This window comes from Spinacia oleracea, chromosome 5 (assembly GCF_020520425.1).
Source record: "Spinacia oleracea cultivar Varoflay chromosome 5, BTI_SOV_V1, whole genome shotgun sequence".
Lineage (NCBI taxonomy): Eukaryota > Viridiplantae > Streptophyta > Magnoliopsida > Caryophyllales > Amaranthaceae > Spinacia > Spinacia oleracea.
Window position 1 is genome coordinate 97,943,883 of NC_079491.1, and position 72,089 is coordinate 98,015,971.

The window sequence follows — 72,089 nt, forward strand, 5'->3', positions numbered from 1 at the left end:
TTGAAATACTTACACAAAATCTAAACATAAACTCATATGTTGTAGCTTCTATGTTGGCACCTTTTGAAACATCACTTGAACGCTTCATGCATTGTTCCTTCTCCGGAACTTTGATGATCTTCATACTATATGAGGAACACCCTTAATAACTTGCTTAGGATCAGCCGTTGAGGATCAGCCTTCTTTAGGAACAGCCGTCTTTAGGAACAGCCGTCTTGGGAACAGCCGTCTTGGGAATAGCTGTCTTGGGAACAACCGTCTTGGGAACAGCCGTCTTGGGAACAACCCTCTTGGGAACAGCCGTCTTGGGAACAGCTGTCTTGGGAACAGCTTTCTTGGGAACAGCCGTCTCGGAAACAGCCGTCTTGGGAACAGCCTTCATTTGCAGACTTGATCGATTCGTTAGGAATTCCCTGCATTGCTTAGTGTTTGTTCCACATGCTTAGTTTGTCCTACTCAGGCACTCCCTAACTTAGCATTACAAAAACACACTTAACCAACGATTAGGAAGTTTGCTTTGTCATCATCAAAACTCAGAATCAACAATATTCCCCCTTTTTTGGTGATGACAACATAAGAAAACTTTTACCAAAAAAATCAAACTTATTTGCAATCCTAAAACAGTTTTCAAAACAAAAAAAATAGAAATGAAAAATTACGGAAAAATAAAAGTGAAACAATTTGAAAACTTAAAATAAAAATAAAAATAAAAACTTACAGCAGCGAGAAGTGAGGCAATGAGGGACATGGAGACAGGTAAGATCAAGTTAAAAAGGTTTGCATTCTTTTCCCCCTGTTGGCATTAACAAAAAGAAAAAATACAAGGCAAAAATATGATATTTAGCGCCCCACGATCAACGTTTGGCAAACTAAGTTAGCCTCAAAGTCAAGTCTCAACATGCATAATTAATTGTAAGCATAATATATAACAAAAGAAATCAACCAAGTTTTAGAGATGCAAGCTTTAGGTTCCACATGTTCTAAAAATAAAAAAATGATGATGTCACCCAAACTGAGGGTTACATAAAAAATAAAAGAGAAAAAAATTGTTCCAAACAAATAAAAAACCAAGGTAACAAGCAAATTAGCGGATCAGGTTTAAGGGTGAAGGGTTTAGTTTTCAAGCTTCTGAAGAATTGTGGAGGAGCTCGTAGTCACTTGAGCGTTGAGCTGATGCAGACCGGATCCCAACTCCTTAATCGCTGAAACTAAGGCACCCATCTGTGTCTGTAACGCACTGATCCTGGCATTCGAACCTTCCTGTACAACCATCATTCTAGCCATCCCCTCCTTAAGCTGACTGACCTGCTCCTTGAGTTCCGGAATGGAGGGATCCTTCTGTGATCCCAAAGAACTAGAGGAGCTAACAAATGAACTAAAACCACCAAAACCAGAAAAACCAAGAGGAACAACTGTGGGTGGAGGAACAAGTGCTACATTAGGCGTAGGAACAACATCCATGGGTTTGGATGCCTATTCCTTTTCCTTTATAATATCCTTCTCACCTTGTTCCCCCTCATCATCCTCATCATCACCAGAAATTTCAACATAAGCAGGAGGACGAATTAAAGTTGGTCCTTTGGTAGCAATTCTTGGACTCTTTCTCACACTCGGAGGCGGTTTTGAAGCACCCTTGACCACCTTTTTCTCTTTTACCTGCCTCACCACCTTTCTCACTTTTTTAATTACTCCTGACTCTTCTTCTTCCTCATCACTATCCGACATCCTCCAGTTTAATTTACCGTCCGCAACCTCCAATTTTAAGTAAAATAACAAATCATGCTGTAAAATTTGTTCTGACTTTACTTTTACTTCAACATATTCACTGAGGTCAACAGAAAAGCTTTTAAACACCTCAGTCATTAAAGATCCATAACCCAGCTTACAGTTAGTTTCAATACAGTGGGTCATGTGTTTAATCATTAGGGCAGGGAAGTTGATTGGAATTTTGTGAGCTAGACAATACATTAGGGAGGCATCATATAAACTGGCTAAGGTTCTTCTGTGTAGTCTAGGAACAATGCCTCTCCTAACAATATTAAACAGGAGTTTCTGGGTTGGGGAAAGGAACAAGTCTTGATGAGTAATAGAACTTATCGTATAATCACCTCCAATCAATTCAACAAATACATCATTAGTAATCACCCCAATTTGAATTGTATCCGATTTTCCTTTCACATACTGGTCATATCCTTCATTAGGAACAAGGAATAGTTTTGCAAGGTATTCAGCATTAAAAGATATGGTTGTTCCATTCACAACACTTTTGCAAACTCCATCCTCAAACGCAAAATTATTTCTAAATTCACACATCGCCATAGGAAAAATAGGATTTTTTGCAACAACACAAAATAAATTCATCCAATCTTGGTGCTCTAATAAATCAATCAAATCAATAAACTGTGAGTCACACCATACCTTGTTAACCGCAAATCCTTCAACCAAATTGGCTTCCTTAACTGAAATCACTTTCCCCCTCAAATTCCGGCAACCGGACACCACCTCCGGCGACTGACCACCGGTTTCTTCCCCCTATGTCGAGGCGCTGCCTTTGTCCTCTTCCTCTTTCCCGAGAATCGAACCCAGAACCTTTGTCCTCGCAGCATCGCCGCCCCCTCGGCGTCGTTTCAATGGACCCGCGATTTGTCGACCTTGATCAGGTGCGGCGCCCCCTCGACGTCGTTTCAATGGACCGGTGCCGTCGGCCGAACTTTTGCGAGTCGGAACCCTCATCGCCCAGCGAAACCGAGTTTGCAACCCTCGCCTCGTCGGTGCTTGCGAAGGGGTTAGCAGATCTGGCGGTTTTTTCGGCTTTCCCCCTCACCGTCAACCCTTTTCCGGTCGACCCGGTTTCGCTGGGCAATGAGGGTTCCGACTCGTCCCTAACCCAAACCAGCCCGCGGGCTGCGGTTGTCGACAGCCGTGGTCGTTTCGGTCGAGGTCCAGCCACCGCGGGCCGATTAGGGTTAGGGACGAGCAAGAGGGCAGCGCGCGCGGGCTGGTCGCAGCGTCCGAGCGAGAGAGGGACGAGCAGGAAGGGCAGCGCACACGGCTGGGCGCAGCGCGCGAGCGAGACGAGGGCAGGGACGTGCGGTGCACACGAAGCAACAACAATACAGCAGCACAACACCATCAGCTATACGCGCTGGCTGCGCGGGCTGCGAGAGAGAGGGAGACGATAGGCAAGGGGTGTGGGTGGTGTTGCCTGCACGAGAGCACAAGCGAGCACGAAGAGAGGGGCGAGGGACGAGGGTTGTGCGAGAGGCACGAGGCACCAACGAGCAATGGTGCTCGGTTGAGTGCGGGGCAAGGGGGACGGCACAAGAGGGCCGAAAGAAAGAGAGAAAGAGAAGAGGAGTGTTGGGCAAGCAAAGCAAAAATAGGGATTATGAATTTTAGGGGCTCATTTAATGATGGGGGAGTCCTATTTATAGGCTCCCTAATCCCTTGATGGGCTAGGCTTAGGAGATTTGAGTTGGGCTTAGGAAATAAATGATTTGGGCTAGCTTAGGATTTAAATTAAACTCTTTTGATTTGGCTCGTTTAGTAAAACGAATTGGACTTTTTATTTAAAACCCGAAGCTTTAAAAATCATTTGAAACTCATTTAATTTCCCGACTCAAGAATTAAATTTGTTTCGTAATTAATTAAAATAATAAATATTCTAATTAATTAAAAGACATTAAATAAAATGCATTTAAATATTATTTAAATGTTAATAAATCGTAAAATGCTTTATAAATATAATAAAATATACTTATAAATATTATAAAAATACGAGGTATTACAGTCTACCCTCCTTAAAAGAAGTTTCGTCCCGAAACTTGGGTTCGGAAATCAAAATTCAACTCAAAACTTGAGACTTTCTGAGACTTTCAATACGTTCATTTACAAAAATTTTAAGTTGTTGTACTCTTTACATGATTAAACAGGACAATAATAAGTGCAAAGTCAATAGAAAGCACTAAATTGAGCATAAAATAGGGGAAAACAAGGTAAAAAGCGCGAAATTCTACCGCACTCTACCCCCCTTAAAAGACACGAGTTACGACCCCGTAACTCAACTAACCTCGGGAAAAAGCTCGGGATATTTCTTTCTCATTTCGTCCTCTGCTTCCCAAGTGGCTTCCTCAGATTCTTTATTAGACCACAACACCTTGACAATTTTCACATCTTTAGTACGCGTACTACGCACTTTGCTATCAAGGATTTTGACAGGTCTTTCCTCCAAGGTTAGACTTTGGTCTAATTCTATGGTCTCCGGTTGCAACACATGCGATTTATCTGAGATATATTTCCTTAACTGAGATATGTGGAACACATTATGCACTCTATGCAAGTCCATAGGCAAGGCTAGTCTATAGGCTACCTTTTCGATTCTTTCTAAGATCTCATATGGGCCTATGTACTTAGGGCTTAACTTCCCTTTCTTTCCAAATCTCATGACACCTTTCATTGGTGACACTTTGAGTAACACTTTATCACCTATGTTGAACTCTTCATCCCTACGTTTCAAGTCTGCATAACTCTTTTGGCGATACTGCGCCGCTTGAATCTTTGATTGGATGGTTTGGATTTGGTTCATGGTGTCCTCTATCATTTGAGGTCCCAACACTACGGTTTCACTAATATCGTTCCAGCAAAGTGGACTTCTACACTTTCGTCCATACAAAGTCTCAAATGGTGCCATTCCAATGCTAGCATGATAGCTATTGTTATATGAAAATTCAATCAAATCCAGGCTATCTTCCCAATTTCCTTGGAAATCAATAACGCATGCCCGAAGCATGTCCTCCAGGGTTTGGATAGTCCTTTCAGTTTTTCCATCCGTGGCTGGGTGGAAGGCTTTACTCATTTTCAATGTCGTACCAAAGCTCTTCTGCACACTTTTCCAGAAATTCGAAAGAAACCTTGAATCCCTATCTGATACGATATCCTTATGAACTCCATGTAACCTCACAACATTCTTAATGTAGGCTTTAGCAAGTTGTTCAATTTTCCAGGTTTCCTTCATTGGTATAAACACTGCTGACTTAGTCAACCTATCTACCACAACCCAAATTGTATCATTCCCAGTCTTTGACTTAGGTAAACAAGTGACAAAGTCCATAGAAATACAGTCCCATTTCCAGCTTGGAATCTCTAAAGGTTGGACCTTCCCTTGAGGTCTCCTATGCTCAATCTTAACTTTCTGACAAGTCAGACATCTAGCCACAAATTCAGCCGCTTCGTTCTTCATCCTTGGCCACCAATAGACCTTTTTCAAGTCCTTATACAACTTGTCACCCCCTAGGTGCAAAGAATATGGCGTGTTATGCACTTCTTTCATCAATTTCTCCTTCAATTCTCCACACTTTTGAGGCACGCACCACCTGCCTTTGTACCTCAAACTTCCATCATCATGGATTCGGAAATCTAACTCCTTACCCTGAGAAATCTTTTCCTTGATTCGCTCCAACTTTACATCACCTGCCTGATTCTCCCTAATCTCATCAAATATCGACGGCTGGATGGTTAAGGCATTCATTATTCCCACAAGGCTTTCACCACTTACTATTTCAAGGTTCAAACGCTGCATGTCCTTACACAGCTCGTCAGCAACGACTAACGCATTAACACTATGACTTGATTTCCTACTCAAGGCATCCGCAACTACATTGGCTTTTCCCTCATGGTACTGGATATCCAAATCATAGTCCTTAATTAACTCCAACCACCTTCGTTGGCGCATATTCAAATCCTTCTGTGTGAAGATGTACTTCAAATTTTTGTGGTCCGTAAATATCCTACACTTCACACCGTACAGATAGTGTCTCCATATCTTCAATGCAAACATTATAGAAGCCAGCTCTAAATCATGGGTAGGGTAATTGGATTCATATGGCTTCAATGTCCTTGATGCATACGCAATAACCTTCCCGTTCTGCATCAATACACACCCTAGACCATTCTTAGAGGCATCACTATACACATCATATGCACCACTCTCATAAGGTGCCCTTGCTGCAACAAGGGCACCTTATAAGCTGCACATAAGGTGCCCTTGTTGCAAACAAGGGCACCTTATAAGCTTCACATAAGTTGCTCTTGTTGCAATCAAGGGCAACTTTTGTGTTTAATTTTTTAAAAAAAAAAATTAAAAAATCTGCAATATAATTCCTAATATTCTGCAATATAATTTCTGATTTTGCAATATAATTTCTGTTTCATCAAACACCAGCTTTACATTCTCAAAAATGATATAAATTTCAAATTTCCAATAATATTACCGAATTAATTCAAATGTAATTAATTAAATCGATAAATAACAAAATAATGTAAGAGTCACGAATAACTACAAATCTGCTCTATTTATTACACTGAGGGTAGTTCACAATCGTTGAAGTAAATAGCCCACTTGTCTCGAACCTCATCCAACTCCTTTTTGGTAAAGGGCTCCTCCCTTGGAGTTTTGAAAACCTTTAAAAGAACACCGTACATGCAAACCAATAAATTAAATTAAGTTTCATATGCGAAAACAAAAATTAGATTGGTTGCGAAAACAATTATATTGGACAAAAATGACATTTTTTAACCCAACTACCAACAAACGAACCTATTTTCATATTCTAAACGTTTTTCATGATACATATGAGTAGTTATATGATTATAAGATTCATTTCAAGTTCGTTATGCACGTCTATGGTTCATTTGGGTCGATATAGGTCATTTATGGTTAAAAAATGGCATTTTCGATCCTAATTACCAACAAACAAACCTATATCCATATTCTAAATGTTTTTCATGATTCTTATGATTAATTATATTATTATAAGACTCATTTCAACTTCGTTATGCACGCTTAAGGGTCATTTGGGTCGATATAGGTAATTTATGGCCAAAAATGGCATTTCCGATCCCAACTACCAACAAACGACCCTATTTCCATAATCTAAACGTTTTTCATGATTCATATGATTAGTTATATGATTATAAGACTGATTTCAAGTTCGTTATGCACGTCTATGGTTCATTTGGGTCGATATAGGTCATTTATGGTCAAAAATGGCATTTTCGATCCCAATTACCAACAAACAAACCTATATCCATATTCTAAATGTTTTTCATGATTCTTATGATTAATTATATTATTACAAGACTCATTTCAACTTCGTTATGCATGTTTAAGGGTCATTTGGGTCGATATAGGTAATTTTTGGCCAAAAATGACATTTTCGATCCCAACTACCAACAAACGAACCTATTTCGATATTCTAAACGTTTTTCATTATTCATATGATTAGTTATATGATTATAAGACTCATTTCATGATATTTATGAACGTCTATGGGTCATTTGGGTCGATATAGGTCATTTTTGGCTAAAAATGGCATTTTCGATCTTAACAACTAACAAATGAAGCTAAGGACACTTTCTAAATCTTTTTCATGATTCATATGATTAGTTATATGTTTATAAGACTCATTTCAAGTTCTTTATGCACACATAAGGCTCATTTGGTACGATATAGGTCATTTATGGCCAAAAATGGCATTTTCGATCCCAAATACCAACAAACGAACGTATTTCCATATTCTAAACGTTTTTCATGATTCATATGATTAGTTATATGATTATAAGACTCATTTCAAGTTCGTTATGCACGTCTATGGTTCATTTAGGTCGATATAGGTCATTTATGGTCGAAAATGGCATTTTCGATCCCAATTACTAACAAACAAAACAATATCCATATTCTAAACGTTTTTCATGATTCTTATGATTAATTATATTATTACAAGACTCATTTCAACTTCGTTATGCATGCCTAAGGGTCATTTGGGTCGATATAGGTAATTTTTGGACAAAAATGGCATTTTCGATCCCAACTACCAACAAACGAACCTATTTCGATATTCTAAACATTTTTCATTATTCATATGATTAGTTATATGATTATAAGACTCATTTCATGATATTTATGAACGTCTATGGGTCATTTGGGTCGATATAGGTTATTTTTGGCTAAAAATGGCATTTTCGATCCCAACAACTAACAAATGAACCTAAGGACACTTTCTAAATATTTTTCATGATTCATATGATTAGTTATATGTTTATAAGACTCATTTCAAGTTCTTTATGCACACATAAGGCTCATTTGGGACGATATAGGTCATTTATGGCCAAAAATGGCATTTTCGATCCCAAATACCAACAAACGAACCTATTTCCATATTCTAAACGTTTTTCATGATTCATATGATTAGTTATATGATTATAAGACTCATTTCAAGTTCGTTACGCACGTCTATGGTTCATTTAGGTTGATATAGGTCATTTATGGTCAAAAATGGCATTTTCGATCCCAATTACTAACAAACAAACCAATATCCATATTCTAAATGTTTTTCATGATTCTTATGATTAATTATATTATTATAAGACTCATTTCAACTTCGTTATGCATGTTTAAGGGTCATTTGGGTCGATATATGTAATTTTTGGCCAAAAATGACATTTTCGATCCCAACTACCAACAAACGAACCTATTTCGATATTCTAAACGTTTTTCATTATTCATATAATTAGTTATATGATTATAAGACTCATTTCATGATATTTATGAACGTCTATGGGTCATTTGGGTCGATATAGGTCATTTTTGGCTAAAAATGGCATTTTCGATCCCAACAACTAACAAATGAACCTAAGGAAACTTTCTAAATCTTTTTCATGATTCATATGATTAGTTATATGTTTATAAGACTCATTTCAAGTTCTTTATGCACACATAAGGCTCATTTGGGACGATATAGGTCATTTATGGCCAAAAATGGCATTTTCGATCCCAAATACCAACAAACGAACCTATTTCCATATTCTAAACGTTTTTCATGATTCATATGATTAGTTATATGATTATAAGACTCATTTCAAGTTCGTTATGCACGTCTATAGTTCATTTAGGTCGATATAGGTCATTTATGGTCAAAAATGGCATTTTCGATCCCAATTACTAACAAACAAACCAATATCCATATTCTAAATGTTTTTCATGATTCTTATGATTAATTATATTATTATAAGACTCATTTCAACTTCGTTATGCATGCCTAAGGGTCATTTGGGTCGATATAGATAATTTTTGGCCAAAAATGGCATTTTCGATCCCAACTGCCAACAAACGAACCTATTTCGATATTCTAAACATTTTTCATTATTCATATGATTAGTTATATGATTATAAGACTCATTTCATGATATTTATGAACGTCTATGGGTCATTTGGGTCGATATAGGTCATTTTTGGCTAAAAATGGCATTTTCGATCCTAACAACTATCAAATGAACCTAAGGACACTTTCTAAACGTTTTTCATGATTTATATGATTAGTTATATATTTATTAAACTCATTTCAAGTTCTTTATACAAATCTAAGGCTCATTTGGCTCGATATAGGTCATATTTGGCCAAAAATGGAATTGTCAATTCCAAATATCAACATGGCTGGTTCAAAATAACACAAGCATAGAAATAGTCCTAAATGATGAACGGTTGAAGTGTAATAACTGTAATGATCAGCAGCCGAACATATCAGTTTTTGATATGTTCAGCAGCTTATCTATTGCTGCTGATCTGCTGTTGAACAGATCAGTTAACTGATGTGTTCAGCTGCAGATCAGCAGCAGCAGATCAGCTGCTGAACACATCAGTTTCTGATCTGTTCAACTGCTGATCTGCTGCTGCTGATCTGCAGCTGAAGAGATCAGAAACTGATTTGTTGAGCAGTTGATCTGCTGCTGTTGATCTGCTGTTTAACATATCAGAAACAGAATCTGTTCAGCTGCAGATCAGCAGCAGCAGATCAGCTGCTGAACACATCAGTTTCTGATCTGTTCAACTGCTGATCTGCTGCTGCTGATCTGCAGCTGAACAGATCAGAAACTGATCTGTTCAGCAGCTGATCTGCTGCCAGGCTGCCATAAGTCCCTCGACACTATAACCAGGGATTCACGCTTCTGAATCACTAAACCAGTATTAACATAACATTTTCATTCTGTTTTCTTCCTGCAACTAACATAACACCAACTGAAATGAAACCAATCTAAACTACCCTTATCAAGTCCTAAAAACCAAGCACAGAAACACCAAAGGATAACACAAGATGCACTCAAGTCTTTGTTATTTTACAATTCAAACCCGTTTAAGCCTAAGCCTTGCATTTCCAATATATAGAATAAATGGGGATTTTACTACATTTTGGGGGATCCTAGAAGAACCATACTTTGTCCAAGAATCATGTGCATCCTCTAACATCTGGAGAACCACGCAGGTAATATTCAATTAAAATTCCCTAGTATGAAGTAACTATTTCTGAATGTTTAAGCTAGAAATTCTGCCAATAAATAAAACTGATAGATTTAATCATAAATGAATAGTCACGCATAATTACAAGTAATGAATTTTTAATATCTACTGCAATTAAAATGTAAGCAATATAATGGTTTAGATTTATACCATACTTTTATAACCTTGCCTGACTAGTCCAATATCACAAATGTAAAGTAAAATTTGAACTGAAAGAACCATTGTTATTTCTACTGAAAATGCTAATCAAATCATAAATCAAATACACGCAACGAAGGTGAGCCACTGACTATTAAGAGTCAAGCAACTTCAAGACTTTGTCTTGAAAGAATTATCAAGTTAGATATTGAGCAGAATATAATGGTAGATTAACTTTTTAAAACAAAACAAGGATTCATTGTACCAAATTCAGAGGCGTTTAATCCAAGGTTCGGGGAGAGAATTCAAGACAAGGAATCAGATAAAAACATGTCTAAATATCAAAGGAATGTTTATTAATAACAAAAAACCATTCAATACCAAGAAACACTTACTTCCGTTGTAATGGTGAACTCCGACCTTAGCTAACATAGCATAGTACTCAATCTCAGACTTCCTCAGAGGTGGGCAATTGTTTGAGATGATGATCAACTTTGCTGAAAGAAATAACAAGTGCGTATCTTACCATTACATTTCACACAAGTCAAGAATAAAACAGCAAGTTCAATTTTTTTTAAAAAGACCTTAACACCAAATTCAGAAGGCATGAAACAGGAAACCCAATAAATGTGAGACTAAACTAAGACTAATTCGATGGCAACATTGAGCAAATGGGCAATAAAAAGTAGAATAAACCACATATTCAACAACACCAATTATACATGACTGCAAACAATCAGGCCGTCACAACCTAGAAATACAGCATCAACAAAACATGGGGATATTATTTCCACAAACCGATCTACCATTTAGAATTTCTATTCAAATATCAAGAAAACAACCAAAGATCGAATAAAATAGCAAAAAAAGAAACGCGAAATAGTAAATATTCCAATTCAATTAAACCAGCATAATTTATTAAAATCGCAATTAAAACCAAGAAACAAAACCCTAATTTGGAAAATCCAGAGAAAGGAGAATCATACCATCATCATCAGTGAGAGAGCAGTTGTGCTTGCGGTGAGAGTTTTGGGAATCGGTCGCCATGGTCGGGAAGAAAATCTGGGGTTCCGAGCATAGGAGGCGCAGCGTGGGGCCTCGTCGCCGGTGAAGATGAAGCAGAGCCTCAAAGAAGATCGACCGGACGTTGGAGGCGGTGGTGATGGTGCGCGGTGATGGTGGACGGAGGGTTGAGTGTGGACGAGAGAAGAAGGAGACGTGTCACGTGACTGTTGCAAATGAAGGGAAAGATGTGAATTGCGTGAATGCTTAGGTCTTAAGTTGCCCTTGTTTCAAATTGAAGGGAAAGTTATTATTCATTTAATTTTTATTTTTTTTAACCATTATAAGTTGCTCTTGTTGTATAAGGGCAACTTATGTTGAGCAACTTATAAACTTTTTTCCTCTAGTGCTTTCCAACCAAAACTCACACTTTGAGAACTTGGCATACAACTGGTTATCTCTCAAGGTACTCAACACCGATCTCAAGTGTTCCGCGTGATCCTCTTCACTCTTCGAATACACTATGATGTCATCTATGAAAACCACTACAAACTTGTCCAAATAGGCATGGAATACACGGTTCATTAAGTCCATAAATATTGCAGGGGCATTGGTTAACCCAAAAGGCATAACAGTGAACTCATAATGTCCGTATCTAGTCCTGAATGCGGTCTTTAGTATGTCATGGTCAGCGATTCTCAATTGATGATAACCCGGATGCAAATTGATCTTTGAAAATATTCTTGCTCCTTTTAGTTGGTCAAATAGGTCTTCTATCCTAGGTAATGGATACTTGTTCTTGATTGTGACCTTATTAAGCTCCCTGTAGTCTATACAGAGCCTCATACTTCCATCCTTTTTCTTCAGAAACAACACTGGTGCTCCCCAAGGCGATGCACTTGGCCTAATATAACCTTTCTCCAATAGATCCCCTAGTTGGCCTTTTAACTCATTCATTTCCGCTGGAGCCATTCGATAAGGTGCTTTTGAAATAGGGGCGGTTCCAGGCACTAAATCTATGGTAAAGTCAATAGGTCTATTGGGAGGCATCCCCGGGATCTCTTCTGGAAATACATCAAGGAATTCATTGACTACTGTAATATCCTCAGGGTGATCCTTGATCACATGCTCTAGGTTCCTCACATTGCATAAGAAGGCTGGGTTCCCTTTACTGACTAGCTTCACGAGTTCCATTGCCGTTATGATTCCTATGTTCTTAGGCTTACCAAAACGACGATATGACACTACTTTGCCTAGGCTACACCTCAAGTAAACCTTCTGCTTCTCACAATCTATTTTGGCTTTGAACTTGGCCAACCAATCCATCCCTAGAATTACATCTAGCTCTCCTAACTCAAATTCGATTAGGTTAGATAAGAACACGGTCTTGGCTATGGTCAAAGGCACATCTCTATGAATTTTGGTACACTTCACTATAATACCAGTAGGTATGACTATAGGTACCTCAATTGGTTCAGGCTCTTTCAACCCTAGTTTTCCCAAAGCATCTACTGATATAAAAGAATAAGTCGCATCAGAATCAAATAGAACTTTAACTAAAATGGAATTAATAGAAAAAGTACCCGCTATGACGTCAGAGGAAGTCTCCGCTTCTTGCCTAGATATCACATTAAACTTTCCTTGGGCAACTCCTTTGTTATAGCCACCTCCATTGGTGTTCCCATTGTTGTTTCGGTTCCCATTCTGCTGTTGGTTTCCTCCAGGCTTTCCATGGTTCTGGTGGTTGCCATTGCTGTTGCTATTGTTACCACCTTGGTGGTTCCTTTGGTTTCCACCTCCATTTCCCCCATTCCGGTTCTGATTGTTCCGGTTATTGCCTTGGTGGTTACCTTGGTTAGGCTTTCCATTCTTAGAATAGTATTCATACTCCCTATGGCCTAACTTTTGACAGAATCTACAAGTCACCAAATTTCCATCACAATCCTTCCCATGGTGATTCATGTTACAGCGCCTACATTCGTAGGTCCATACTCCATTCCTTCCAGACTGATTTCCACCACCTTGGTTGTTGCGATTACCACCATTGTTAGCCCTAAACTGGAAATTCCCATTTCCTTTGTGCTTCTTAAAATTCCCCTGATTCTAATGGTTATTCCCTTGATTCGAGCTTCCACCATCCTTTCTCTTTTCAGCACTACCATTCTTCCTTTGCTGTAAACCATACAGGTGAGCAGCTTTTCCGTACAGGGTGTGTAATGAGGTAAAGGTCTCTCCAGACAACAACAGCTGTAAGTCCATGGTCAAACCATTCTCAAATCTTTGAGCCCTGAGCTCTTCCGTTGCCACCACTTCAGGTGCAAACCTAGACACCTCTATAAACTTAGAATAGTATTCCGTCACAGACAGACCTCCCATTTTGAGTTCAATGAACTCTTGCGCCTTTTGCTTTTTCAGATAAGGTGGGTAAAACTTGTTCCTTAGTGTAGTTTTGAATGCTTCCCATCCAAAGTTAGGTGTGGCTCTAAGGGTATTTTCACATCGTTGCCACCATAAATCAGCTTCACCTCTTAGGTAGTACACAACACTATTCACCCTAAGGTTTTCGGGGCAATTCACAGCTACAATGAGTTTATCAAACTCTCTCAACCAGTTCTCAAGCACACTCGGTTCAATCTCTCCGCTATAGAGTGGAGGCTTGATTTGAGCTATTTTCTTAAACATTTCCCCAGCCGGATCATGCACTGGGTTGGCTCTGGTTTGAGCTAGGTCTCGAACTACCTCAACTAGTTGTCTAACCACTTCAGAAATCTCTTGGTTAGCTATATCCCTTCTCCTGAATAAATAAAAAGGCTAACTTTAATATTGGTTGGACATGAAATTACTAAGGCACTAGTTTAACAACGAACCTACTCACAACAAGAACACATTTAGGCGCAACCTAGGCGAAGAGTTGGCGCCATTCTTGGGCCTTCTCACCCCACTATTCGATGCAAGTAAATTTAGATGGTTGCTACTAAACCACCTTGCACATAAAATTTCATTGAAGAAATAACAAGTAATCCCTTTGCGATACCCACAAGACTTAGAATTGAGAATTGAACTTAAAGGATAACGAAAAAGGAAATTCTATTCTTTTATTAAAAATCCAATGAATAAGTCTTACATCCACTAATGCCATAGCATTTATTCTCCAACTATGATAAAACTAAAACCATAAATAGTAGCTTTGCTACTTTATTAATCAACGGAAAATAAAACTAAGGATTACATTTCTCTAGAGACTAACGTCATCACGACGATCATTTCTTTCCTTGTATTGCGCTGGAGTAAAGTCTTGATCATTAGGATCATCCAAGTCTTCTTTCGGATCCGAGTCTTCATCCATAGCCCCATCATTTTGCTGTGGCTCACTATCAACCACATTATTCTCTTCAAACTCATCTTGAGATCCACTGGATATCTCAATGGTGGGTTCAGGAACTATAGGGTTAGGATTTTCAATCTCTACCACATCATCATCACTATCCTCCTCAACCTCACTAGCTTGCTCATCATGGATCATGCCATCATCACCATCACTTTCTATTCCTCCATAGCCCATACCTAGACCCGCAGAATACTTCCTATCCTCATAACTATTTTCCGCAACCTCTAAGATAGTAGCAAGAACCTCAGAGTCATACTTCCACCTACCATCACTAGTCCCATATTTGTACCAATTAGGGGTACCATCACCAAAATGCATGTCACTGAACTTGTTCTTGAGGTCTATGTAAGGGTTCTTATGGGGTAAACAATGTATAACCATACTAGCCATCATATCTTTGTGCCTAAGGTGGGGCATATTCTTGGTCGAAGCCAAATAGTCACAAGCAAACACGATCTTCTGAACATACGTGCGAGGAGTCTCATTAATTATCCATCTTCTTTAAGTATCCTAGACTGGTGAACTTAGAAGGTAGCATCCTTAATTCCTGAAAATTCACAACTCAAAAGTCTTACTAACGCGTTTCCATAGAAATTCCAACCCCAAAAGGATACAATAAATAGTTCGTGGAGCCATACAATTTCAATGCACAAATATATGCTCAACATGAAATATGATGCAATTAATCACATAAAGCAAGATAAAACATGGTAAGAACATATTCATGGCACTTAATAAATCACATTGTCACATAATATGCATTCTTAGACTAATATGCCCTTCTTAGTCTACCCAATTCTCACTTGAAAATAATATTAATTTTCGAAATTAATTAAGAAATAACTCCTAACTTAGTTGAAATTATTTAAATTAAAATCGAAAATTAATAAGAATTATTGATTAATTAAATAAATAAATAAATAAATTTCGGATGATTTAAAATAAAATAAAAAGAAATCCGAATTTTTTTAAAAAAAAAAAAAATAAATTCGAAAATATTCGAATAAATAAGTAAATAAATAAATAAGTAAAATATTAAAATAATTCGGATATTTAAAAGAAAAAAATTCCGAAATTATTAAAATAAATTTGAATTATTTTCGAAATTTTCGAATAAAAAAAATTTCGGAAAAATTAATTAATTTTACGTAATAATCCAACTTTTCAACTCATTTCAAACGACCCAAAATAATTGATATTTGACCTTTAAAATATTGAGTACTCAAAATAATACGTTTTGACTTTAGGAAATTAATTTTCGAAAATCCTAAAGTTCCGCAATCATAGTTTAAGGATTTACCACTTTGCACTATTAGTTAATGCAAAGCAGCTCTCAAACTAGAGCTCTGATACCACTTTGTAACACCCTAATAATTTCTTGCTTTTATAAAACCATTTTCCAACTTAAATAAAGGAATTACTAAAGTATTACCGCCACCGTGACAACGGTTAAGTCTATTACCAGAATTACGCAGCGGAATTAAATGTCAACTAACTTTTAAAAAAACATAATTAATGAAATATTGAGGCCTCCTGCAATTTGGAACCATAATGGCCCAAAACCCAAAGTATAAATAATTCAAACATTTCAAACATAGTAAAGTTAAATAGTTGAAAATACGAAAACATGCAACTCTCTCGATCATCCCAAGCCACGTGATTCCGATCAACCAACCTGCTATTTTATTCTACTCCCCATCAATGCAAGTGCAAATGATAGATCATCATAGGGTCATTAAGGCAAAGGACATGACCAAAACACACACAAAGCACGTAGTCAGCAAAAGCTGAGTACTTACAAGAATAGAGTGAAATGAAACTAAAACATGCATCACTCACTAAGTACTAATCAACATGCAAAAGCCATATAATAATTAACAACCAATCATGAATACAAGACTCGACACTTGACTCGACTCTTGACTCACAATTTAATTAGAATAAGCTTCGAACGGGCCAAAAGAATAATCCACAAAGGGAAAAGGTGGTGGGAGCCAACCATACACCAAATATATAATAATAAAATCGGGCCATACCGAGTGTCGGGCCATACCGACGGAATTCCTGCACATAATATAAATGAAACAACGTCTTGTATTATTAGTAGGAGTACGAGCTTTCCGGAAAGACTCCCCCATTGTTCATACTCAAGGTATATACGTTCCAAGAGTTTTGAAGCTTGTTCTGGTTGCACTTTACGTTTATTAATATTTTATAAAAGGCGAACTCAAGACTCACCAACATGCACACATACAATTAATAAACAACAACCAAAACAATCTTATTTTAAATGCTTTAGGACTTGTGATCAACAAGGCAAGACACTTGTGATATTACTACCATGTTCCTCCTCACCAAGGTGAGACTCCACATCATGCACATTATCATGAGGGTTGTGCCCTTGCACGACAAATCCTAATTCATTTCATACATAATATTCCCAACTGAACCCTACATGTGCGGTGGCTTACGTCAGCTAACCCTTCACATGTGGTAAAATAAGTAGTACAACGAGGTACGAATAATTGGCTCAAACTATGCTAGACATCCCGTACAATAGCATACAAATAAATAATCCATCCCTTGCATGTGAAATAAACCATACATGCATAAATATTGAACAACATGATTGACAATGAAATCCATGCTCATAATAATTCCAACATGCTTGTTCAACAATTGATCCAATAAATCCATCATCACAAATCACATGCTCGTTCACCAAAATAAACATGATTCCACATAATGTAATTCACATCATCAACAATCATGTAATGTCATTGACAAAAGGTGTGGTCACCCTAGACTTGTACGTACCTTGAATACCTAAGCGTAGGGGCCACTTTGCAATAACGAGCACTCAACTAGAAATCACCTCCTATCATCAAAATAATGAAACTTAAATTATTTCCATGTTCATTAAATTTCCAGCAACTTTGTAAAATTTAAAACCTCATTTAGACTTTAGAATTCAATCGTTTTTCAATAATAAAAACGTCTCAATTTGCAAAATCAATCCCTAGTACGAAAACATACTTTTTCCTCCTTTAAAATCAATAAAAATCAACACATTAAACCTTTATTCAAATCTGAAAATATAATTGATTATCATAATTAAAATCATCACCTAATTATGCTAATCAATTGACTCATTTGGTCTAGGTTAAAACCCCTAACTTGAAAATCCCAATAACACTAGTTTATTATCATAAAAATCAATGCTTTATTCAATAAACAAATCTGAAAATTTATCCTTTAATAATTAAAACAAACCTAATGAATCACAACACGCAAATCCTCAAACCACGATATTCATAACCGGTTCCCAGCATTTTAATTACTCAAAACAATATTAATATAATAATTTAAAATACGGAATTTAAATAGAATAGGTAAGGAAGAAGAGAATTATATCAATCCGGCCTATAGCACGGAACAACCACGAATTAGAGTGATTGGGCGAAAAGGAATTGAATTACGAACACGAACACCACACACACACACACGTCCGTGTGTGTGCGCGCGCAACAAGGGGCGACGAGCAAGAGGGCAGCGCGCGCGGGCTGCGCGCAGCGTGCGAGCGAGAGAGGGACAAGCAGGAGGGGCAGCGCGCACGGCTGGGCGCAGCGCGCGAGCGAGACGAGGGCAGGGGTGTGCGGTGCACACGAAGCAACAACAACACAGCAGCAAAGCACCAGCAGCTATGCGCGTTGGCTGGGCGGGCTGCGAGAGAAAGGGAGACGAGAGGCAAGGGGTGTGGGCGGTGTTGCGTGCACGAGAGCACAAGCGAGCACAAAGAGAGGGGCGAGGGACGAGGGCTGTGCGAGAGGCACGAGGCACCAACGAGCAATGGTGCTTGGTTGAGTGCGGGGCAAGGGGGACGGCACAAGAGGGCCGAAAGAAAGAGAGAGAGAGAAGAGGAGTGTTGGGCAAGCAAAGCAAAAATAGGGTTTATGAATTTTAGGGGCTCATTTAATGATGGGGGAGTCCTATTTATAGGCTCCCTAATCCCTTGATGGGCTAGGCTTAGGAGATTTGAGTTGGGCTTAGGAAATAAATGATTTGGGCTAGCTTAGGATTTAAATTAAACTCTTTTGATTGGGCTCGTTTAGTAAAACGAATTGGACTTTTTATTTAAAACCCGAAGCTTTAAAAATTATTTGCAACTCATTAAATTCCCGACTCAAGAATTAAATTAGTTTCGTAATTAATTAAAATAATAAATATTCTAATTAATTAAAATACATTAAATAAAATGCATTTAAATATTATTTAAATGTTAATAAATCTTAAAATGCTTTATAAATATAATAAAATATACTTATAAATATTATAAAAATACGAGGTATTACAACAAAGAACTAAGGAATTGAATTAAATTGCAAGAAATTGAAAGAGAGTTGAAGAAATTACAACTTGAAGCTTCAAAGCAAGGAGTTTATCTCTCTAGAAAATGCTGAAAATGTATATAGGAATTCTAAAAATGTTAATCTAAAATTTAATATTCTAAAATTAAAATGAACAATTTATTTATAAGTTTACCCCAAATAGAAGCTTAAATTCAAAAATCTGCAGCCCGCGCAACTGTTCGGTCGCACATACCCTCTGTGCGATCGAACATAGAAAGCTTATTCGAGCAACCTTTAAATCCTGTGCGAGCAAACGAAGCGAAGACGAACTCCTTCGTCATGTGCGACCGAACAGAGAATCATGTTCGGTCGAATGATCTTTTCTTGTGTCTTCTTCGAACTCTAATTTGGTCGAACAACTAGTCATGTGTCGGCGCACAAATTCTTGTGCGGTCGAACAGAATCTTGTGCGGTCGTTTACCAAAATTGGGGCATTCTGTCTCTAAAATCAAATCTGTGCGACCGTTTAACAGAGCTCGATCGCACAAAGGGGCTTTTGTGTGATCTAACAAAAAGGGTTGTTCGTTCGCACAAAGCTCCATCTTCCATGAATCCACCAGTTCAGCACTGTTCGGGCGCACGAACTTCTGTTCGGTCGCATATGCCCTGTTTTGGCTCAATTCTACTTGTGTTCCATCATATTTCACCATATTCCCCTATAAAGCACAAGATGGAAATGAACTTATAAAAATCATACGAAAAGCTATAAAAACTATGAAAAAGCATAATAAACTAACATGAAATCCTAAGCTAAGAGCGACATAAATGTCGCTCATCAAACTCCCCCAAGCTAGGCGTTTGCTAGTCTCTAGCAAACCAAGCACGATATAGGGAAGAATGAGCAATTATTCAAATTCTAAAAACTACAAAAACAAGAACTACAAGAATTTACATCCTAACTCACTTTCGTAGGAATCACAGTTGCATTTAAGCGCATGCAACAAGCTCTTTAAACCCCACAATCGCTGATAAGGGCGAGTGGGATCTCGCAAGGGTTTCCAAAGAAATCACCCATAACTCTTCCAAAAATTTGAATCAAGGCAAGACCTAAAATGAAAAAAAACCAAGAAAAGGAAAGAAAAGAAAGAAGAAAGAAAAGAAAAAGAAAGAAAGGAAGAGAAAATAGAAAAGAAAGAAAAATGAAAAATAAAACTACAAAATTCAAGAAAAGGGCATTTATTATGGAACGAGCACAAAAGGATGCTAATATTACTAACTAAATAAACGAATGCACGCTAACCAATATCCTAAGTCGAGTGAAAGATTCAAATGCCAAGCAAAGAGAACTAAGGGCAAGCACTTATCAATTCCCCTTCAACCGAGCATACCATGTCAAATCTCTAGATCCCATCCACCCTTAAGAATAGTTTCTCATGACGCGACGAAGGCGCCAGAAAACAAGAATTGCAAGGGAGAAGAGAAGGTTACCCGACATCTTAGCATGACAATCTCATTCCATAAATTTGACCAAATCCTCCCTCCACATACAAAGACTCGACTCAAAAGGGTCAAGAGGACTTTTTAGGGTGTAACGTAGGCTAGGGGTAAGGTGTGGAACAAATTTGGTAATTGGTGCTCATACCTAAAGTGAAGCGCAATGAATGAACTCAACTCAAGCAAATCGAACCAAAACAAACTCATACCACTTATTTGGGGTACCCCCAAGCTTATTCAACAACAAAACTAAACTAAAACTCTTTTTGCACTTTTCTTGATTTGATTTTCTCTAGTTTTTGTGTTTCAAGTGAACTTTTCTCATTGCCTTGTTTTTCTCTATTTTTGGCTTTTTTTTCAAAACTTTCCTTTCTCTTTTTGCATATGCATCATTTATTCACTATATGCAACATAATTCCCCAACTTTGCCATTCATACTAATATCAATCATTCTTCAACTTTGCATAATCATTCAAAACCATCAAGCATCATAACTCAAAGCTTCACTATGACTTCTAAGGGTGAAAATAAAACAAAGGCTATTAGGCTTGTAATGTGCTTATAAGAAATGAAGGGGAAAGGCTCAAATGGCTAGAAAGGGGGCAAATGAAAACAAAAATATATGAGAAAAATAGAAAATAAAGTCCTAAACTAAAAAGAAAAATAGTCACCCAAAGAAATACCTCTATCGTCCCCTAAAGTAGTTCGGTCGCGGTCTCGGGAAGGAAATAGTCAAATTCGGGAGATAAGAAAGTCAATGCCAAGGATCCATGCCACTCAATATATGTAAACAATGTGTTTGGGCTAATGTGAACATGATCCTCACCAATGGGAGCAAATACTACTCTCTCCGGTTTCAAGTCACTAGAGAGATCGACACCATCTTACCACAAGCCAAGGGTTAAAGACGCATGCTACCCAAAGTTCAACCAACTTTCTTGACAACTAAATCCTATATTCGACTAAGACATTGAAAACCGTGCAAACATCTACCAATTAGGAATAAAAGCATTCTAGCCTACAAGTTCCAATTTTATTTGCCCAAATCAAGAATATTGCCTAAGAAAACCTAGAAAACCTTGCCTTGAAAAAAGGAAAGGAAAACAAAGAAAAAGGAAAGAAAAGGGAAGAAAATAAGAAATCATACAAAAGGAAAACAAAAATAAACAAAAGAAAACAAACGAAACTAAAAGAAACTAAAATCAAACTAAAATCAAACTAAAAACAAAGAAACTAATATATACAAGTGCACACAATGGTATGATTTCAAAGACAAGAGCATCACAAATAGGCAACTACACAACAAAACTCCCCCCAAGCTTGAATTAGGCCATGTCCTCAAGGCCTAAAACAAAACTAGGAGGGGCACAGCTACCCATCCAACCAAATGCCCCATATGCAATATGCCCGTCCCAAAGAATGCAAGGGAGATAAAAGGATATTACCGGAAATATCGTGGGAGCAAGTCCCGCAAAGAACCGGTAAAAACTGAACAAACTCACCGAAAAATTGACGAACTAGGCAATGGTGGAAAGCGTGAACCCACCTCAAAAAAACCATACCAAAATCATGCATAGAAGCCGCGGGGTACCTCCCGGAAGCGCTCGTTTAACGTCATTAGCTTGACGAATCCCCCCAAGCTCATGGGGGTTTTTTGAGGTCCAAGGAAGCAAAAGAGCCAATAGAGTCTCCCAAGTAATAGTGCTTGAGCCGATGACCATTCACTTTGAAGGGCCCGGAATCATCATTCCAAATATCGATTGCACCATGCGGGAAGAACCGAACAACATCGAATGGACCGCTCCACCGGGACTTGAGTTTTCCTGGGAATAACCTCAAGCGGGAGTTATAAAGGAGGACCTTCTCCCCCTCCTTGAACTCTCTCTTTTCAATCCTAGCGTCATGATATTGTTTAGAACAGGCTTTGTAAATGCTCGCCGAGTCATAGGCGTTCATGCGGAGCTCCTCTAGCTCATGGAGATCAAGCAAGCGCCGCTCACCCGCACTAGTTAGCTCAAAATTCAAAGTTTTGATGGCCCACATGGCCTTGTGTTCAAGCTCAACCGGCAAGTGGCAATTCTTTCCATAAACAAGCTTGTAAGGAGTCATCCCGATTGGTGTTTTGAAAGCCGTTCTATACGCCCATAAGGCGTCATCAAGCTTGATGGACCAATCCTTCCGGTTCTTGGCAACCGACTTTTCGAGAATAAACTTGATTTCCCGATTGGTAACTTCCACTTGGCCGCTAGTTTGAGGATGATAACCCACGCAAACTTTGTGATGAACACCATACTTTCGCAAGAGGGTCTTGAACTTCCCATTGGAAAAATGGGATCCTCCATCACTAATCAAGGCCCTAGGAACCCCAAAACGCGAAAAGATGATCTTCTTGAAGATATTGATAACCACTTTGTGATCGTTGGTGGGAGAGGCAATGGCTTCCGCCCACTTTGAAACATAGTCAACCGCTACAAGAATATAGAGGTTGTCATAAGAAGAAGGGAAAGGACCCATGAATTCAATCCCCCGCACATCGAACACCTCCAACTCCAAGATAGGATTTTGTGGCATCTCATGTCTCTTGGAAATATTCCCCGTTCTTTGACAACGATCACAAGACTTGACAAATGCCCAAGCATCCCGAAAAAGGGTGGGCCACCACAACATACTTTGAAGGATCTTGGAAGCGGTTCTATCAACTCCCATATGCCCACCACAAGGGGAAGAGTGGCACATACGAAGAACACTAGTGAATTCCTCATCCGGAACACACCTCCTTAAAAGGTCATCCGGACACCGTCTCAACAATGTGGGCTCATCCCAAATATAGCGCCTAGAATCATACTTCAACTTGTGGCGCTCTTGAGTTGTGAGATCTTCGGGGATCGCCCCACAAGCCAAATAATTCACTATGTCAACAAACCAAGGAAGAGATGAACTTCCAACCATGTACAAGGTATCATCTCGCAAAGCATCTTCAATTGGCACATCATCCGTAGCCTCACCCCCAAGTTCTAGCCTAGATAGGTGGTCGGCCACCACATTCTCGGCTCCTTTTTTATCTCGAATTTCGATGTCGAATTCTTGGAGGAGGAGCACCCAACGAATTAGTCTAGGTTTGGCCTCTTTCTTTGCCATAAGATATCGAATTGCCGCGTGATCCGTGTACACAATAGTCTTCGACCCCACCAAATAAGTCCTAAACTTTTCAAAGGCATGCACAATGACGAGAAATTCCTTCTCGGTCGTGGTGTAGTTGGCTTGTGCTTAATTCAGAGTCTTAGACATATAGTAGATCAGATCACATGAAGATTTTTGTCCTTTCGTTGACCAAGGACTCCCCCAACCGAGAAACCACTTGCGTCACACATCAACTCGAAAGGAAGAGACCAATCCGGAGCTTGAACTATAGGAGTAGAAATAAGGGCACTCTTGATTGTGTTGAAGGCCTTGAGACACGCGACATCAAAGTGAAAGTCGCACTCCTTTTGGAGGAGGTTGGTGAGAGGCCGAGCAATCAATGAAAAATCTTTAATGAACCGCCTATAGAATCCGGCATTCCCAAGAAAGGACCGAATCCCCTTAACATTGACCGGGGGAGGTAGCTTCTCTATGACCTCGATTTTCGCTCTATCTACCTCAATACCACGGTGAGAGACCTTGTGCCCGAGAACAATTCCTTCCGCCACCATGCAGTGGCATTTTTCCCAATTGAGCACCAAGTTAAATTTTTCACACCTCTCAAGACACTTTTCGAGATTGATGAGGCATTCATCATAAGTGGCACCCCCCACCGAAAAGTCGTCTATGAACTTCCATTTCTTCCTCGAGCATGTCACCAAAAATACTCATCATGCACCTTTGGAACGTCCCGAGGGCATTGCAAAGCCCGAAAGGCATCCTCCTATAGGCAAATGTCCCATAAGGGCAAGTAAATGTAGTTTTCTCTTGGTCTTCCGGGTTTATGGGGATTTGGAAGAACCCGGAATAGCCATCAAGAAAGCTAAAATACTTATGTTTGGTTAGACGTTCAAGCATTTGATCAATAAATGGTAGAGGAAAGTGGTATTTCTTAGTGGAAAGATTGAGTTGGCGGTAGTCGATACACATGCGCCACCCGGTTACCGTCCGGGTGGAAATGAGCTCTCCATGTGCATTCTTTACTACCGTCATCCCACCTTTCTTGGGAACCACATGGACCGGGGATACCCATCGACTATTTGAAATAGGATAGATAATCCCGGCCGCCAAAAGTTTCATGATTTCCTTCTTAACCACCTCTCCCATAGGTGGATTAAGTTTTCGTTGCCTTTCATGATGTGGGACAGCATTGTCCTCAAGCTCTATATGATGCATACAAAGTGTTGGGCTAACACCTTTCAAATCACCAATGGTGTAGCCCAAAGCCCTTTGATGACGTTTCAAAACATTAGCGAGCTTGAGCACTTGCTCGTCATCCAAAGAAGAGTTGATAATAACGGGGTAAGAAGAATATGGACCGAGAAAGATGTACCTTAAGCTCGAAGGTAAAGGTTTTAGCTCTACCTTAGGAGCTTCCTTACCGATTCGGCATTCATGATTATCCGAAGCTTCATTTTGATCAAGCACAATCAAGAATTGCTCCGATTGAGCGCAAGGTGAGGTAGAATCCAATAGTTCTTTGTAGTTGGCCTCTTCAATCCCTAAATCACCTAAGCCTTCTCTATTCAAAAGAGCAAACTCAAGTGGATCGTTAGTAGTGAGCAAGTGCTCATGCATGTCATGCACTAAGGGGTCAAAAGAGTCGACCAAGAAACATTTCTCATTAGTAGAACTAGGATAACTCATGGCCTTATTCAAGTCAAAAAACAAACTATCCTTCCCAACTTTCAAAGTAATTTTCCCTTGCTTGACATCCATAATGGCCCCCGCCGTGGCAAAAAATGGGGGACCAAGAATAATAGGGACATGCACGTCCTCATCTATATCTAGGACCACGAAATCGACGGGGATCACAAATCCCCCAACTCTCAAGGGTACATCCTCAATCTTGCCAATAGGTTATTTGACCGAACGGTCGGCAAGTTGCAGTTGGTTGGGACAAGATCACCAACTTCAAGCTTGGCAAACACCGATTAAGGCATTAGACTAACACTAGCACCCAAATCACATAAGGCATTGCTTATTTCAAGCTTCTTAATAACACAAGGGATAGAGAAACTACCCGGGTTTGGTTAAGAATAATAGCACTACAATTTTCGGTGAGGTTCACCGTCTCCTTTACGTCGCAATCCCGCTTCCCACTCAAGTCTTAAGAAATCTTGAGTAGGTTGGCATTTGTTTCAACGCATCCGTAAAGGGGATAGTGATATGCAATTTTTGATGAACATCAAGGAATTTTGAGAATTGCACATCTAACTTATTCCTTATGAATCTTTGGGGATAGGGAAGTTTAGGAGTGGGGAGAGGTAGAAGAGTTGCCTCTTTTGGTATAGGAGTATCACCCACATCATCGATGGGAGGCTCCTCTTCTACCACATCATTGTTGCTAGACTCAACGACTCCCTCTTGATCCTTCCCATTGGACTTAGAAACCTTATTAGCTCTAGGAACATCATCTAAAATCCTCCCACTCCTTGTCACTATGGCATTCATTTGCTTTGGAACGTGACTTTGGGGTGGAAGACTAGTATGCACTTATTGTTCTTTGATGGTGCTAGCTAGTTATGCTAGTTGAGTTTCAATCATTTTCAAGTGAGTGTTGGATTGCTTGAATCCATCCTCAAACTCAACATTCTTCTTGGCTTGCGCCCCCAAGAACGACTCCATGAGAGCCTCATGTTAGGTTATGATACATATGACAATTCATAAATCATGCGGAAAAACCATAAAGCCAGGAAAACATATTATTTACACATAATCATTTAGCATAGTTTAGATGCATACACTTTGTTGCGTGCCTTCCCTAGCTGCGCCCGAACCGAACAAGAACAAGTCTTTAGGACTCCAAGTGTTGTCCCTCCGTAGATAGTCCACAGCACGTCCTGATCCGCCTTAAGATTGACCAACTAGAATCGCCCTTAAGGCACTACTTATTTTCGGCTAAATGGGCAAGAGTTATGGCTGATTTTTCTGCTTAAAAATCCTAGCTTTGAATACTTGAAAACTTGTGTAAAGCTCGTATAAAAATTTATGACCCTAGGCATATATTTATAGAACCTTGGAAAGGATTTCGAATCCTGTTAGAATACTAATTAATTAATTAGAATCCTATTAGAACTCCAAATAATTAATTTAATCTTTTAGGATTAGGATTTAATCTATGCACGAATTCCGATATCTTTAGGATTCATATAGCACGTACACACACACCGCACGAGCATCACACGCCCATGCGCAAGCTTTGCGGCCCACGCTGTGCGCACGGCGCACAGGCCCACTGGCCGCAGCCCATTTGTGCGCGCGCGCCAGCCTTGGCTGGGACTGGCCTTGCGCTGGGCCTGGTCGAGGCATTGGCGTGTTGTTGGATGCGTGTGGCTTGCTGGGCGATGGCCTGGCTTCGTGCTGGGCCCTCGTCCGGCAGGCCTCGTCCGATGGTTATTCATACGATACGCTTCCGATTAAATTCCCGGTTCCGGAATTCATTTCCGATACGAACAATATTTAATATTTCCGATTCCGGAATCAATTTCCGTTTCGAACAAATATTTAATATTTGCGTTTCCGGAATTATTTTCCGATTCCGATAATATTTCCGATTCTGACAATATTTCCGTTTCCGGCAATATTTCCGATTCCGGCAATATTTCCATTTCCGATAATATTTTCCGATACGTACCATGTCTCCGTTTCCGGCAACATCTATGACTTGGATAATATTTATATTTCCGATACGATCCATATTTCCGTTTCCGGCAATATCATCGTTTCCGGAGTATTCATTTCTTGCCTGTGACGATCTCAGCTCCCACTGAAACACAATCCGTCGATTCCGAATATCCATAGATGGAGTATTTAATGCCATTAAATACTTGATCCGTTTACATACTATTTGTGTGACCCTACGGGTTCAGTGAAGAGTAAGCTGTGGATTAATATCATTAATTCCACTTGAACTGAAGCGGCCTCTAGCTAGGCATTCAGCTCACTTGATCTCACTGAATTATTAACTTGTTAATTAATACTTAACCGCATTTATTAGACTTAACATAGAATGCATACTTGGACCAAGGGCATTATTTCCTTCAGTCTCCCACTTGTCCTTAGGGACAAGTGTGCATTTCCTAATTCCTTTGTCGCTCGATGCTTGCTCTTGAACATAAGGTAAGAGTTGTCATCCTTATTATGTCCAGAGGTGTTTCTCGGTTTCAGAGTTCAACTGATCAAATAAACAGATAATCATTGCCTATGACTCATCCGAGCACGGCCATGCATTTCACAGTTTCTAGCTCTCCGAGTGGCCTTGTACAACTTTTAAGCATCTCATCCCGATTTATGGGAGGACAATCCCAATCTTGCGATCTTGAGATTAGACTTCGTTTGATAGGTGATTACCTGAGCGTTGCCTTTATAGCCTCCTTTTACGGTGCGACGGTTGGTCAACGTCAAAGCAACCAGTTCTCAAACAAGTAATCTCAAATCACTCAGGTATTGAGGATTTAGTGTCTAATAATTTTAATGAAATTTACTTATGACAGATTTTCATCTCTTACAGTAAAGTTTCATAGGTCTTGTCCGATACTAGTCTTCCCAAAGTAAGTATCTATGCAAATGATTATGACATTGCCATGTCCACATAGTTCAAGAAACAGAACTACTAGTCATCTTGCATTCTAATCGTCTAACGTTTTCTATGCGTCCAATTTTATAGAAAACTCCGACTAGGGACCATTTTCAACCTTTGACATTCAAGTTCACTTGATAGACATTTCTTAGTCACAGGACTGGTCCTGACAGTCTATCTTGAATATATCGTCAAATTGAAGGGATTCATCATTTAATAAACCACAAATTAAATGGAAAAATGAATTCTTTTCATTTATTGTGAATGATTAACCAATAATGTTTTACAAAGATTTAAACTCTAAAACTTTAAAACATTAAACAGGGATATCAAAGCCATTCTCCAATATGCTTGATTCCCATAGCTGCAGTGTGCGAGTTGTGCTTCGCCTGCGGCAGAGGTTTAGTCAATGGATCTGATATGTTCACTACAAAAAAACGCGGCACATTGTGACGCTTTTTGGGACAAATTGCGACGCTCTAAAGTGTCGCTATTTCACATAGCGACGCTTTGGGAGAGGGTCGCTATTTTCATTGCCGCTATTTACCGACGCTTTAGAGCGTCACAATTTGCACAACAGCGATGTATTTCTCCGTCGCTAATTGGGATATAGTGACTCTATAGGGAGTCGCAATATTTAGACTATATAAAGCGTCACTATTTGCACGCGTATAGACACATTTTTCCGCCACTATAAACCATATAGAGACGCTTTAGACACCCGAAATATATAGACTCTTATTAGAGTCACTATATGTGCGAGGTCTCCCCATTCCCTCCAAAATAATTTAGACCCTTTGAAGCGTCACAATTTGAATCATATTATTTTTCATATATACGTAATAATTTAGAGACTTTGGAGCGTCACAATTTGCATCATATTTTTTTTTCATATATATATATATATATATATATATGTATATATATATATATATATATATATATATATATATATATATATATATATTATTTTTCATGAATTATCTATAAAAAAATATATCGACCATAGATAATAAATCATAATCAAATACAAATATTAACTTACTACGTACGTACACGTACTATCATAAAGCAACATATATATATATATATATATATATATATATAGCTTTAAGATAGTACGTGTACTTAAGTAGTTAAGTAGTTATATATATATATACATCATGCTATGATTCATATATATACTTAAGTAGTTAATTTAGAAAAAGTGATAAAAATCATCTATACATTAAATTAATTCGCAGAGTCTAGTCAAACTGAAATAAAAGCGATAGTTTTAAAACAAAAATAACTTTCTAACTAGCATTATCATTTTTTCTACAAGATGGTCCAAAACTAAATAAAAACAAGGTTACGAACAAGTAAACCTATCCTTATGCTAGCTTAGCTTCAAGATAACTTGTTCATCTCTTGATCTACATTTACTATTACCACTTGAATCATCAATAATCTGCAAAGAAAATTTATGTCAAATATATATGAATTGAGTATGATGAACATTCCATAAAATCAAGGGAAAATTAACAACAAGGTCAAGAACAATGTTAAAGAATCATGATTAGTTGTTTACCTTAGTAATAATTCCATAAAGAAAGGTAACAAAGAATCACATTTTAATCAGTTGATAGAGAACACAGAACGATAATTAACAATACCACACAGATAGAACAGAAGTCTCAAGTTCTGGATTTGGAAGAAATCCTGATAATAAAATCAGCAGCTCAAACCAGTAACCACTCTAAGCTACAAGCACATAGAAGTAAGCAACTACGGACTACCAATCTCATGAATCCCTAAACAACACCTCAATAACAATTCAATTACTACTCAATTCAGTCACTACTAAAGTACTAATCATAATCTAATAATCAGTAGTCTACTGGTTGGGTGCTGATATATTGCAACAGGTTCTTGCTTGCTGCAACTGGCCACATTTTCCTCTGCTTCTTAATTCTAAAATACAATTAGATAATGTGACTAATTATTGATCAGTCTTGGAAAGCTGTGGCATGTGAGCTTGTGGCTAATGATTGATAATTTACTTACACATGTTCAGGAGCTATTATCAAGTTATGCATCCAACTACAAATGTAAGACATCAATGGACTAGAAGACATCTACAAGCTTGGCCTACATGTCACAACAGTGGACTAGAAGACATCTGCAAGCTTGGCCTACCACAAGACAGCAGAATTCTTGGCCTACCATAGTCATGGCAGACTAGCTGAGTTTCATGGCACACTAGCTGAGATGGTTGCCAAAAAAAAGACTATCGAGCTATATCACCTTAGAATGATGAATCACCGTAAAAAATACTAGCAGACTAGCTGTAGTTATGTATCGTTCTCTTAAGAACAACTGCAGTATGCTATTAGTATCTCTAATGCAGTATGTGAAATTGTTTCTAAACATGACTCACATCAATATTCGCAAATGAAAATACGATGACCTACCTCAATCGGAAATAACATTATTCGCGAAATGAAACCAGCCCAGCATACTCAGCAGTACAACACAAACTCCTCCCAGAAAACCGTGAGTCCAGAAACTTAAACTACATCCCAAAGCACAGGAAACATGCAGCATACAAGATATTTGAACCAGCTAGCCATGCACACACAATCACAATTTAAGAGGGTTCGGACTTCAGAATAAGGAAAAATCAAACCAAGGGAGCAATAGGTTTAGTAGCATCAGCAGTAGCAATCTACTCGCGTTTACTTAGTCAGAACAGAACTGATCTGACCAGTTCTGATTATTTTTTATAAGATCAGTTCTGTTCTAACCAGTTTTGTTTAGATCATTTCTGTTCTGATCAGTTAGTTATGTTCTAACCAGTTCTGTTTAGCCCAGTTTTGTTTAGATCAGTTATGTTATGATCAGTCTGTTCAGACCAGTTCTGTTCAAGCTTATATTTTCACCTGCTGATGAGAAGGTAATGGTCATGGATTACATCGCGGAGTTTTGAGCTAGAATCTAGGGTCGATTAGTGTGCATATCGTCATATCCTACCAGCCTAAAGATAATTCTCAAAGTTTCAGCTAATATCAATATAATACCTTATTATGATAATACTAAATCTAAGCATCTACCTTCTAATCTCACCATCATCCATAAGTAATCGACAACTATAAAGCTTGTTTCAGCTAAAAGTTTATCTATAAAGCATGAAATGCAGTTAATTAATTCCTTATGAAATTACCTTGCATTTGGCAATAGTGTCAAAGTCTCATTTCTCGGCCTGGTTGTCACCATTGCCACCAGAATCATCAGTAATCTACAAAAAGCATTTTAATATGTAAATTAGATATGCCACATTTCAGGTAATGATACATGATGCTCAATCAGAATAATTTCCAGAAATAACTAACCATATTTATTGCTGATTCCGCACCATCTAAAAGGTTCGATGAAACATTCCCTTTGCGTACTTCCTTCAAAACTTGTCCCAAAAAAGAAGCAATCATTTTAAATGATTGTGTTGTTTCTTCAAACTTGGTGTTCAGAACTTGATTTTGTTGCCCAAGGTCCTCATTTTGCTTCTTGACAACTGATATTTCACCTTTCATGTTCTCCACTTCCATAGCATTGTTGTTAACATAGCTTGACCCTTCTTTCCTCAGCAAACCTTCCACTCCAAAGATTTCGCTTTGCTTCACTCCAAATCCATAATTCAGAGGACGTTTAGGTACTTCACCTTTATACATGAGCTCATTAAAGGCTGCATTCTCAATTTCAATTACGAGCTTTGAAGAAGAGGAACTCGCAAGATTTTCTTGGACCTTTTTGTTGGCATCCTCCTGTTATATAATATGAAAAGATCACTCAAAATCTATTAACCAAGAATACTATGTACAAGCAAAGAAAAAAATAAATAGACTTCAAGAGACAAGATTGATTTATAGAATTAGCTCAATGCAATGATAACACAAATTGATGAGGAAGTGTGCCCTCTTTAAAGCTTCCATCTTCTTTGGCGTAAACTGATTTGAAAAATGCCAATTCGCTAAACACTCCTTTCTTCTCTTTCTGCAATTTCAGGAAAAAAATAAATTGAAAACTGAAATTTTGAAGTTCTTAAACCGACTATCACTATATTTGTTTAACACTTTGAGTTGTTATCCCCGTAGTAGGGTTGCTGGGTGCATTGCCACTTTGCAAGGGGTGATAGAGTCGGCAACAGAGGCAGTGACATCAGCAAGCTCTCTGCTAATTGTGTCGGGCTAAGGGGAATTCAGGAGTACGTTTCCTTGTAGATGCAGGGAAGATAATAAACAGAAGAAATATCAGCCAATAGTTGCTTTATACCTGTATTCAGTTTGTTTTGTTTCTGTAACAAGTGGCAAATATTAGTTCTAGTTATTAAGATATTAGGTAAATAAGTTTTTGCAAACTTGTTTGCAGGTACATTTTCTTTGCATTATTTTTAGTTTATCTTACATGTTCCAATAATTAAAATCAATATGGACATTGATGAATCCCATGATCCGAGCTGGCCTCTATGCTTTTGACAGAGGACTAACAGATAATCTATCGATTCTTATAATCTGATAATGTAAACATTGACAGATAATTTGACTACTAAGTGAGTAAATAAAATGAAAACCCAGACCAATTGGACGACTTCGACGCTGCCCCACGGGCACCATAGGGTTCCGATTTCCCCTCATAAGAAGGAGAAGGAGAAGGAAAAGCCTAACTCTTTGAAGGTTGTGAGGGCAGTGCCGAAGGCAGAGTCGAATACCGATGCTAAGAGTGGAGTTCAGAAGTTTAGGGTCAAGCTGTTGCCTGAAAGTGGTGGCCAAGAGTGTCATGGATGTTCTCTGTATGGTATGTTGTTCTTGCAGCCGTTTACATACGTGTTATTCTGTTTTTGTTGTGTTTATTGATTTTGGCTTCTGTATATCCTTTAGCGAGCTTGGATTTCCTGTTGGTTTTCAGTTCTAGAACAATGTATTGTCATCATGAAGGGGATTAGAATTTACTGGAACATATATGGTTTGCTGAATGAATACTTTATTGGTTTCGAGTCAGATGTTTGGGAAAGAATCGGATTAGTTGGTTGTTAACTTTTTATGTCAGCTAGAATTTAGCTAAATTAGTGAGTTTTAGTGCTGAATGGCTTGATCAATTATCAAAAGTTCTAGAACAATGTATGTCATCATGAAGGGGATTAGAATTTCCTGGAACATATATGGTTTGCTGAATGAATACTTAATTGGTTCCGAGTGAGATGTTTAGGAAAGAACCATATTAGTTAGTTGGTTGTTAACTTTTGATGTCAGCTAGAATTTAGCTAAATTAGTGAGTTTTAGTGCTGAATGGCTTGACCAATTATCAAAAACTCATTTTAAAGGATCAAAGACATTATTTCGGGAATAAATTATATGGTGGACTGGTGGTGGTGAGGTGAAGCTTTGTTATTTTGGTTGAAATGTTAATAGAGAAAGGAATGTTGTTGGCTGTTTGTTGATTGGATAGGTTTGAATTTGTGTAATTGATTTACTCTTGAAGTAGTCATGTTTAGGCTGTTGTGCTTGATTAATCTCAAATTAGAAATAATAATGGTGTTGATTTGCAACATTTGCAGCTCACAAGGCCGCACTTCACATCATCTCTAATTTTATTTACATTATGCTATGCTCTTATTAATGCTGGTTTTGATGTCTCAGCCTTACTTCAATAGCTGGGAATATCATCAACTGAAACAAGTGAGAAAGTTGGGACATTTTCACTTGCATATGCAGCTCACAAGGCCGCATCTCCGATAAAGTTTCTGCCTACAGTTGCCCTAACTCCATTGTTGCTTCTTGGATTTCAAGAAAGTAGATAAAGATAACTAATCCCAGAATATATGACTACTATGTATATGACTTTTCTTCCATTTGTGTAATACCAGAATATGTTATTGGATACGTAGCAGAATCAACTCTTTGTCATTTCATTGTGAATTTGCATTTTAGTGTGTTCAGAGCAAATGCAAGAACCATTAATTGCTGGCCTATCTCAAACATAGATCTCCATAACAATTTATCTGTTAACAGCTACTTACTTGATCTGTTCTCACTAAGACCAACAATGTAATTTACAGGCTACACCTACAGACTAACAGCTAAACATGTTTCGTTCACAATTAATTGATTATCATTGCAGGGTTTTTGTTGTAAAAATGCAGATCGAATAATGATTAGTTATGCTTAATTATGCATAATTTTTATTCTTTGTTATTGACTTTTAGTTAGAACTTTGTGAACAATTTTTTATCGCCTGAAGTTTATGGGGATAATGTAATAGAATGAAATACTGCCTTTGTTGTTTAAATTGAATAGTTTTTGCAGCTTCATGCACTGCAGATGGACTTCATTGGCTCTGCTTTCTGATTTTTTCTACTTTAAACTTGGAGTAGCCACGCACACCCGCTCCCATCCCCAGACCACCCTCCAGAATCATACTTCTTAGTTCCTGTTAAAAGTTGATTCTATTTGACAGTAATAGTGTCAGGTAACCCCGTTTCCTGATCCTAAAAGCTCTAAGTTCATGAGAATCTAGGACATCTATCTCCAAAACGTTTGAAGAGTCACATAATGTATACTTCTGCAACATGGTTTATAACAGAAACGAAAAGTAGGAAGATTTTACCAGCTGCTGCTTTCAATTCCATTTGCCCGCATAGCCAACTTTTCTACATTTCTCTACTTTAACATTAGAAAACTAAAGAATGTCCTTATGTGTGAGATTAGATATGCATATACGAGTAAATATTACTCTTATTTGTTTATGAATTTTAGACTTTTATATCACTCTTATTTGTTTATGAATTTTAGACTCAGCACCTATAGCAATTGAAATGCTACAAACCAAATACCATATAACCTCTTCGATTAGCAAAGCTTGTAGCACCACTGTTGTGCTTATTGCCTTGTAAAGCTCGAGCATTTTTTCCCATTTCAGATTTTTCCTAGTTTCATGAAACCAATGTTAGCATATATAGGTGAAACAAATAAAACTTACTAAATTTAGGATATATTGGGGTCACAAACCATGGCCTCTGGTAAAAGCCAATAATCTACCAATTCCGTCCAACTCCTAGTGGACACTCCATCAGGCACGTTGGCATAGTTCTCTTCTCGAGATTTATTCACTGGATCGAAAAAATCCCTCTTCAATTTGTATCGATGATTGTTCCATGGTTTGTCAATACGCATCACTAGTGCCTTGTTAACTAGAGGTCCATCGGGTAACACAAAATGTTTCTTCAAAAAAAAAAGGAAAAATTAAGTTACGCCACATTAGTAAATAGTAAAGTAGAAAGAGAAATTCAATACTCAAGCATGGATGATTATGGTGCAAACCAATGTTAACAAAATAATTTGCCTAGCTAGTTCTGATCAGATCAGATCAGACTGATCTGTCTGATCTGATCAGCACTGATCTGATCAGAACTAGCTAGGTGAACTTAGTGATTCTGCAGAAACTTAACCCGGGGTCGGAACCCCCATGACCAAATAAAAACCTGAAAAACGGGCAACTGATTGATGAACACAGATGGAAACAGAATAAATTTAAAGCTAATTACACAGTTAACCAAGCTAAAATAAAACTACAATTAACATAAGTGTTAAGAACAATAAATCCACATACCCGAATCATTGTAACAACATTAGTTTTTAACTGATTGTTCACAGCACGCCAACTTGGGACTCCCACTGGACAAAGTGAATCATTTTTTGCAATATCTCCAAGGAAGCTCACAAGGATCTTCCCACCTTTTCGAATAGGTTGGTTGAATTCATTGAGCTTGACAATGTATCTGAACCCCTTTGCATCATGCCAAACGTCTCGAGGCAGAACTGGTCCCTTTACCAGATGTCGTATTCCATCAGCATCTGTCACAGGAGCTAAATCAGACTAAAAAATCACCAAGATCGATAATTTACAGTTTGCATATTTGATGTAGAGACATGTTTACCTATAGCTAGAGCCTCCACCTTCTCATCAAACTCCCTCGATTCTGGCCAATTTGGAATAATGATTCGATGTCGAAGTGTTGCTTTCTTCACAGCAGTATCACTTCCTTCTCCTTGATCAAATTCATTTTCACTCTCAGAAGCCGATTCTTCAAATTCGTCCCAGTTGTAGTTTGGCATAACTTCACTCTCAACCTGATTGGATGGAGGAGATCGCAGAGGTTGAAATGCATTCTCACTCACATGCATGTATGTTGGAGGCAACTGACCTTCTTGCTTCCCGGTTCTCTTTTTCATTGCCATGGTGTCTGGTGGTGTAGGAGATTGTGACATCACATGTTTTGTTGCTCCCAAAGGTGCAACAAATGCTCTTTTCTCTAAATGTGGTTTGACACTTGTAAAAGAAGATACCGGCTGTTGTGTAGCTTTTTGAGGCTGTTGTGTAGCTTTGTGAAGCTGATGGGTAGCTTTTTGAGGCTGATTGGTAGCTGTTTGAGGCTGTTGGGAAGCTTTGAAAGGCTGCAAAGAAGGCTGCAAGGTAGCTTTGAAAGGCTGCAACACAGGCTGCATAGTAGGCTGGTGTGCATTCGGTGTTGACGCTTTTTGTGTTACAATTTCAGTCAGATTGGGAAACGTAGGTCCTTTATACCATCTACTTTGTGTTGTTGTTGGTTGTTGTAATGGGTTAGAGGATGGTTTTGTCTGGGTAAAGGATGGTTTTGATAATGCCTTCAGTTGTGGCTTTGAAACCATGGAAGTAGGCCGAGGCAAGGATGATTGTGGTGCAACCATGGTTTTTTTAGCAGCTACTGGTTGCTTAATGGGTTGTGATACCGTCCCAAATGTCTGTGACACTCCAAGTGTTGGAGGACTGAACGGTCCCCAGTTTTGGGTGGATGGATCAGAAGATTTTGGGGACTTGGATGCAGCAATGCTCGACCCTTCGTCAATAGCTACCAAATGTTCTTTTAGTCCTGTAACTCATATTTTAGTTCCTGTTCAGAAAGTAAGAAACACAATCAGCCATGAATAAAAAGGTCATTAAACCAACTCAATTGCTACAAGAATGAATCACTAAATAGGATAATAGGTATTCACTCAAAGTGACAATCATACACGTTAAATCAGTTTAACATTTTCACATAAACAAGAATTACAATGAGCAGAAAACTCAGTAAATATAGAAGCAAAGTGCAAATCTGATTGAGAAAAAGAAATTCATCCTGGCTCTAATTGGTCGTTAGCTCACGAGTGATCTAGAGTCTAGAATATACAAGTCATAGACTCAAAAGTCTGAAACCTTCAAGGAACTTGAAAACTGTATATTGGAAGGCCTTTTGCTCCGTTCATCCCTTTATTAAGTTTCATTATAACCTGTCACATTACAAGCATAAGCACGAAACAAGATAGAGAAGGCAAACCAGAAAGGAAACAACTAACGAAAATGCACTGAAGATATTATCAGAAAGTGAATATATTAGCACTATGGAAACAACCAACCTCCAGGTGGCTACCAAATCTCCCTGGAGGTCGAATTAGCACTATGGCCCCTACGAATGTGGATGCGAATGAGTGTGTAGCAGCTTGGTGGAATGAGGAGGGGGATGGATGGCATTTGGAGGGATTGATCTCACATCTTTGGGTGCACGAACAGGAAGCTATCAAGATAATGAGGGTAGCAAGAATTTTGTTTATCTCCCTTGAACTCAAATTATCCCTTTATTGGTTTTAACATGTATTTTGTTTCTGCAGAGATACTTGAAATTTGAAGAATCTGCAGGTGACCCTGCGCGTGTTTAGATTCTATATGAACGTGCTATCACTGAGTTTCCTATATCTAGTGATTTGTGGACTGACTATGCACGCTATATAGAAAAGAAGCTCAAGGTACTTTCTCAATTTCTGATTTTAACTGTTTTGGTTGAGAAATCTGCTAGCTAGCTTATTGTCTGTTGCCAAAAAACAATTTTTTCAGTTCTGATGGATCAAAGAGATGATCTCATAGCTGGCACACTTCCTTTTTTTTGGGTGTAGTTTAGACTGAAGTTATAAGCAATATTTTAGTTGGCCTACACTCATTTACTACACTTTTGCTCTACAGTTATGAGGGAAAGGGCAAGATGAACCTGCTACACCCTCCTTTTCTGAGATTCAGACTACAGTGAAAACTCTCAATTTTTATATTATCATGGCACCAGGCAAAAGCTAAAGAACAATCTAAAACAAGTCATCAAACAAATCAGGAAGCTGTGAACCAGCAAAACAACATCAAGCAACAGCTGCATGTCTGACATGTATTAACAAAATGATTTGGCTACCTTATTAGTTATTCCCCATTCTGTTTTAAAAAGAAAGGAGGGGAACCATGCCTAGAATAAAGATCTTTGCTGCTTTATTCAGAGAGCCTAAATCAGTAATATCCTGAGCCTATAGTTTTAAGAAAATGATTATCAAGAGAGTTATACATTCCATAGGAGAGAAAACAGGCGATAAAAGGATCAATATTACAATACAAATGAGCTTAGAGAAGCTTGAAAAAAGCTAGCTATAATTATATAAAGACGGTGGTCACATATGATTCTCAAAGTCAAAAGACATAGAAAGAGGATCCAATGGGTGATCCAGCATCTTAGTATAGTAGTAAATGGCAGCTTTGAAGAGGTGGATGCACATTGTTAATTGTTAACATGAATGCAGAACACAAACATCTAAGGGAGAATCAAGCCTAAATTGCAGAACTCGAAACAGACAGAAACATAAATGAAGAAGTAAAGAGGTAACGTGTTGATACTTGTGTAATATTGGAAACTACTGGAGTGATGTTTACTGTTATAAACAATGAAATCTAGTGAATTGTTTTTAGCAATATTTTACATTGGAGTCATTTCATGATTAACTCACAGCATTTCACTAATCTTACAGATTCAAACCGGTTTGTCTGTGTGGTTCTCCTTAGATAGCCAGGCATGATATTTTGGCAACTCTGACAGATACGCTTTGTCAAAGGGGGGTAAAACTTTCAGAATCAAGACAGATGCATACAAACAAGAATCAATCTTTTCCCATTAAACCTTATTGTTTAGTTATAATGGACCAACCCACCCCTGACACACATTTTCTTGTGTACCACAGGTGCAACAAAAAGGGAAGAAAAGCAACAACAACACTGCAACAACAATGAACCAAATCAAATACAAAAGGGGGAAATCACAAAAAATAAAGATAAATTGCCCCCTTTTCACGGAATATCGGTATAAAAATATATGTATCACCATCAAAGAAACTAGTAGTAGGGTACTTGGACATTAGTAGACAATAAAATAAGTGAGTATAGATTAAGTATATAACTCATTATTCAACCAGATTAAACAATATGACTCACAACGTCATGAACAAATACAAATCCAAAGCAAAACAATAAAAAATAAGCATGATCAATTGGTCCCACCCTCTTCCTCTACTGGTAAAGAATCCCCTAAATCAAACACATCTCTAGGCTTGTTCTTAACAACATGCAACCATCCCTTTTGTATCTCATCTTCTATGTAAAAAACTTGTTTTGCTTGAGATGAGAATACAAATGGATCATCTTGCAACAATTGTCCAGAATGCATCAATTTAGAGAAATTGACACATACTCCGCCATTTGGATATGCTTTTACACCCCTATGAATGTCTACCCAATCACAACGAAACAATACAACTTTGTAATCTCCGTAATAATCTAATTCATAGATATCTTTCACTTTTCCATAGTAGGCATCTCCATCCGCTTCGACCATAATTCCAGAATTTTGTGTCAAAAGACGAGAATCGCGATCCGTGGAAAGGAATTTGTATCCATTGATTATGTATCCTTTTAATTTTCTACCATAAGAATGCAAACCACCCGCCAAAGCTTTTCTTGGTTTCCCATCTTCGGTGGTTGCATCTATGTAATGTACCTACGATGATACATCATTAAATCAAATACATTTTTTTAAAAAGAAGTATGTATTCACATTAAAAGAACTCAAGTAACCTTATTTTGCAGCCACCCTCCAAACTTATTGATGATCCAGTTACTTTCATCACTCTCCGTGACAGGATTTTGTAAGTTCATTTGACGTTTCTCGGTTAAAAATTCACTTCATGGAAGAAGAACAAAATTAAAAATCATCTATTATAACAATTGATAATTCAAAAGAAAACCAACATAATACTTACTCCAGATCCCCTTTTATCTCATCAGAGTGAAGCAAAATGTAGCGATGAGCTTGTTTTAAGCTTTTGTCAGGCGAATGCTGACCTTCTTCCCAATAACTCGACCACCAGAATTAAACAAGTAATCATTGGGATTTGGAATGTCATCATCCATCCTTTCAGGTATGTTGAAAATGGTCTTAACACCTTGAAGATATCTCGAACAAAACCTAATTGTCTCCTCTAAAAGGAAGCCTTCTGCAATAGATCCTTCAGGTTGGGCTTTATTGGTTACATGTGATTTCAAATGGGACAAGTACCTTTCAAATAAAACATTTGTACTTAATATATGATAAATGTGAAATATTAAATAAAAAGAATATAATTTAGACGTGTAAGATATTAACCTTTCAATGGGATACATCCATCTGTATTGCACTGGTCCACCAAGTTTAACCTCCTCCACTAAGTGAATCAACAAATGGACCATGATTGTGAAAAATGAAGGCAGAAACTCCTTTTCCAACTCACAAAGAGTTAAAATAATTTCATTTTGAAGACCATCTAAATCATCTGGATCAATAGTTGTAGAGCACAACTTCTTGAAAAAGGAAGACAATCTAGCCAACAAGTCAATTACTTTTGTAGCTTTAGAGGCCCTTAAGGCAACGGGAAGGATATCCTGCATTAGAACATGGTTTTCATGACTTTTGAGGTTCATCAACTTCCTTTGCTTCATATTCACACAACTAGAAAGGTTGGATCCATATCCATCAGGAACTTTAATTTTCTGCAAAACATTTAGGAACCTCTCCTTCTCCTCCGTAGACATAGAATAGGAAGCCGGAGGCATGCATTCACCTCCGTTAGGATTAGTACTCAGCCAAAGGTGAGACTTTATTCTCCATGCTTCAAGGGCTTCTCGATCATTCCTACTATCTCTACTCTTATCCATACTAAGAAGAGTTCCCAAAATATTCTCAGACACGTTTTTCTCAATGTGCATCACATCTAAATTATGCCTTAGAAGATTATGCTCCCAATACACCAAATCAAAGAATATGCTTCTCTTGGTACCAAAGTCACTTTCATCTTGGACTTCATCGTCATCATCGTGTCCTCTTTGCCTCTTTTTCGGTGGTGCCTTCGACTTTCCGTAAACATGCTTCACCTTTTCTTGCTGCCTCAATATATCAGTGCCGCTAGGACGAGATGGGGCTTTACCCCACTCATTAGTTCCAAACTTCTCACAAAACTTGTCACCTTGACATCGAAATGGGTGATCTGCAGGTAACCATTTTCTATAGCTACAATAGCAAATCTTGCTCCCAAATCTATCAGAAGGCGTGGAATCTAAGCATATAGGACATGCATTGTAACCTTTTGTGCTCAAACCAGAGAGCATTGCATAGCCGGGAAAGTCATTAATAGTCCAAAGCAAAGCCGCACGCAAATTAAATTTCTCTCCGGCAAAAGCATCAAAAGCTTCAACCCCTGTCCACAGCAATTTCAATTCATGCACTAATGGCTGCAGATACACGTCAATATCATTTCCGGGACCTGATTTTCCAGGAATAAGCGTGGACAGAATGAAAGAAGACGGTTTCATACATAACCATGGTGGAAGATTATAAGGAATCAACATCACTGGCCACGTACTATAAGTGGTGTTCATTAAACGGTAAGGATTAAAACCATCACTCGCAAGATCTAATCGAACACTACGAGGGTCTAATGCAAAATCACTGTGACGCTCATCAAATGCCTTCCATGCTAAGCCATCTGAAGGATGCCTTAAAATCTTCTTATCATCTTCACCCAATCGCTCTGTATCATGCCATCTCATATCTTCTGATGTTTCTGATGACATGTAGATTATTTTTAGTCTCGGTATAAGAGGGAAATATCGCATTACCTTAGCTGGCACACCTTTCTTACAAGTATCCGTACCTTGATCACTTACAACGTTGCCCCTATCCTTAGTTTTCTTCCACCTCGATGTACCACAAACATGACACTTGTCTTTCTTTAAAAATTCACCCCAATACAACATGCAATTATTCGGACAAGCATCAATCTTTTCATACCCAAGGCCCAAGTCTTTTATCATTTTCTTACTGTAATAATAAGAAGAGGGAAAATCAAGTATTTGAGGAAATGCATCTAGAATTAGCTTCAACAACATATTGAAAGATTCTATGGACCAGTGATTAATACACTTCAAGTGAAACAAGTGTAACAGAAAAGATAACTTTGAAAAATTGATACACCCCTCGTACAATTTCTCCTCAGAAGCTTCAAGCAACTTCTTATATGTCACATCTTCTTCTATTGTAGAATAATCATATTCTACATCTGTGTCATAGGCCACGGGCTCCTCAATCCATTCATCATCCTCTCGTGCTTCTAAATTTGGGCAATTGGGAGGCATATTAACACTAAATGCTGATCTTAATAGCCCTCCCATATTATCTCGACCTACAAACCCACTTTGGTTATCAAGGGAACCTTCACTAGTAATCCCTCCATCACTCTCAAACATACGCTGAAACGTATCCCCTTTACCATGAAAAATCCAATCCTTATATGGCTTATAAAATCCCTTAAACAAAATATGCCTCTCCACTTCATTTACGGAGAACCATTTCTCTACCTTACAGTTCTTACATGGACATCTAATTTTTCCTTCGACTAGATCTTGCTTGGCAAACTCAATAAATTCCATACAACCGTCGATATTTTCATGATGACCAGTGGGTAGATCGATCCAACTTTTATCCATATCTATACGAAATTAGTTGAGTAATTAGTAATATACGTCGGTCGCAAAATAGGAAATTTTTATATGTACTTATTAAAATATTATAATAATTCTTAGAACCTTGATATATCACACGAGATTAATTTAAGTCACATAACACCTCCGTACACAACTCTTCTTAACTCATACCATAACTTATGGTTTTTTGTTTAATCATTCTTCCTTAGTGACTAATATTTGTGATCTATCTTCATCTTCTAAAAGTTATTACCCTCTATCACTTCCATATTATATTTTCTTTTTGCGTACAAGATCATACTTTCAACTTCACATGAATTTGCAAGGAAAATAAAGCATGTGATTTTAGCGCACAAGGTGATATTTTCAACTTCACACGAAGACAACAATATAAATCCATTTTTTAAAAGGAGTAAGAGTACCTTAAGTAACGTGGCATCACATAATCAGAATTTATGGTAAAATTTCTTGGATTAAATGTAATTAAGCTAAGCAAAATTATGCAGTGGGGATAATGTAATTAGACAAACAATACCAACACAAAATTTGAAGCTATTATATCAAAACATTTGAAATTAAATCAACAGGAATACAATAGAAAGATCCAACTTTTGCATGATTGACGTAAGTTATGATAGCACAATAAAATTCGGTATATGCTCATTGTATATATATTGGACATCGAGGAAATGTAAAGCCACGGAAATTATATTCTAACACTTAACAAACCTAACTTGCAGAGTTGTAGCCCACCCTTGTCCATACAAAATTAGGGAAATAACAATTGTCCAATAAAAAACCTAAAAGGGACTTTATAGTATACATACCTCTAGTATCAAAGAGCATATGCAACGCACGAACCGATGCACGAACCTACGAACAACGCTAAAGACTTGCAGGAAACCTTGAACCGGTGTAGCAACGCACGAATTGATGCACGAACCTACGAACAACGCTAAAGAATCACAGGAAACCTTGAACCGGTGTGGTCGGCGAAACCTGATAATGTTGATAAATTATGGTCAAAATATAAGGACAACAACATTATCAGGAATTTAAAATCTAAAAAATATAGTAGATGAAGTTATCAACTTAAACAGAAAACACTACAAACATATCAATTCATGACCATGAATGCTCCATGAAAATGAACAAATGTAGGGAAGCAATGTGCTAAGCGCAGGTCAAAGAAGGGTGTTTTTTCTACATGGAAAGTAAAAGCAAATATTATCTGCAATCTACTCCGCGATAAGGGGATCAAGCAATTGAGTTTACGAAAGTCGTTATTATGGGGCGACAAAAATACCAGAGGAGAGAGAAAGGAGATAGTGGTGAACGTAGAGGGACAGGATCAGAAGTGAACTGATCAGAAGTGAACTGATCAGAAGTGAACTGATCAGAAGTGAACTGATCAGAAGTGAACTGATCAGAAATGAACTGATCAGAAGTGAACTAATCAGAAGTGAACTGATCAAAAGTGAACTGATCAGAAGTGAACTGATCAGGACTGATCAGGATTGATCAGTAAGGACTATTCAGAACTGATCTGATCAAGACTGATCTGGACTGATCTGATCAGGACTGATCTGATCAGGACTGATCTATTTTCTATGTCGTCTGAGAGTGCAAGTGTCACAGTCCATAGAAAGCTAGCTATTTCATTTATTACTCAAAAGTGATCACCATACTCCGTATTAAGCAGCCATATTATCTCATATTCAAGGAAGTTGACAGAACACAACACATAATTAAAAAGACTCCCAAAAGTTTTATAATAATATTAATCCTATTTTGTTATGTCTAATCTAAATATTAGTCATTATAGATTACTCTTCTATTATGACTCATCAATTCCACGATCAATTATTTATAACTTGTACACCGTAGCAATCAGTATGTATTACTCCACTTCTTAAGCTCTTAGCTAGTGTTTGTTTGAATAATGAAATAAGAATAGTAATCACAATTTTGGATTAGATTCTATTAATTTGTTAAGAATAGAGTTATTCAAATAGAACGATAATCTCATGATTGAGCTTGAACTGATTTAGTGAAACACTCCTATCCGCTGCAATTGCATAGCCTCTAAAACTTTTTCTGTTAATGTTTCCCATTTTTTCCCGGTTATGCGCAACACATGATGTATATAGTTAAGGTTCGATAGTTATATTAGCAACACCAACATAAATTGGGATTTTTTCCAATTCTAATTACATTATTTATGTGTGGGATAAAGTAATTAAACCTAAACAACACCAACACAAATCAGGAGAAGAAGTGAACTGATCAGAAGTGAACTGATCAGAACTGATCAGGATGGATCAGTAAGGATTGATCAGGACTGATTTGACCAGGAATGATCCGATCAGGACTGATCTGATCAGGATTGATCAGAGCAGGACTGATCTATTTTCTATGTCGTAAATAGCCTAGGACTGATCTATTGTCATGTAATGCATGATCTATTGTCATGTAATGCATGATCTGTTTTCTAAAATCAATAGAGATAAAAAGTTCAGGTATGTAATAAAAAATACTCTAAACAGCTCTATAGAGAAGCACTAAAAAAAGCTAGGTAACGACTCTTTACCATAAACCCTTACTCGCAAGTTCAAAATAATTCAACAGAAGAATACAATGTCGTTCTTTCTAACAATAGAACCTAAATTGTAGCCAAACCATCCATCTCAAAAATTTGCTACTGTTACTTTTAACTCGATACATGTTGAAACTAACTGATATGTTATTATCAAAGCTCGTAGTCATAAAAACCATTTATGCATGCTGCAGTTTATTGGGGCAAAGATGGGGGCCTCAGGACTACAAATACAAACATAAAGTGGCCTAATTAGCATCCCTAGTAATATCTGATGTGTTGTTGTGGAATATCTTCGTAGAGGTGCCCTAAAGAAATACCTCATTGATAATCGAAGGAAGAAGCTAGCTTTTAAGGTTGTCCACCAGTTGGCGCTTGATCTTTCTAGAGTGACAAATAATTTTGCAAACTCAGATAAATAATACCGGATGATAAGCTATAGTTCAAAGCTACTCTCAACTTGGCATGATAAACTCAGATAAACAATAAGCTAGTGCTGATAAGATAATATTTGGTTAGCTATGACAGTTCAAAACCGGATGATAGAAACTCAGAAATGGTTATCTGAGTTTATCATCCCAGCTATGACAGTTCAAAAATCAAAACCGGATGTTCTATCCCTTAACTTAGTTAAGCTATAGTTCAAAGCTACTCTCACTTCTCTGTGTTTTGAACTGCATATATTCAGATTAGGGTGCTTATTGCATAGGTTTATTCCTTACTCCATACAACTGGTAGTCAAACCTATATTTGGTGCCAACTAAAGCAGGGAAAGGCAAAGAAATTTATAATAAAGACAAGCAAAGTGCTGATAAGATAAGATATTTAACACTGCGATACACTGCCACTACCTAATACTACAGTTATGACATATAGAAAGCATGCAGTAGCTTAACATAACGATGACAGGCAGACAATGAGCTTATCAGTCACCTAATACTAAGTTCTGCTTTGTAAAGCTCAGTTCTGTTTTGTGCAAAGTTTTTTCAGTTCTTTTCTACTTACAGTCAGTCCATTGGTCACACATTTCACATAATCAGTCACAGAAAACAGTGTAGCCTCAAAAGAAGTTATAGATAACAGTAGAAAATGCTAAGTGAAAGGGTTCAAATAATTAGTATAAGTTCTATAGCGACAAATAATTTTGCAAACTCATCCAACATTCACATTTGATGCACCAAGTTTCTCACTAAAGACAACCTAAACTAACCAAGTGCAGCTAGGTGTCTTAAAGATTGACAACAGATTTTTCATACTAAGTACCAGATATCTTGGTCAGAGATTATCACCTAAATCTCACTAAATGTCTGTGTGTCTTTATACAAAGGATTGCCATGTATCCTAATTTCAAAGATTCTAGGCCAACTAAAAGTTGCAAATTTAAAACTATGGAATCGCAAAAGTACAAAGTAATTCAAGAAAGATACCGCAGAAAATTAGAAATAGATTGACAATACCTACAGTAGTAACAACACGGAAGAAGAAGTCAGACGTTCACCACTTTCCAACTATCGTCCAAATTACCAACTATCTGCAATTGAAAACTAAAATAAATGAAATAGCAAACACTCTGTAAGCGGTATATAGAAAATCACAGAAACTAAGAAGACCCATTCTAGTTTTTTTCTTGAATTAAGGATGCAATATAACATGGAAAACTTAAAGGCATATGATTGACATTAGAAATTGACATGAAAAAACGTGAATTAACAATATATGACGGAAATTAAAATAGTGAATCAAACCTAAACATTGTTATATGATAAAAATCAAATAGTGAAGGCGTGAAGCAGACCAAAAATACCTGGCGAATATATCCGGCAACACCGAGGATGAAGCAGCAATTAAGAAACAAGAGTATGCTTGAATTTCTCCAATTAAAAACCAGAGAGAGCAACGAATTTATCTTGAATTTGTTGGGCGAATTGTGAATTCAATAATTGGGATTTTTCATGAATTTATAGGATGAGGAGTGAGATAGCTTATACTGGGAGATTTGACTTTGCTAACGTAAAGGTTGAAGACGGAATTCAAGGAATTCGTTAATGGCCGGTGCTGAAGGTGAGGAGGAGAGAGACGAATTCATCGGAAATCTGACGAGGGTGGTTAGTTTCGTAACGCAGCAAGGTATGTCGGTGGGAGGAGGTTGAGAGAAACGTGGGAGGTGGGTTGAGAGTTAGGCGGGATTCTGCGAAAAAAACAGAGAGTTAGGCGGGATTTTTTGCCCAAAAATTCAGTTGCATTGCTGCCTCACAAACACGTGCAACACACGTGTCTTTTTTTTGTCAATAGCGACGCTTTAGAACGTCGAAATATTTTGCGGCTCTCTAAAGCGTCGCAATTTACAAATTAATATTCGCGCCCCAATTTCCTTGCGACTCTTTGTTAGACCGTCACAATAATTCCGTCTCAATATGTACCTCTTTTTTGTAGTGGTTGTCATCAGTTCCAATCTTGTTTATCTCGACTTCTTTTCTTTCAACGAACTCTCGTAGAAGGTGAAATCTACGAAGTACATAGGAATGTCATTTCCGATAAGTAATATGTCGTCGACATATAATACTAGGAAAGAAATTTTGCTCCCACTGACCTTCTTGTATACACAAGATTCGTCTGCGTTCTTGATGAAACCAAAGTCACTGACTGCTTCATCAAAACGTATATTCCAGCTCCTGGATGCCTGCTTCAATCCGTAGATTGACTTCTTTAGCTTGCATACCTTTTTAGCATTCTTTGGATCCTCAAAACCTTCAGGTTGTGTCATAAACACAGTTTCTGTTAAAACGCCGTTTAAGAAAGCAGTTTTGACATCCATCTGCCATATTTCGTAATCGTAATATGCAGCGATTGCTAACATTATCCGAATAGACTTTAGCATTGCAACTGGTGAAAAGGTTTCATCGTAATCCACACCGTGGACTTGCCTGTAACCTTTTGCAACCAATCTAGCTTTGAAAACTTCAAGTTTCCCATCCTTGTCCTTTTTCAGTTTGAAAACCCATTTGCTTCCAATGGCTTGGTAGCCATCTGGCAAATCGACCAAATCCCATACTTGGTTTTCAGACATGGAGTCTAATTCAGATTGCATGGCTTCTTGCCATTGCTTGGAGCTAGGGCTCGTCATAGCTTGTTTGTAAGTCGCAGGTTCATCACTTTCAAGTAATAGAACGTCATAGCTCTCGTTCGTCAAAATACCTAAGTACCTTTCCGGTTGAGATCTATATCTTTGCGATCTACGCGAGGTAACATTTCTAGATTGACCATGATTGTCACCAGATTCTTCTAAAGATCTTTGAGTTTCATCTGAATGTCATCTTGAGCATTCTCTAGAGTTTGTTGTTCGACTGGAATTTCTTCGAGGTCTACTTTTCTCCCACTTGTCATTTTGGAAATGTGATCTTTCTCCATAAAGACACCATCTCGATCAACAAACACCTTGTTCTCAGATGTATTGTAGAAGTAATACCCCTTTGTTTCCTTTGGATAGCCCACAAGGATACATTTGTCAGATTTTGGATGAAGTTTGTCTGAAATTAATCGTTTGACGTATACTTCACATCCCCAAATCTTCAGAAAAGACACATTTGGAGGCTTTCCAAACCATAATTCATATGGAGTCTTTTCGACAGCTTTAGACGGAGCTCTATTTATAGTGAGTGCAGCTGTATTTAGTGCATGTTCCCAAAATTCTAATGGAAGTTTGGCCTGACCCATCATTGACCTGACCATGTCTAGCAAGGTTCTGTTCCTCCGTTCCGACACACCGTTCCATTGTGGTGTTCCAGGAGGAGTCAATTCTGATAGAATTCCACATTCTTTCAGATGGTCATCAAATTCATAGCTCAGATATTCACCGCCTCTATCAGACCGCAGTGCCTTAATCTTCTTGCCTAATTGATTCTCTACTTCACTCTGAAATTCCTTGAATTTGTCAAAGGATTCAGACTTATGCTTCATTAGGTAGACATAACCATATCTACTGAAGTCATCAGTGAAAGTGATAAAGTAGCTGAAACCACCTCTAGCATTTGTACTCATTGGTCCACATACATCTATATGGATTAAACCCAATAGTTCATTTGCTCTTTCTCCAACTTTAGAGAAAGGTTGCTTTGTCATTTTGCCAAGTAAACATGATTCGCATTTACCATAATCCTCTAAGTCAAATTGTTCTAGAATTCCTTCCTTTTGAAGTCTTTCTAAGCGTTTCAAGTTTATATGGCCTAATCGACAATGCCACAGATAGGTGAGATCTGAATCATCCTTTTTGGCCTTTTTGGTATTTATGTTATAAACTTGTTTGTCGTGATCTAATAAATAAAGTCCATTGACTAATCTAGCAGATCCATAAAACATCTCTTTAAAATAAAACGAACAACTATTGTCTTTTATTAAAAAGGAAAATCCCTTAGCATCTAAGCAAGAAACTGAAATGATGTTTTTAGTAAGTCTTGGAACATGGAAACACTCTTCCGGTTCCAAAACTAGCCCGGAGGGCAACGACAAATAATAAGTTCCTACAGCTAATGCAGCAATCCGTGCTCCATTTCCCACTCGTAGGTCGACTTCACCCTTGCTTAACTTTCTACTTCTTCTTAGTCCCTATGGATTGGAACATATGTGTGAGCCACAACCTGTATATAATACCCAAGAAGTTGAATTAGCAAGTATACAGTCTATAACGAAAATACCTAAAGATGGAACGACTGTTCCGTTCTTCTGATCTTCCTTTAGCTTCAAGCAATCTCTCTTCCAATGCCCCTTCTTCTTGCAGTAGAAGCATTCGGATTCAGAAGTGGGTTGACTGACCTTCCTCTTTACAGATTTGGCGCCAGTTTGCTTAGTTAGGCTGGCCTTGTTGCCACCTTTCTTAGCATTCCTCTTCTTTCCAGATTTCTTGAACTTGCCCCCACGCACCATAAGCACATCCTGCTTATCACTTTTGAGCGTCTTTTCAGCGGTCTTCAGCATATCGTGAAGCTCAGTGAGCGTTTTGTCCAGACTATTCATACTGTAGTTCAGTTTGAACTGATCATACCCGCTATGAAGAGAATGGAGGATGGTGTCTATAGCCATTTCCTGAGAAAATTACTGATCCAGCCGACTCATATTCTCAATGAGTCCAATCATTTTGAGAACATGTGGACTTACGGGCTCGCCTTTCTTAAGCTTGGTCTCAAGAATTTGCCTATGAGTCTCGAATCTTTCGACTCGAGCCAGATCTTGGAACATATTCTTCAACTCACTGATGATTGTGAAAGCATCTCAGTTGATGAACGTTTTCTGTAGATCTGCACTCATGGTGGCGAGCATTAGACATTTCACATCCTTGTTGGCATCAATCCAACGATTGAGGGCTGCCTGAGTGACCCCGTCGCCTGCGGCTTCGGGCATCGCCTCTTCTAGGACATACTCCTTTTCTTCCTGCATAAGAACTATTTGCAAGTTCCTTTGCCAGTCAAGGAAGTTTTTCCCGTTCAACTTCTCCTTTTCGAGAATTGATCGAATGTTGAATGAATTGTTGTTTGCCATATTTAAAACTACAATTGAAAAGAATAAACAAATAAATAACCATTCACAGTTTCTCTTAATAAACTTAAATTCTAGCATACATGCATAATTCAATGTTCATTAAGCATTTTATTCAAGTTATGTGTTCCGGCAGGTGTGAATAAAATGATTCCAAGATCCTAAAATCATTGAAGAAGTAAGCACAGTTTGTCGACTTAATCCTAAAACATCTTAGGTAAGCAAAAGCCTTTTACTAATAGTCTAGGAACTATTCTTGGTTGATAGGTACGTCTAAGAACTTATTAGGTAAACCTATCGATTTTGCCACGACATAAAAGGACTCCTTACTTATATCGTTGAGTTTCACCAAAACTAACATGTACTCACAATTATTTGTGTACCTTGCCCCTTTAGGACCAATAAGTAACACCTCGCTGAGCGAAAACTATTACTAGATTGATGTAAAGGATATCCAAGCAAGTGTATATTTTGGCATGGCACCTTTTAACTCAATTTTTAAGTTTGGAACTTAAGGCTCTTACTATGTTGGTTAGATTTTAAGTGAACTAAGATCCTTAATCATGCAACATAATCAAGCTTTTGATCTCATGCATTTTAAGACATATTTAAAAGCAATAAATAACTTAAAACATGCATAAGATAAATGTGATCTAGCATGGCCCGACTTCATCTTGAAGCTTTAACTTCAAAGTCCGTCTTGAAAATTTCCGTGGGAGGCACCATTTTCTTCAAATAGGATAAGCTATAATTAAAACTAATTACAACTATTTGATGGTACGCAGACCATATTTGAATTGAAAAACAACTTTGGTACTTTAGACCAATTACATTCAAATTAATGGTACGCATACCATATTTTCTATCCTATTTGGGCCATACTAGTCACTTCATAACCTGCGAAACAGTACATATACAATATATACCATTCACCCAATCATTATCATGAATGGCCCACATAGCTGGTTAGTAAAACACATTATGCATCACGTAAACATTTGCAGCAATTAATCAAGGGCACCAATAATCTACCAATTATTCAGTCCTTATTAATTCTAATCAAGTTGTTTTAACCTTAAGGATTTGTAGACCTAATCAAGAGTTTATGACTAAAAAGGGCTCCCACTTAAACCAATAAATTCATATGCTTTACTAATTTTAAACATAAAAATGTATTTCTAGTCTAACCGGAAATATACAAATTTAATTAAAATTTAAAGCTCATATAAATTTATAATTGAATCCAAAAAGTTTAATTTTATTTCAGTCGTATTTAAATTAATTCATGATTTTAATTTTAGTAAAATAATTAGAATAAATAAAATTTATTATAATTACAATATTCAAAATTAAAATCCAAGAAAATAATTTAAAATATCAATCTTAAAATTAATTAAAATTACGTAAACTGAAAATTTCAAATTAAAATTTCAAAACGATCTAATCGCAACGCAACAATCTCACGCATCGCACGCCCATGGGCCACACGCACACAGCCATCGCTGGCCATGTGCGCGCAGCCCATGCGCTGCCTCGCATCGCTGCTGCTCACCATCGCAAGGCATGACGCGAGGTGGTGCTCGCTGCGCGCGCCAGCGCTCGACGCACGAGCATGCTGCCGCAGCCCATCGCTGGGCGCCACACTCGTCGCACGCGCAACAAGCACTCGCACGCCATCGCTGGGCGCAGCGCTCGTCGCACGCGCAACAAGCACTCGCACGCCATCGCTGGGCGCAGCGCTCGTCGCACGCACAACAGCTCTCGCTGCGCGCGAGCGATCGATGCTTGGCGCAGCACTCGTGGTACGCGAGCTTACGCTCGCTGCGCGCGAGGCTCCGCACGCTTGCGCGAGGCAGTGCGCGCTGTGGCGCAGCTCGCTTGCTGCCCACACGCGACTGCTCGTGCCTTGCTCTCGCCCTCGCCCATTCGCCCATTGCACACAGCCCACGACACAAGGCAGGGCTGCTGCCTTGTGCTCGTGCACCATGGCCTTGCTCATTGCTTTCGTACCGCATGGGCGACGAGCTCCCTTGCTCGTCGTCACATGCCCGCACTATACAACACCCCTTACGGGTAACACGTAGCGTCCATTGCTTTGTGCGTGCAAGTTATATGAGCGAATCGCATAAAAATTTTAAATTTATATTCAAAATTAATGATAAATTAATAAATAATATTAATTTCATAATTTCAGGGCGAAAAATCGAAAATTTATTATTCAATTGATTTCCGATTAACATGGATTCAAGTCTAGGTCATAAAAATTTAAAATTTAACATAAATTTACAATTTTTATGGTGGTTTTTAATCATAGGTATCTAATTAAATTATAACTAAATATGAAAATCAAATTAATTCTAAATTATTCCAATTTTCAACAAATTAATCATAATTACAAATTAGATTGCATAATTAACAAGGCTAGGCATTTAAACTTATTAAACATATACAGTAGGTCAATCAAAAATGCCTTTTACATGCGGAATTGACACAAAAATCACTCGATTTGGATGAGTAATGAAGAAACTGCCGAAAAACTGCGTACGTATAATTAAATAAACGCAATTTGCAATTAATTAACAATTACGAAAATTAATCACCCCTTTTAATTCTTGCAAATTTGTAATATTTAACCATGTTCATGCAATTTAGATTATGAAAATAATAAGAGGCTCGTGATACCACTGTTAGGTTATGATACATATGACAATTCATAAATCATGCGGAAAAACCATAAAGCCAGGAAAACATATTATTTACACATAATCATTTAGCATAGTTTAGATGCATACACTTTGTTGCGTGCCTTCCCTAGCTGCGCCCGAACCGATCAAGAACAAGTCTTTAGGACTCCAAGTGTCGTCCCTCCGTAGATAGTCCACAGCACGTCCGGATCCGCCTTAAGATTGACCAACTAGAATCGCCCTTAAGGCACTACTTATTTTCGGCTAAATGGGCAAGAGTTATGGCTGATTTTTCTGCTTAAAAATCCTAGCTTTGAATACTTGAAAACTTGTGTAAAGCTCGTATATAAATTTATGACCCTAGGCATATATTTATAGAACCTTGGAAAGGATTTCGAATCCTGTTAGAATACTAATTAATTAATTAGAATCCTATTAGAACTCTAAATAATTAATTTAATCTTTTAGGATTAGGATTTAATCTATGCACGAATTCCGATATCTTTAGGATTCGTATAGCACGTACACACACACCGCACGAGCATCGCACGCCCATGCGCAAGCTTTGCGGCCCACGCTGTGCGCCGTGCGCACAGGCCCACTGCCCACGACCCATTTGTGCGCGCGCGCCAGCCTTGGCTGGGACTGGCCTTGCGCTGGGCCTGGTCGAGGCATTGGCGTGTTGTTGGATGCGTGTGGCTTGCTGGGCGATGGCCTGGCTTCGTGCTGGGCCCTCGTCCGGCAGGCCTCGTCCGATGCTTATTCGTACGTTACGCTTCCGATTAAATTCCCGGTTCCGGAATTCATTTCCGATACGAACATATTTAATATTTTCGATTCCGGAATCAATTTCCGTTTCGAACAAATATTTAATATTTCCGTTTCCGGAATTATTTTCCGATTCCGATAATATTAACGATTCTGACAATATTTCCGTTTCCGGCAATATTTCCGATTCCGGCAATATTTCCATTTCCGATAATATTTTCCGATACGTCATGTTTCCGTTTCCGGCAACATCTACGACTTGGATAATATTTATATTTCCGATACGATCCATATTTCCGTTTCCGGCAATATCATCGTTTCCGGAGTATTCATTTCTTGCCTGTGACGATCTCAGCTCCCACTGAAACCAAGATCCGTCGATTCCGAATATCCATACATGGAGTATTTAATGCCATTAAATACTTGATCCGTTTACGTACTATTTGTGTGACCCTACGGGTTCAGTCAAGAGTAAGCTGTGGATTAATATCATTAATTCCACTTGAACTGAAGCGGCCTCTAGCTAGGCATTCAGCTCACTTGATCTCACTAAATTATTAACTTGTTAATTAATACTGAACCGCGTTTATTAGACTTAACATAGAATGCATACTTGGACCAAGGGCATTATTTCCTTCACCTCAAGATTAGACTTGAGAGGCGGGAGCGGTGGAGGTGCATTGCCATAACCACTAAGGTTTTGTTGGAATTGGTTGCCATAGGTCCTCGGTCCATTGAATCCAGGAGGTGGAAATTGAGAAACACCATATGGACCTCCCGAGTTCAAAGGATAACCCCCACTAGAGGCACCCCTAAATTGCCCATAAGAATAGTTGTAACCCCCTCCACCTTGATGGTTAGGATTATAACTACCTTGATTGTATTGGGCTTGATTGCCAAGCCCATGAGATTGACCATAGGGTGCTTGGCCTTGATAGCCTTGCGCTCTATAGCCACCTCGGCCTTGACTATCATACCCACCTCCTTGGCCATAGCCTTGGTAGGATCCATACATAGGGGGCCCTCTTGGTGCTTGCCTAGCAATGTTTTGATTATTGGGGTTATCATTTCTAGACCTCTCATTCAAGGCATGGGCATATTCCATATCAAAATCACCTTCACAAGAAGGTCCATAATCCACATAAGACACATTATGCACCAAAGGACAAGCATTGGGGAAATGACCAAAATCTTGACAATTATCACAAAAAGAAGTGCCCGGAGGCATTGTGTCATAGGAACTAATCTTGCTCTTCCCCTTGGTGAGAAGAGTAGCCGAAGGCGGTGGAATTGTTGATGGCGATGGTGGTTGACTTGGTGTGCTCTCTAGCTTTTCCAATCTCGAGCTAAGCTTTTCAATGATCCTAGCTTGCTCCATAGAATATACCGACCCTTTACCATCATCATTCCTCCCCTTGCCATCATAGTCCCTTGCACCAACGTGCCAAGCTTGATAATTTTGGACCACGTCCTCAATTATCTCTTCCATTTAATCTTAGGTCTTGTTCAAGGACCACCCGCCCCCGCATCTAGACTCGTCTTGGAGGTTGGGCTCAATCCCAAGTAGAAGGTTTGAAGTAACAACCACTTAGGGATCCCATGGTGAGGGCACTGCCTTTGGTATTATTTGAATCGGTCCCAAGCTTCAAAAGCTATTCATCCCGCTTTTGCTCAAATGATTGAATTTTGTGGCGATATTCCGTCTATGAGGGGGTCGAAAAAGCGCGAGGCTAATGCGTGACCTTGTCCCTCGTGGGTGTGACGATTCTTTTTATTCAATCAAGTTTAATTGGATTTCCTGTGAGTTTACACCCAATTGACTAGTAATATAGGAGTCGCCATTCAGTTTTTAACAACAATGAGAAAAACTGACAAAACCCGGTTATCGTGACATAAAGGGAGTGCAATTATGTTTGACCACGACGGCCGTAGGTTCCCTTGTGATCCCTGGTGTGGGGATCTCTCAACATACACCCGCAAGGTAGAGATTGAGGGTTCGGGGGACTGTAACTACCGAGAGTAGTACTTCGCTCGTCGATAACTCCAGAGGCTGGATATCCTTACTAGCTCAGCATAAATAATTGAAGGGACATGCGTTAACTATTAAACTAATCTGAGTTGATTTTAGCAATATGCAACATATAATACTAGATCGATCGTGATTATCTGATTTAAATAGTATTAAAGGACCTAGCATGGTAATCCAATTTCCCAAAAATACTATATTTGTTAGGCGTGGTAGGACAATTAGATTTAGTTAGTTTAACAGTTCATAAAAAGGGCGAGGAAAGCAATTAAATCATCAAGAAGGGGCACATTACGACGCACCCTTGAGAGGTGCGTCACGATTCTCAGAAAACTAACCACTTTGACTTTGCTATTTCTCCTTTTTATTTAACGAATCTCAAATTATGGGACAGGATACGTTCTGTTCTATTTATGGATCGATTGCGACAGAACGCGTGAACAATTTTGCAGCGTGAGGCTTAGGCTTAGGGGTTTAGAGTCAATACTCAGAATATCAATTGTGTGTTGTTGTGTCATTGTTGTGTGTTTCACGTCGAACTTAGGGGTCTATTTATAGGAAAGAGTTTGTGGAAAGATAGAATTGCAGAACTCTAATCCTCGAGGAATTAGGAAAAAACACGTCCCGAGTATTTTCAGCGCCCAGGGCTGGGCGTCAAAGATTTCGGGGCCCAGCTCTGGGCGTTGGAAATAGGATCCACGCAATTTCAGCGCCCAGGGCTTGGCGTTGAAATTGCTGTTTGGGCCGTTTCTTTGTCAGATTCGGATTCTTAGAATCCGGAGTGTATGGGACTTAATCGAGTCTTTTAGTGCGTATCAATTTCATGACGGAATGCGTCTGGGCCCGTTACGAACTCTAGGCTCGTTAGGATTTTAATTAATACTTAACTCTTATTTCCGAATCATATTAGGAATAGGATTCTCGCAGTTTTCTATCTCATTTAGGATTTATGTTGGAGTGCAACACCTAATTCTGACAGGTTTCTATCTTTTATGACTTGCCACTTTTAGAAGCTACCCTTTACGGCAGTTACTATTTTTAGCAGGTTTCCATAAATAGCAGGTTTCGGGTGAAATGAAAAGGGGAATTGAGATTCGTTTATTTTATAGGAGATGCGTTGTCAAGTGGAGATTTACGCTTTCATCATCGAACCTTTCCCTTTCGGGAATGGGGACAAAAGTAAGTGTCTACAGTTAGCCCCCACTTTGACTGAGTCTTGGAGTAAGACGATGGTCAAAGTACTAGACGGAGTGCGTCACACAAGCCATGGTGCATGTGACCTGTTTTGCGAGGGTCTCACGAGCCCCCGAGTGATAACATTTGACTTAAGGGTCATCACTTGAAATGTCGACATATCCCTCACGTGTCATTGGGATTTGTCAACGAATAGTATAGAAACTTCCTCACTTTGTTATTGGAAGGATCTAAAGGTGCACAAAAACTCCCTCACTTTGTCATTGGGAGTAGCTACAGAGTTTTTCGAAATCAAAGCTATAAAGTGTAATTGGGCCTGGCCAAGCCCAATCACGAGGTAAAAATGTTTTTAAAGATTCTCATTTTCAGGGTTAGCTAAACGAGGAAACCCCCTTGTTTTTATGGGACGTAAAACGAAGGAAAATCCAGCACATCGCTCTTTTTTGGAAAAAACGGAAAACCAATCCTTTTAATTTTTGGAAAAGGGAAAACCAGAAAACGTTATCGCTGCAGCGACTAAGGACCTGCGCGGTTAGTGGCGCAGACCCCGTCGGCTAAAGATGGCGAGCCTGTCCGCTAAGGGTGGACACCCTGTCCGATAGAAGTGGACGAATCTGTTTTTGAAATTTGAAAATAAGGACCTACGCGGTTTGTGACGTAGACCCCGCCGGCTGAAGATGGCGAACCTGTCCGCTAAGGGTGGACACCCCGTCCGATAGAAGTGAACGAATCTATTTTGAAATTTGTTTGTGCTTTTTGAAAATAAGGACCTACGCGGTTTGTCACGTAGACCCCGCCGGCTAAAGATGGCGAGCCTGTCCGCTAAGGGTGGACACCCCGTCCGATAGAAGTGGACGAGCCTGTTTTGAAGTTCTTTTGTTTTTTTTGAAAATAAGGACCTACGCGGTTTGTGACGTAGACCCCGCCGGCTGAAGATGGCGAGCCTATTTTGAATTTGAAGACATTTTTTTTTCGAAAACTGAGGACCTGCGCGGCTAGTAACGCAGACCCCGCCCGCTGAAGGTGGGCGAGCCTTGTCCGCTAAGGGTGGACACCCCGCTCGCTGGAGGTGAGCGAACCTGAATTCGTCTTTTAGATTTAGGATTCGCGTGCCGCAATCTTGCCCGATTGAGGTGGGCAAGTCCCTATTTCATTTTTCCTTGTGATTTCTTTTGAGAATTTCTTTTTATTTATTCTTGTAGGAGCGAATTCTTTCGAGGGATGCTCGGATTTAGTTGCAACCTGAAGGTGGGTTGATAACGTGTTCAGACGGACCATTGTCTTGTGGTCATCATCTTTCATGGTTTTGAGCTAGTCTTTATGGCTCAATCTTGTCACTACCTGGGTCCTTGATTAGGGGACTATGTATAAGTATCAACGGCGACCTTTGTCTTGAGGTCGTAAATCGGTTTTATTTTTTGAGATTATCCAAACACGGGACTTCGTACAGCGTAGTCTGGGCATATTGTTTTAACTTTGCATAATATATATTTTCTTCCGAGCCTCCAAGCATTCGTGCTTGACGGTCATTTCTTGTCAAAGAGGTTCCTTGGGGATACGCATTCTGTAATGTCCTTGATCGTGTTTGGGATCGTGCTCGTAAGTGCGAGCGATCTTTGTAGTGGTGTGCTACTCTTTAACAAAGCCGTGAGGTGCGACTTTCAGTAAGGAAATCGGCAATTTTCGAGTCGAATGGATGCGGCAGGGCCCAATAGAAGTTAGGTCCTTTTTTGAGCCTGGGTTCATTTTCGGCGCCCAGGCCTGGGCGTTGAAATAATTCACGCCCAGGTGGGGCGTTGAAAGTGTTGTTTGGGCTGGTCTTTTGATGACACATTTGGCCTCTTGTTCATTCGTTTATTTCACTTGGAAGTTCTATGTATTCTGTTCTCTTTTGTTTTTTCTTTATTTTTAGAACGTGATGATTTTCTTGAGAAGCCGTAGCCGATTGGTGGACTACGGTGCTTGTCGCTTTGGGCCGATTATTTTAAGGAACTGTTGCTCTTTAAGGCGTACAGTTATTGCAACAGTTGGGCTAGTCTATATGGCCCGAGGAACATACCTTGAGGCGTAAGACTTTGATCGCTCTTGTATATATTTTTTTTCTTTTGAATGCGTTCGTGAATGATGACATGTATGTGCGAACGAGTGTTCATAGAATGACCGTTGTGTGCGGTCCATTAATCAGTTTGCTTGAATCAATTTTTTTTTTTTTGAGCAATGACTGATTGTGAATAGTTTGCTTAGAAGCTTGATAGGGTTCCGGCCCATTCATGAAGTTGGCTCAAGCATCGTGCCCTTTTGATCATTCAAACATTTCCTTCGAGATTTTTTATTTTGCTATGGTCGTTTCGTAGCTTGGAGCCCCCCAAGCATGCATGTTGGGATGCTTCCTTTTGGCGTACGATTTTTGTAGGTTCTTTCGAGAAAGATGCCCTGGGGTTACGCTCGTGTGGGTGCGAGCTATCCCTTCCATGGTACCTTTAATCCTTAATGTAGAAGTCGTGTGGCTCGCATTTTGAATTTGGGCAATAAGTAGTCTTTGCCTCTTTTACACATGCTATTGGTCGTGCCCGCATTAGTGCAATATGCCTTACTCTTTTTTAGACTTGTACCGTGGGACGGTTGACCTTATGGTGCGACGTAGGCTTGTGTGGCCTAACAGTGTGTCTTAGAACATTCCTCCAGGTTTTGGGACATCATTATTATTTTTTGCATTGGAGTATTTCATCACGCCTTGTTCAGGTGCTCGAACAAGTGTAGCACTTTCTGCGTGGGTTTGCACGGCTTATTACTTCGTTCGATGCGAGGATTCATAGATGTTTCTTTCTTGTTTTTTTTTATCTGGGCAAAATTTGACAAGCAGAAAGAATCAGCGCCCAGGCTGGGGCGTTAATGATATCGGCGCCCAGCTCTGGGCTTTGAAAATGATTTCTGGGCAGAATTTTGACAGTTCTTATCCTTGATTTTTTTCTTTCGCTTTTGCTTTGGAACGAGGTAGACTGTGTAACGGGCGCTTGTAGGGCGAGCGTTTATGTGCAGTTGTTTGATCTAAGTTTCGGTGACTCGTGATTTTCAGTTACCCTTGGTAGTGGGGTGACTTTTTATATTCTAAGTAGTGCTTTAGAATTTGGGAGGGGTTGTAGCCATTCTAAGGTTCGTTTTACACGATCAAACCTTAGGATTGTGCCCCCATTACGTGTGTATAGCATTAGCATCGAGAATTTGCGATAAAATTGTCATTTCGAGCATTTTTAGAGTGTTTTTCTCAAGCCTCCAAATGTAGCTACGGGATTGTCTTGGTGCTATAATGCTTTGCATACGTCTTTATGCATTCATGGTGACATGGATCATGAATAGTTTGAACCAGACTCGTTTAGTGCGAGGTACGTTCGAGTAGTGACCTGCTACTTCTCTTGTAAATGTCGTATTATGCGACATCGCCATGGTCAAGGTAGTAACATGTGGAAGTGTGCCTTGACCAAAAGTTAGGTGCATTTCTTTACCCATAATCATATTTAGAAATCTTTTTTTTTGACTCACTTGCAACATCGAGATAAACGCATACTTAGCTTAAACCAACGACACTTTATTATGTTCGAAGAAGTCTTTAAAAATCATTTGAAAAATTATTTAAAATCCGAATCCTACTGTGTACAGTCCGAGGTGTCCTAAGTTGATTTATAGAAGGGTTCGTACAGGATTACATGAATGAATCAAAATACTGTTACGATTTTTGGAATGTTGTCTAAGGATTTGCTGGAATCCAAGGTGCAGGCGTCAAGATATACTTGTGCCCGTTTGGCATATGCTTTAGGCTTTTAGGGCCATCTTTTCTAGAATTGCGGAATATAAACCGTTTTCAAATCGACTTAGATTTACTTGGTGTATGTCTGCACAAAAGGTCAAGGTATACATAGTTCTTTCCCTAGCTCTTTCATTTCAATTTTTAGCCCCCAGTTGCTGTTATGTCTTCCCATTAATAATGCTTTTAGATTTCGATTTTAGATGCCCGTGTCACATGTCTGAGTAGGGTGAGCCTTGGTTAAGTGCCAAGTCCTATTGACAATGTCTGATTTTTTTTCAAAGGGGATTCGCAAGCATTTTAATGAACGGGTGCCCTGAGTTTGAAGCAACGATGGGGCGATGCCGTAGAACAATCTTTTTCATTGCAAGCTTATGCCTTTACTACTTGTTGGCGATCATGACTGTGTCTAGTGGTGAAAGAAGGTCTTTAAGAGAACGACTATGTCTAGTGGTAAAACAAGGTCTTTAAGTGAGTTAGTTCGCTTTAGGGAGGGTCAAGTCGAGTACTTTAGAGGTCATGGACGCTTGCGCTAGCCCCCATTCAATTGAGGCTAAAAAATCTTTTGAGTCTTGGCTAAGTGCCTAGGAGTGTGAGTGCTCCTTCTGGCAAGGGTACGTGCCCTTATTATTTTTCGATGTGTGCTTATTTTGGCACATTGATGGCTTGAATTCTTGCTTTGACTTAAATTTTTCTTTCGACTTGGGTTGCAAGTAATTAAATTTCAATAAGGGACTCTATTTCTTATTCTTGTTATTCCATAGGCTCTAATATTTTTGCAAATTGGTTGGACCGAATCATGGATTGCCTACGTATCCGCTTTAAATAGATTTAATTTAGAATCAGGTCTTGCGTAGTTCTTAGCCTAGAAAATGGTTTCTTAGAATGCCGATTTTAAACAAGTACGTTCTGAGGTGGAAACATATTATTTGAAACGGTAGAATAAGTGAAGTTTGTTATTATCTTAATCTGCTGCTTAGCCGTAAGCTAAAAATTTGTTTTATATTTTTTTGATTGAGTACATGTATTTTTTGGTGGTACGTATATCTGAATACGTGCTGTACCCCTCCAAGGGTTCGTTATTTTTCCGTGCATGTGCGGATAAAATGACGAGCACTTCTGGACAAAATTTTAGCAAGCAGAGAGATTCAACGCCCAGGCTGGGGCGCTAAAGATTTCGGCGCCCAGCTGTGGGCGCAGAAAATGACTTCTGGGCGGATCTTTTTTGTTGCGCCAAATGCTTCTTTTTCTTTCTAGACGATCTTTTAAAGGCGCTTTGCAAAGTTTTCTTTTTTATTATTTTTGTACTTTTCATTGGTCTTCCTTTTTTATTCGTGACTCAAGACAGCTTAAAAGATGGGTTGAATGAGATAGGATAATTTGTATAGGTGTTGGTCAAGCATGAGGATTATATCTGCTAGGGCTCACAATTTGCAGCTTCGTGCTAGTGTCACGAGTTTACATCAATTAAGGCCAATGAGTAGCATGGGGACGGCTCAAGGGTATATCAACAGGATGTATCCACACAAGTTATATGGTGATTATGCTAATGGTGGTGCAAGAGCAGGTTTGGGATTTGGAAATAATGGGTACGACGCACGTGTCAATGGCCGTACGTGGTTTGCAGTTGACAACAAGTTCAAGAACAAGAGTCGAGGTAATGGTTTCTTGGGTTATGGCAATGAGAACATGGATGGGTGAAATGAGCTGAACAGGGACCCCAGAGCGAAGGCGTCTAAGAGCATAAGGATTGGAAAGGGTAGACATCGTAGAATTTTACGATTTGGATTGGTTGACTCAATTCTTTTCCTTCGTGTACATGGGTAAATGTTGCACTTTGGGAGGTACGCGCTAAGTATTTCATGGCTCGCTCTTTTCTCTCTCCCTTTTCTCTTTCTTTTTAAGTATTTCATGGCTCGCTCTTTTCGCTCTCCCTTTTCTCTTTCTTTTTAAGTATTTCATGGCTTGCTCTTTTCGCTCTCCCTTTTCTCTTTCTATTTTTTCTTTTTGCTCGGGATTTCTCCCCAACATAAATTTTTTTTGGGCTAAAAGGTAGATGGTTGTGGTCTTTGAGTCACGCGGCGAGACTGAGTGAGCCTCGTTTGGTAGGCCTATAGTGGACCTTTAATTTTAGTGGGCCTAGGGTGGACCTTTAGCTTTAGTGGGCCTAGGGTGTACCTTTTAAATTGTCTTACTTTGCAAGCGTATTTAGTCGTTTCTTAAAATGTGCAAATAGCATAGATTCAAAATCTTTTTTTACCTTATTGAAATTTAACGAAAGAATTACATCGAAGATAATTTTTTGCTTCTTTTCAGATTCCGGTTTCCGGGATTTAACTGGAAGTTGTGATTTAGACTCAAGCTTTCATTAATCTTTCTGATTATAACCCGTGTATGAATACAAGGAGGTGGCCTAGACTCAAAATAATGACATGGCGTAAGCCTATAATACTTGACCAAGCGACTCTCAGACTTAGGCTAATTGGACCATAACTTTCGTTGGTTGACACTTTAGATTTTAACCCTTGGGTGTTCATTTGTCATGCGCCATTTTTCTTAATGTTGGCAAGGTAGTTAATTGGGGAGATCGAATATTTATTTTTGCAAGACTAGGATCATTAGTGCGGCTTCTCTCTTAGTGTGTATTGCTTTACCCCAATGGTAGCTTATGGTCTGCCGATTTGGGTATTTTCATGGTTGTTCATGTTGCATTCATGGAAAATCTTTTAGTCCGTACTTAGTAGTATTTCAAGGAGCGAGTGACTCGAGAGGACTATGATAGTCGTGACCCAATGTGATTATAAGCCTAGAGGCCATTAATTTTTTCTTTGCCAATAGTATTGACACCTTAGGTTCACTTTGGGGGTTGTGCGACTATGGGGGAATGATTTTCAGAATATGACTGTTTCCATTTTGCAAATACTATAATATATTCTTTTTATTGGTGAGAGAGAGTATTGAGGCCGTAGACTCTTAGCAAGGGATGACAATTACATATGGGTTCTTATTGATTTAAATGTTAGGAAGGGAGACTCAATATGGTTTAACCTTTTGACTTGCAGAACGACACCAAGCATTAGGACCGATTCTGTGGATAAGACAACTAACACTTAGGATTTAGATTGTACTTCGGCATAACCTAGTCTAGACTCGGATATTTTTGAACATTTATTTTTTTCTTGAAGACTTTATTCGAACATTATTTTTTGAATATTTTGCCCTTGTGACGTTCAAGGTCGTTTAATTAGTATGCTCGGTTTTGGTGCCGAGCATTGTCGTCGTAGGAGGCCTAACGACACAAAGAGTCTGTTGTGCGGGCACCGAGGCTGTTGTGCCTGACCAAAAGGCCAGGCAGCAACTTGAGCGCCCGGCAGTGGGCGTGAGAAATTTTGGCGCCCAGCCAGGGGCGTTGAAAATGCGTCCCTGGCTGGATCTCGTTTTCTGTTTGAGTGTACTTTTGTTTTTGCGACTTTAATTTTGCGTGCTTGCCGAGCGTCGCTTATTTTTGCTTTGTGCGTCGTGCAGCGTTTGTGGGATTCGTTATAGGCCGTCCCGAGCGTCGCTTATTTTTGTGGCGATCGTTCGGGTTTGCGGACCACGTATTTCGGTATAACTCTTTGGCAAATTAGTCTATGAATGTTTAAGAAATTTTTAAGGTCGTTGGTTTTCTAGGATAGTTTGTCTAGCATTATTCGTACGCACAATCATAATATAGTCACATAGTTCGCTACACATAACTACATTACAAACATGGATTTGAAAATTAAATATGTCACGTAGTTTATGATAGGCTTCTATGGGTAGTATTTGCGCCTGGCTTGGTACCGCTTCTATCGTAAATCCAACACATGCCCCGGTTGAGGTAGTGTCTTCAACAGACGAATTTCGCTCAAGAGGCCAACCCGCAAGTGCAAGCCAAGGGGGCATGCAGGCGAGAGGGACCTAATGAGCGAGCGATTGGGTTCGGGATAGGTGTACTACATGCACAAGTACCGAGTGGGCAACATGCGCGGCGTATGCACCCCCCTATTGGCGAAAAAAGGTATCCTTAGTCCCAACTCCCGAGGGAGCCGAGATTCGTTATGTGGTTCTGCCCGTTCACATTAATATGCTGATTTTCAGGGCTGGGCGTCAAAGATTTCGGCGCCCAGCTCTGGGCGTTGGAAATAGGATCCAGGCAATTTCAGCGCCTAGGGCTGGGCGTTGAAATTGCTGTTTGGGCCGTTTCTTTGTCAGATTCGGATTCTTAGAATCCGGAGTGTATAAGACTTAATCGAGTCTTTTAGTGCGTATCAATTTCATGACGGAATGCGTCTGGGCCCGTTACGAACTCTAGGCTCGTTAGGATTTTAATTAATACGTAACTCTTATTTCCGAATCATATTAGGAATAGGATTCTCGCAGTTTTCTATCTCATTAGGATTTATGTTGGAGTGCAACACCTAATTCTGACAGGTTTCTATCTTTTATGACTTGCCACTTTTAGAAGCTACCCTTTACGGCAGTTACTATTTTTAGCAGGTTTCCATAAATAGCAGGTTTCGGGTGAAATGAAAAGGGGAATTGAGATTCGTTTATTTGATAGGAGATGCGTTGTCAAGTGGAGATTTACGCTTTCATCATCGAACCTTTCCCTTTCGGGAATGGGGACAAAAGTAGGTGTCTACACCGTCGTCTTGCCATGAGAGTAAAACTTGCTCAAAAACGCACTAGTCACCTCGTTCCAAGTGCGAAGTGAATTTGGCTTAACCTCTTTGTCAAGCCAATTGCTAGCTCGCCCTAGGAGAGAGAAACGGAATAGAGTCAACCGCACATAGTCCGAAGTCACACCATTGTGTTTGATTGTATCACAATAATGTTCGAATTGCCTTAGGTGCTCATGTGGTGACTCTTTGCTGTTCCCACAAAAAGGATGGCTTTGAACCAAGTTAATCAAAGCGGGTTTGATTTTGAAGTTATTTGCATTAGTTGTGGGAGCTTGGATACCGCATGTTGCTTCAAATGCTCCCGGTATACCCAAATTCTTAACCGCGAGCGCCATGGTTTCAAGGCTTGCTCACTTTCTTCTTGTTCCACACCTACACTCAAGGATTCAAACCGGTTGTGGCTTGATGAGTGAGTTCGAATGCGCCTTAATCTCCTTAGTGTCCTCCCAAATTCAAGGTCAAGAGGGTGGAGAGACCTTTGACGTGATCGACCTCTATCAAGCATACAAACTCAAAGAAACACGTGAGTATTGCAAAGGAAAAGAAAGCAAACAAGAATGCAATATTTTTGTATTTTTCTAATGGTAAACTAGTCTCAACAAAACTCAATAACAACAACCTTTCCACGGTAACGGCGCCATTTTGATAAGGTGGTTTTCCGTCGTTGAAAAGAAAATCACCCGACCAAAAAAAATTTATAAACCACTAACTAACCGGCTATATTGCTATAGTGGCAAGTATAGGGATCGTCCCATAGACACGGTGTGCATTGAGTCAAGGTGTTAAGCTAGTTTGAACAAAAGTTGGTTTGAATTATATTCTAAGAAAACTAATGCTAACAATTAAACGAATTATCAATATAGGGAAATGTTAGGGAGTCGGGTATAGGCTAGGGAAATCGGGGGAAACGATCTAAACAATCAAGCAATCATGATTATGTAACGACTTAGTGCATAGGGGAATAGAATCGAATGACATGCCCTCCACCTCTCGGATGGGGCACGCGAAGCGTCTAATCTATGGAAGATCTTTCGCATAATCCTAGACTAAACAACTTGCATATAATAGGAACCACTATTCACTTACACAAATTAGGCTCACAATGTCTTGCCAAACTTAGCCTATGCAATCCAATCAATTCCAATCAAATAGTATTTGCAACTACCACTCAATTAGTCATGGATATCCTATCACCAAATCAAATTTAATTACATTATTCAATCAACATCCAACCATCAATTTCCCTTAATTAAGCCCCTAGATTCTCCCCTTTCCCTAACCTAAGTCTACTCACTACACATGCTAGAAATTAGGAAATTCATGAATTCTAGGCAAGTGATAATGTAATTGAGGGAGTAGAAGGAAAGAATCAAAGAGTAGAACATTAAATTGCAAAATCAATTAAGGAATTGAGAATCAATGAAACTAAAATCAAGGCGAAGAGGAATTCAAGAATCAAAGAAGAATTAAAGAACAATAGCAAAATAGCAAGAACAAAGAAATAAGGAATTAAATTAAATTTCAAGAAATTGAAAGAGAGTTGAAGAAATTACAACTTGAAGCTTCAAAGCAAGGAGTTTCTCTCTCTAGAAAATGCTGAAAATGTATTTAGGAATTCTAAAAATGTTAATCTAAAATTTAATATTCTAAAATTAAAATGAAAAATCTATTTCTAAGTTTCCCCAAATAGAAGCTTAAATTCGAAAGTCTGCAGCCCGCGCAACTGTTCGGTCGCACATACCCTCTGTGCGATCGAACATAGAAAGCTTATTTAAGCAACCTTTAAATCCTGTGCGAGCAAACGAAGCAAAGACGAACTTCTTCGTCATGTGCCACCGAACAGAGAATCATGTTCGGTCGAATGATCTTTCTTGGCCCAAGTCTTCTTCGAACTCTAATTTGGTCGAACAACTAGTCATGTGTGGGCGCACAAATTCTTGTGCAGTCGAACATAATCTTGTGCTGTCGTTTACCAAAATTGGGGCATTCTGTCTCCAAAATCCAATTTGTGCGACCGTTTAACAGAGCTCGATCGCACAAAGGGGATTTTGTGCGATCGAACAAAAAGGGTTGTTCGGTCGCACAAAGCTCCATCTTCCATGAATCCACCAGTTCAGCACTGTTCGGGCGCATGAACTTCTGTTCGGTCGCACATGTCCTGTTTTGGCTCAATTCTACTTGTTTTCCATCATATTTCACCATAATCACCTATAAAGCACAAGATGGAAAGAAACTTATAAAAATCATACGAAAAGCTATAAAAACTATGAAAAAGCATAATAAACTAACATGAAATCCTAAGCTAAGAGCGACATAAATGTCGCTCATCAATATATTGTAGTGCTTTGTTAACATTAAAGGCATTGATTTAATATGTTTTAATTAACTCCTTTAGCTTAATTACATGACATGTCTTATCTTTATAATTTGAGATGTTAAAATTCCGTTAGGATTTCAACCATTGTTAAGCTTATGATTAAGTGTTGTAGTATGATTGGAAGTTTTTAATCGAGCATTTGGGATACATTAGACTATATATGTGTAATTGTGTTGAATTGTATGAGAATTCACGAATAATTTAGAAAAGAAATTTCAGTAGAAAGTAATTGTATTGACTTTTTGTTAAATTGAGTTGTTATACTAAGTAAATTGGGCATTTATAGGTGTTTATAATAGTAATTGCATTTTATTGTGGATATTTGATTTTTATACTTATTGGCTTGTGTTTAAGTAAATTAGTGATTTTTATATGATTATTAAGTGTGCTTGATATGTTACAACAATAATTATTTGAGTACTTATTTAGAAAACATTGAGCGTTAGTAACATGAATAGTGTGAGGTGTGTAGAGTTTAGTTAGTAACATGCTTTTTGTTAGATGTGTAGAATTTGGTATCATGAAAAGGAGGGAGCATAGTTGGATGTATGATAGACTTGATGGGCGCAATCTTAAGCCCGAGTTTCTCAACGGGGTAGGAGAGTTCATTGAGTTTTGCAAAGAGCATCCAACTTTCAATGACGGGGGCAGAATAAGATGCCCATACCCCCCTGTGTGATAACATACACTTCCATGACGTTGAAACAGTTAAAGTACGTTTGTACAAGAAGAGATTTATTTTTAATTACTTTCAATGGATATGTCAAGGGGAAAGTTTAGGAGACTCCTCGCCTATTCAATCAATTCCATAACTGTCCACACCTACTTTTGTCCCCATTCCCGAAAGTGAAGGTTCGATGATAAAAACGTAAATCTCCACTTGACAACGCATCTCCTATAAAATAACGAATCTCAATTCCCCTTTTCATTTCACCTGAAACCTGCTATTTATGGAAACCTGCTAAAAATAGTAACTGCCGTAATCGGTAATTGTTAAAAGTGGCAAGTCATAAAAGATAGAAACCTGTCACAATTAGGTGTTGCACTCCAACATAAATCCTAAATGAGATAGAAATTGCGAGAGAATCATATTCCTAATATGATTCGAAAGTAAGAGTTACGTATTAATTAAAATCCTAACGAGCCTAGAGTTCGTAACGGGCCCAGACGCATTCCGTCATAAAATTAATACGCACTAAAAGACTCGATTAAGTCTCATACGCGCCGGATTCTAAGAGTCCGAATCTGACAAATAAACGGCCTAAACAGAAATTTCAACGCCCAGCCCTGGGCGCTGAAATTGCCTGGATCCTATTTTCAACGCCCAGAGCTGGGCGCCGAAATCTTCGGCCCCCAGGCCTGGGCGCTGAAAGTACCTGGTACGTGTTTTTTCCTAATTCCTCGTGTATTAGAGTTCTGCAATTCTATCTTTTATACGAACTCTTTTCTATAAATAGGGCCTTAAGTTCGACGTGAAAAGGACACACAACACACAATTATTATTCTGAGTATTGACTCTAAACCCCTAAGCCTAAGCCTCACGCTGCAAAACTGATCACGCGTTCTGTCGCAATCGATCCTTAAATCGAACAGAACGTATCCCGTCCCATAATTTGAGATTCGTTAAATAAAAGGAGAAATAGCAAAGTCAAAGTGGTTAGTTTTCTGAGAACCGTGACGCACCTCTCAAGGGTGCGTCGTAATGTGTCCCTTTTCCATGGTTTAATTGCTTTCCTCGCCCTTTTATGAACTGTTAAACTAACTAAAATCTGATTGTTCGATCACGCTTAATAAATATGATATTTTTGGGAAATTGGATTATCATGCTAGGTCCCTTAAAACAATCTAAATCAGATAATCGCGCTCGATCTAGTACTATGTGTTTTATATTGTTAAAATCAACTCAGATTAGTTTAATAGTTAACGCATGTCCTTTCAATTATTTATGCTGAGCTAGTAAGGATATCCTGCCTCTGGAGTTATCAAAGAGCGAGTACTCCTCTCGGTAGTTACAGTCCCCCGAACCCTCAATCTCTACCCTGCGGGTGTACGTTGAGCGATCCCCACCACCAGGGATCACAAGGGAACCTGCGGCCGTCGTGGTCAAACATAATTGCACTCCCTTTATGTCACGATAACCGGGTTTTGTCAGTTTTTCTCATTGTTGTTAAAAACTGAATGACGACTCCTATATTACTAGTCAATTGGGTGTAAACTCACAGGAAATCCAATTACACTTGATTTGACAAAAAGAAGCGTCACACCCACGAGGGACGAGGTCACGCATTAGCCTCGTGCTTTTTCGACCCCCTCACAGTGGCGACTCCACTAGGGATAGTGAAGGAAATACTCGTGCTTGTAGGTAATCAAAATAGCCAAAGGGTGAAACGATCCTACCCCGCGTTTATTTCCCAATCAAGTTGGGACGACCTGAAAATCAGCATATTAATGTGAACGGGCAGAACCGCATAACGAATCTTGGCTCCCTTGGTGTTTCATCTCGGGAGTTGGGACGAAGGATACCCATCGCCAACCGGGGGGTGCATACGCTTCGAATGTTGTCCACTCGGCACTTTCGCTAGTAGTACACCTGTCCCAAACCCAATCGCTCGCCCATTAGGTCCCTCTCGCCTGCATGCCCCCTTGGCTTGCACTTGCGGGTTGGCTTCTTGAGCGAAATTCGTCTGCTGAAGACACTACCTCGACCGGGGCATGTGTTGGATCTACGATAGAAGCGGTACCAAGCCAGGCGCAAAGAACTACCCATAGAAGCCTATCATAAACTACATGACATATTATTATTTCCTCATGATGGAATGTTAGTTATGTGTAGCGAAATATATGATTGTGTGTGACAAACTATCCTAGAAAAACCAACGACCTTAAAAATTGCCCAAACATTCGTAAACCAATTTACCAAAGAGTTATACCGAAATACGTGTTCCGCAAACCCGAACGATCGCCACAAGAATAAGCGACGCTCGGGATGGCCTGT

The 72,089-nt window shown here is 38.9% G+C and overlaps 2 protein-coding genes, 3 long non-coding RNA genes and 1 pseudogene across 5 annotated transcripts; 1 reads left to right on the forward strand and 5 right to left on the reverse strand.

Annotated features, from left to right (window-relative positions):
- Positions 1-6,237: 6,237 nt before the first annotated feature.
- Positions 6,238-11,745, reverse strand: LOC130461126 (uncharacterized). Its single transcript, XR_008921502.1, has 3 exons — positions 11,476-11,745; positions 10,885-10,986; positions 6,238-6,459 (listed from the first exon to the last, which is right to left on the reverse strand). It is a non-coding gene; the product is annotated as an uncharacterized lncRNA (long non-coding RNA).
- Positions 11,746-24,018: 12,273 nt separating this feature from the next.
- On the reverse strand, positions 24,019-24,414 carry LOC130461722 (uncharacterized mitochondrial protein AtMg00860-like). The gene has a single exon (XM_056829903.1). The coding sequence runs from the start codon at positions 24,412-24,414 to the stop codon at positions 24,019-24,021; it is 396 nt and encodes a 131-aa protein (XP_056685881.1).
- Positions 24,415-29,812: 5,398 nt separating this feature from the next.
- LOC110776480 (uncharacterized) lies at positions 29,813-31,985 on the reverse strand. The gene is made up of 3 exons (XR_002530148.2): positions 31,856-31,985; positions 31,687-31,761; positions 29,813-29,934 (listed from the first exon to the last, which is right to left on the reverse strand). It is a non-coding gene; the product is annotated as an uncharacterized lncRNA (long non-coding RNA).
- Positions 31,986-39,885: 7,900 nt separating this feature from the next.
- LOC130461723 (uncharacterized) lies at positions 39,886-43,415 on the reverse strand. Its single transcript, XM_056829904.1, has 3 exons — positions 41,041-43,415; positions 40,740-40,953; positions 39,886-40,395 (listed from the first exon to the last, which is right to left on the reverse strand). Exons 1-3 carry the CDS (start codon positions 43,413-43,415, stop codon positions 39,886-39,888), a joined length of 3,099 nt encoding a protein of 1,032 aa, XP_056685882.1.
- Positions 43,416-44,255: 840 nt separating this feature from the next.
- On the reverse strand, positions 44,256-48,276 carry LOC130462122 (uncharacterized). Its single transcript, XR_008922264.1, has 3 exons — positions 47,813-48,276; positions 47,466-47,539; positions 44,256-44,411 (listed from the first exon to the last, which is right to left on the reverse strand). It is a non-coding gene; the product is annotated as an uncharacterized lncRNA (long non-coding RNA).
- An 8,307-nt stretch (positions 48,277-56,583) lies between these two features.
- On the forward strand, positions 56,584-56,683 carry LOC130462231 (uncharacterized; annotated as a pseudogene).
- The last annotated feature ends 15,406 nt before the right edge of the window (positions 56,684-72,089 follow it).

What these genes read in the sequence shown, in the direction of transcription:
- LOC130461722 (XM_056829903.1), bottom strand. Translation starts at nt 24,414, where the DNA reads ATGGTGGCGGAAGGAATTGTTCTCGGGCACAAGGTCTCTCACCGTGGT.
- LOC130461723 (XM_056829904.1), bottom strand. Translation starts at nt 43,415, where the DNA reads ATGGATAAAAGTTGGATCGATCTACCCACTGGTCATCATGAAAATATC. An exon ending in TGGATGTATCCCATTGAAAG is followed by an intron (nt 40,954 to 41,040) that starts GTTAATATCTTA and finishes TTTATTTGAAAG; the next exon opens with GTACTTGTCCCATTTGAAAT. An exon ending in GTCGAGTTATTGGGAAGAAG is followed by an intron (nt 40,396 to 40,739) that starts GTCAGCATTCGC and finishes GTATCATCGTAG; the next exon opens with GTACATTACATAGATGCAAC.